The following is a 60,948-nucleotide window of genomic DNA, read 5'->3' as shown; positions in this document are numbered from 1 at the left end:
TTCTACATCAGAATCCTAGCACAGGAAGCACAGTCCATGTAAGACAAACAAAAAAATTACTCAACCTTAACTGCAAATGCAAACTGCCAACCTGTTATGTATCCTGTAATAGTATGTGAAAAATGTATGTATTCAGTCACACGCAAGAACATGTACCAAAGATACACAAAGGAGTGGTCTTCAAAATTGAATTTCTTTGCACTACAGAAGCTTTGCTTCGCTGCACTTCCTACTCTGAACTGAGCTTTGCGGATACAGAGCACTTCATAAAACTCTGTGCTGGTTCCGGTTAGCAGATAAAGACAAACTGCCCTTGCCTTCAGTTTTGTGACACCTAATAAGGGAAGCTAGCAGCACTGGAGTGTTAGCATTGTACACCATCCTGCAAACAGTAAGTACAGCCAAACCTTATCTTTTCCCCACTTTTGTTATTTTTATTGGACGAGTCTTAATTTGTATCAGCTGACAGAAATGCCTAAAGTTGTGCTTTGCTGTGGACATTAATACTGATCAAATACTCTCTCAAATACTCTATGAAAATATTTTTCATTGCTTTTCTGTTTGTTACATTCAGAATAAAATATCTGAAGTAGCTTAAGTCCTATATGAGTGACACACAGGTATGAATGTATCCAGCAAATGTGGGCAATGACAAAAAAAAAAAAAAGAAGCAACATGTCTATATAATGTATTTTTTTAAAAAGTATTCCACAATGAGTAAGCTTACACAATTTCTTCTTCTTCTTTTTTTTTTTTTTTTGCCTATTTGTGGCAAACTGTATCACGCTCATGTTTACCGAAACACATTAACAACAGTAAAGTTTAGTCTACTGAAAAGTGTGACTTGTTCCTGTTCCTGAGCATGAGCATTACATGTTCTGCATTCATGTTTTTTTGTTTTTTTTTTAAATGCTGCTCGTAGGAGCGTTGGGTTGGGCTAGGAATTCTTTGTGTTGTGGCACTTTGTAGACATAACAGGCTTATACAAATGAAACCGCTTGGTCATGGCACTCTTTGCATACTGTTGGATATGAGCTTCAGCCAATACAGAACATGCAGAACATCAGATAGTGCTTCTTCAGCTGTCAATGTTTTTCCTGTATTTGCGCCTAAACGATGAAAATAATGAATAAACAATAGTGGCAGCGCAGTTCACAGTCAGCTTGACATTTCAATACAAGGAAAGAGCAGAAGGTCAAATTCTATAATTGTTCAGAGACTGAGTGTGAAGAACATGTAAATTTTGGCTCATGCCAAGAAAAATTGCATTATTCGATATTTTTGTATTGTTTATTTGACACTAACAACGATAATGTTTTGGTCTTCCTTAAAATGCATCCATCATCGCCAAACTGAAAATTCAACAAGAATTCCACAGATTATTATCTCCCATATCCCATAGTTAGTGAATACAGTGCATTCCATTACTATGCGGGGTCTTGTTCTGCGGACATGCTCAACCACAAATGCAACAAGCTTCAACATGTCTTTCAGAAAGGTTGTCACCAAAAAATTTACTAGAACTTCACGTTTACATTATCCTACTGCAGGAAGAAATTACAGAAACTGCTCTAAATATTTATGACTGCTTGTGTTTACTGGCAACTTGAAGTACATTCATGTTTATACTGCATGTCTGCAGCCCGAAATGACATCTGTTGCTTCGAAGTTTTTTACATACATTTCAGGGAAACTAGCATATTTAGACATACGCAAACCTGTTCCCATTGTTGCTGTCAGAGATCTGACACTGAGCACTATCAGTGCAGCAAGCACCTTTAGTCAAGCAAGAAAATTGTGTTACTCATGCTGCTGGGACTGTCTGGCTGTACATTAGTGTGTAACGAAACAGGATATTCCAAAATCAACAAAGCATGTTGTGAAACTCTTAACCAACTACTAGCCTGGCTTCCCCATGCAACTTCTTAAATTTTTAGTGTTGCCCAGTCAGCTCAATGACAATTGGCATCATTTATCTCTAGTTAGAACTGCAGTTAACTGAAATTTATTCTGTGAGCCCTGTTGCTCCACAACAAAAAGGTTGCAGGTTGGAAGCGGCCTCACCACACTGAGGATGAAACTGGAAGGTGTTCAGTCCTCGCTCCCTGGGGAGGGACAAATGAGTAGCATTTGATAAGACTCACTGCTTATGAGCGATACTAGTTTCTAAAAGGACAGTAAAAGAAACCAATTGACAGGTGATTGTTTCATAGGCCCACACGTTACCTTTTTAATTTTTAGTTTAAAGTTTGCAATGTTCTGTTCTCTTGCACTTAATTAAAGGTGATCTTGTTGATATTTCTTTTCTCTTGTCTTTATTAATTATATTAATCCTTCCGAATTCAACATTTGAATTGGTGCTTCCACCTCTAGGAGAGCATTTGTTTAATATTAGTCATGAAAGTCAGTGGTAGATGGTGAGCAGAGGTGGGACCAAGTCATCTTCACTCTGGTCACAAGTCACACTATAGTGTGTCAAGTCAGGTCCAGTTGTAAATGAGATCATGCTAGACCAAGTTTTTTTCAAATCAAATCAAATCAAATCAGATTTATTTGTATAGCGCCAAATCATAACAAAGTTACATCAAGGCACTTTACATATAGAGCAGGTCTAGACCAAACTCTTTATAAATTTATTTAAAGAGACCCAACAGATCCCCCGATGAGCAAGCACTTGGCAACAGTGGCAAGGAAAAACTTCCTTTAAGAGGCAGAAACCTCGAGCAGAACCAGGCTCAGGGGGGGCGGCCATCTGCCTCGACCGGTTGGGTTGAGAGAGAGAGAGAGAGAGAGAGAGAGAGAGAGAGAGAGAGACAGGCAGGCAGGCATTGGAGGGGGGGGGGGGGGGGTGTAGGCAGGAACATGTTGTTGCATGAAGTTCATTTTTCCGCATAGTGGTTAGTGCTGTCGTCCCACACTAAGGTCGCTGGTGCGGTTCCCAGCCTGGGGCCTTTCTGTGTGGAGTCTGCATGTCTTCCCTGTGTCTGTGTGGGTTTCCTCCCATTGTCCAAAGAGATTAGGTTACCTTGTGACCCTAATTTGTCCGTAGGTCTGAGTGTGAGTGTGAATGGCTGTTGGTCTCTGCATGTCTCTGTATGTTGGCCCTTTGCTGGACTGGTGACCTGTCCTGACTTGGGATTGGCTCTAGCGCCTTCTAAATAGCAGTCAAACAGATTGCCATTGCCAAGCATCATTTTTGCATCATTTACAGAACTAGGCATGAGTGCTTCTTGCTACTATGTACTAGTAACAATTTGACACCTTCTTCAACAGTAACAGCAACAGTGCTAACCACTATGATGCCGTGCTGCCCATATTCATTTTCCATTCATCATATTTTATTTTACTATTAACATAAGGTGCAGCCGTGTGGGAGATGTGCAGTCAAAATATGACAAAGGGATGCCTGGAGTCTTTGGGACTGAACTTCTTTGTTCATCTGAATGAGTCTGAATCTAAACTTACTCAATCAAGTGTTCAGGTTTTCGTCTTTTACAGAGTAAAGTTATTTAAAATTTACCAAATGTACATTTGGATGTACATTGATAGCAGCTCATTGCCCACATCTTTTTTTAGAATAAAAATCAGCGTGAATGGATTTTGGCAATACAGCAGCCTTATTAATCTCAACTATATCATTTCTGTTTTCAGCACTTTAACACAAGATTGCATTATCTAATGAGGGAGGGAAACAAACATTGATTGTTGTTTGTAGGCACATATTACAATATTTTACTGTTGTGTTTTGGGTTTTTTTTTATTATTTTGGGCTGAAGGAAGACAACTTGGTGGGGAAATTGAAGCATTTGGTGGATGAGTGCCTCTCCATGCCTTGAGCCAGCTCGAATGATGTGGCTCAAGGACTCAGCAAAATAATTTTCTCTGAGCAGCGGAGAATATCAACTTCTGCGTCTGATTTTGACCCTTTGAGAGCTCTCTCATGAGGAGCCCTTAGCTGCACTTCGATCTCTTTAGCTCCACTTCAGCAGGTCTATCATCAAAAACACATGTTGTGTGGGCGAGTTCTTTGTGAAGAATTGTGGCCATAGCATTTTGGCAGCTTAAGACTGCTGCAACACCAAATGAATCTTATATATTCTCTGCACTTGAAATTAATTTCTCCATAAAAATGAATCTGGAAAATGACAACAATTACGGATGGCAAAAAGAAGACTTAAGCAGGATCGTGTCACAGATGAGGGCTTTTCTTGTCACACCTCCAGCACATGGCGAGCCTCCTCCACATCAACCACCACTGATGACAAATGGTGCCATGAATATGGTGAATAGCCTCTTGAGTGAGGAAGAAGCCATTCACCATTCTGACACACATGTCCTCTTTCCTAGTTACCCACATGATCTTTCTGCTATATACATACTGATATTAACAAACACATCCTCATCCACAATCCCAGCACATTACAATAATAAAACACCCCTTCTTCCAATGCCCTGCGCTAATTACCACTGGGGTGCCCCAGAACTATAAAAAATGGTTCCTGTTGCCTTGGGAAGCTTTTTGCCTGAACACCCTGGAGACAAAGAGAGTGAGTACCATTTCTCTCTCTCTCTCTCTCACACACACTGAATGTACTGACACTTATGGCACAACACATAATAGTTGTCACATTACTTCATCTTTGCGCTTCAATTACCACACAAATACATATTAAATCTCATGTCCCTCTCTTGCAGGTGGAACCATGTGGCCATCACAGCACTTATCAGCACAGTTAAAAGGACAATATAGAAAACAGACAATAAATATAACCATATCTATACCAAGTGTGCTAAAATGCAAAGTGCAAACTGTCTTGTGCAAATCAAATAAAATGTGAATGTGTTACCAAAGTGCCTGCATAATTATTAAAGTGCATATATCACCAGAATGCTTGGTGCCATACCTACACCACCCTGCCTCAAACTCCAGGAAGGAAGTGCTCTTCATTACAGAATCATGCTTTATCGTTTAATTTTTTCTCAGTCCGAATCTTCTCAACTTGTAACTAAGCACCTGCCAAACTGAACCTAAGCATGGAGGTGAACATTCACCTCCTTTCTCCGTTTGTGTGTGTGTGTGTGTGGGCGTGTGTTAGTGCCAGTACACAACCAAAGGAGTGAGGTGGTGGCTGCCCAATGTAAGACTAGATTAGGCAGTTTTCTTTATTGCAATAACAGTGTGACATGCCAGGCAAGGAATCCAGGACCCAGAATGCAGAGTTAAAAAAAAGTTTATTCACAAAAGTACCAACAGAAAATCAGTACGCTCAGTACGATGAAAAAAACTAAGTAACAACCAAAATCCTTTCTAAAAGTAACAGCAGATAAGGCAAACAGAAAATCACCAGCAATCTGGGATACAGGCAAAAACCAAAGTACAACAGAAAGACTCACTATACAGGAGAAAATCAGTGCAGGAAAAACGATCACGAGGCGAGGGGCAGGACATCTCTGGAAACACATACGCAAACACTGGAGCAATCAAAGAGAATATTCTGGCGCTGGAGACAGAGAGAGTGTGGCTTAAGAAGCCGGTTTGATTGGGCAGAACAAGCTGCAGGCGTGCCGGGATCCCAGTGCTTCCAGAGACCCCCCCGTCTCTCTGCACCTGCTCTGCAGGGAGGGGGAGAGAGAGGAGTTAGCAGGAAAACAGGAGATCAGGATCATAACAATCAGGCTGCACATCGTCTTGACATTTTAAATGAATCTGTCAGTGATCTCTCTGCATTGTTAATCACAGAGATCATCGTCTGTTGTTGCAGTGTCACTCTAAAATAAGACTGATTACTGACGCTTCAAGTGAGTTATAATTATCACTAATTAAAGCTTTGCTTTCCATAGGTTCAAAAAGATCAATATGAAGAAACGGGACATGGCACTTTGTAAACAGCAGTCCACACCAAGCTTTGGGAGAGGTACGTGATTACACAGTGTAAGATAAACATGGTATAAAACACAAATGATCACATTTGTATGGAGGAGGTAATTAAAAAATATGCAAGTAATGATACTTGATAAGAGTGATAAGAGTGCAACTCCCACTTCCACTGTTCAAAACTTTAGGCAACAATACCCCAAAAAACTGTTGGGAAGTCAAAGTAAATCAAAGTGACGCCAAGCACTAAGAATAGTGCTGGACAGGGCAGAAACAGTTTAACAGTGCGAAATGCTGATAAGGAGTAACATGTTGACAACGTGTTGTGAAGACCTACAATCATTTTGTGTAGTTTTTCCATCAAAACTGTAAAAGCAAAACATTCTAGTGCAAATCCAAGTTATACACACTGCTGCAGAAATTGACAACAGCTACATCAGTTTTTAGCTGCTGATTGAGGAGAATGAAACTGTAAACCAAGATTTTTCATGGATTCCTCACAAATTTCAGTTTCACACTCCTTTTATTTCTATTGCTCCATTTTACAGATAGCCACTCACATGTTACCAGCCAATTGTGACATACCAGCTTGGATTAGAAGCCCTTGTTGCCATGACGCTCCCAACACCCTAAAATAGAGATAGAGAAGGACACTCAAGACAGCAACAACTAGCAGCTGCATGATACATACAGGCTCCAGACCACATATACGGCAGGGAAAAGCTTGACTGAGACAGTCAGAGTGTAAACACAGCAGAGACACATCGCAGATGCAAGACAGATATAAGGAAGCGGACAGAGCTTCACACGTCAGTGTCCTGTAAGACTCGACATCAAGTGGTAGACATATGAAAATAGTGGAGACATAGCTAGGAACTCAAGTCAAGAAGAAACAGAAGCAGATACATGAAATCTGAAATACTTGACTCAACAGGCAGAGACTGAGAGAGCCAAACATGGCCAAATTCACTACAGAAGGTAAGAGACAGATAGAGTTTCCTCTACTGATCATTAAAGTGTATAGTGACACTAAGTTTCAGTGTAACAGTTTGAAGCACTAAGGTGCAGAGATTTTATAAATGGCTTACCTCTTCGTTGTAAATCTGAGACAAACAAGTGAAAGCATTATTAAAAGTGAATATTGTGAATTAGAGTCTTTGCAATATGTCGAGCTGATAGGTCTATACTTTCAAAAACGTTCAGCGTATTAATCTAATTTCTTATTACATATGTTAATGTACCTTCCCAACATTCCCAGACAGTTTTGTGTAGGTAAGCTTTCTATAACTGGACATTTAGGTCAAGGTCATGCTAGAGACCGCTCAGCTGTTCCAGTAGGGAACACGTACACGTGCTGACAACTTCTTGATGAATGACAGCTTCCGATATGTGCCAGCTAAGGAACAGGCAGCACAGCATACCAATGTGAGGGCAAATGTTACTGGGGTCATCTGTGAGGGTGCCAAGATCACTCAAAGTTCTCAGAAGGATAGAGTTCATGTAAACCACTTAGGATGGTGAACCTGCAGTAGAGAAGTTTGTTATCTGATATGAAGGTGGTGCAAATTCTGCTTGTTGATCCAGATGCTTCCACAGGGATTGATGCTGGAACAGGACAACACTGACTGCAACATTATTATTAGTAACAACCATGACATGGTTAAACGTCTCTGCTACTGATAGGATGTCGAAAAGCAACAGCAGCTTTCACACCACGTAGGCAAGCAGGCAAAGCTATTTAAAAACAACAACTTCAACTGGGGTGATTGACACACACATTCACAGGGACTGTTTAAAAGTAGAAGCAGAGGTTTTGCCATGGGTATGCATAAAAACTAGGTCAATACAAATAAACATGACTATGTTTCCACTGAAAGGTCTTGAGAACCAGAATCATGGTACACTAATAACAGCAGCTCTCACAGCAAAGAACCAGACATTCTTTTTCTTGACTAAATTAAAAATAAATCAAATTGTTTTGATATGATTCTGCAGATTCTTTGGCAATATTAGCTCAATTCCAACATGCACATGCAGCTTTACGGGGTAATTATTTTGTCCAATTTAAATTTGCCTTGGCAAAATAGCGCAAAAAACGTATTTGTTATAACTGTTTAGACAAATAATTAATTTGGATCAATAAAGTCCTTAATACAGACACCTAAACAAAGTCATATATATACACAACATGCAGTTGTTATCGAAGCTACTAAACTAGAATGCAAAACAAAGTACAAGTAAACAGACTAAACGCAGCCATTCTGATGAAGAAACCGCTGCGAGCAAGAGTTTATCATATTTTCACATGTTCGCAGCACTGGGAATTGCATACCAGTGCTGTATTTCCTGAGAGGGGGATAGTTCCCATACAGAGAGCTTAAGAGGACACTCTGCCCAGGACACTAAGGACAGTGATTAACTGTGTTTACTGTAACTAGCTGGACAAACATACAGAAAATGCAACCAGCAATGAAACATGAGTCTGCCACTTAAGACATGTTTACTGATACGAGTTCAGTTGAGGGTTTACAAAATGTGCCAAGCTCCTCTCCTGAGAGTCATATTTATAGATGTCATGTTTTTGCTATTTCATGCGCTGCCATCCCTAACATAATGTTATTTCTTCTTCAAGTGCTGCCATATATCAACAGATTTATGATATGAGATGCAACATGTAGTAGCAGTTGATGTAGTAGTAGATGTTGTTTTTTTATTTAGTCATCACAACAAACAAAAAAAGTGCTTACAGTATGTAACAAGTACATAGATTTTATATCAAATCATAAATGATGCAATAAATGATTGAAAATGTTTAGTCAGAAACATAATGCTCATGTATGCCTATCTTAATGTCTTAATTCCTTTTTTATCTTTTGAAATAGCGAACTTATTGATGTCTTTTTAAGCCTACTCACCCTTCTGTGCTGAAAATAATTCCATTACTTGCTGTACATAGTTTAAATGTCATAAAAATTTTTGAATTTTAAAACATGTAGCTTCATAAATAATGGGTCTGTGTGATTATAATAACCAGCCCTTGAAAGGAAATATTGCTAATTTTTCAAACAAAATTATTGAATTAATAGCTCAAGGTGTTCAGATTGTAAAACCACATTATCACAGTGAAACTGATCCCTGCTAAGCACTAGATAAAAAAAGAAAAAAATGAAATGGAAATTAGCTTCACCAAGTGCAATAGGATGGTTAGATTTTTTGCCAGCTGACTCACAGTACAAAGATCACTACAGGAGAAAGAGGTTAGTTCGCCATGAACTTCAGAAACCAGACAAAAATCCTGTCTCCAACTCTTTCCCACCTTTGGTGTCAGTTTGAAAGTGATATCAGCTCCGATAGTATGGAAATCAGAGGTTGGAAAAAAGAAATAAAGCCATTTACAGGATTATGGTGATGAAATGCTGCAGGTGCAGGGGAGGGATTGATGTATGTTTTCGACTAATTAATAACCAGATGATGGGTACGATGGTTGTGATACACCTTCTGCAAAAAAAGAGCCAAAAGAGCATTTGGTCGGAGGCTTCAACAGTTTTGAGCTAAATTCAAATCAAATTCTATTCATAATGGGCATAATCATAACAAAGTTACTTCAAGGCACTTTACACGTGAAGCAGGCCTGGACCAAACAAATTCCACCATGAGCAAGGACTTATTTTTGAGGAAACCCCAAATTGATACTACTGAAAAACTACTTGAACACTTTTTGAATTTTTATGGGGAAGATTTATACCTCAAGCTTTTTAGTCACTACAAGTGGTTTCCACTGTGTGAAACTTTGTAGACAAGCAGAAGTTTCTATTTAAATTGTAAGGAAAAGTGGGAATTATTGTCATTCGGCAGTTCAAGCAAAGCCATCTTTGCCAAGACAAAAAAAACAACTCGCTAAAATCATTCAACCATCACAGATATCCCGAGGCTTTTCCAAAGAATTTCAATGAGTGAGCTTGACGAGAAGGTTCGCCTCATGGCGGAGAAGGTTTACGCCTCAGCGTTGAAGGAGGAAGACACCAAGGATGTCATGGCACTGTTCACTGTGCCAGAGGACTGCCCCATTGGTCTGCATGAAGACAGGGAGAGGGCTCTAAAGAAGGAGCTGGCTGAGCAGCAATCTGAAGAGTCTGCTAAGAAGTAGGAATCAGATCATAAATCATAAATCTATAAACTGAAAAAAAGAGTTGCTTGCACATGATCTTAAGCAAGTGTGAGCATTATGATGTGTAAAGGGTAACATTTGTCTTTTCTTGTGTGTCACTAGAAAGAAGAGTTTCAGGTTGAAGCGTTCACAGTCCTTATCGTTACAGCTACCAGGCAGTGACTGGCCACTGTCATCAGCTTCTCCACTTCTCTCCCCAACCGAACCTGAACCGGATCTGCCAGATAGTTTTCCAGACTTCCAGAGAGTGACCATCAGCGGAGATTACTGTGCAGGGGTAAACACGATTCTCACTAGAGAGCACTAATGCAAAACTGATTGGCGATGAATGAGCAACTTTTTCATTGTTCTGGGAAAGTACCAAAATTAGAAACTGTCAGTAGACTGAAACAATTTCCACAGAATCTCAATTCTGTCCTATTGAAACTTCTGCTGAAAACCTCCAGCACCACCAGCTGCTGCCACACATTTGACTTAAGGCAATAATTGTGTACAATTATACAACTCGTCGAAAAACCATGTCTTTTTTTCCTCATCTCATATTAAAAGATGTTGAACCACTTGCAGTTAATCCTTTAACAAGGTGAAAACTGTTTCCAGATCACAGTTGAAGATTACGAACAGGCAGCGAAGAGTCTTCTAACGGCGCTGTTCATCAGAGAAAAGTACTCCAGGCTGGCCTACCACCGCTTTCCCAGGACTATTGCCAAATTTCTCCGCAACGCTGAAGATGCAAAGTGGAGGGAGGAGGATGAGATCATGCCAGGTAGGGAAGGATACTCCTACAAGGTCCACATGCCCTGACCGTGGCGACGAACATTCCTGGTAGATTTGGAACCGTTTCACCTGCTCGATCGAGCAGCATCACACTTATTTTCTAAGGTAACTTAGAAGGTGTGGGGTGTGTCAGTGGGCTTTTCAAGATTAATGAAACAATTCAGACTGAGAGCAGCTATCACAACTGGCAATGAAAGAGTGATAATATACTCTCTCATGTGTATCAGTTTGTGTGTACAGTATGTAAGATAGGAACAAGTTTCCAAAGTCTTCTTCTGAGACCAAACAATCATACAAAAGCAAAGCGTAGAGGAAGGATACTCAAAAAGACAAACTCTCACAGAGTCAAATGCTTCAGTCCTCGTCTTGCATGAATTTGGATTATTATCACTTACAGTTCATGGAAATCAAAAATCCAGAATCACAAGATATTAGAATATTTACTAAGATCAAAAAACACTTATACAATAAACAATAAATTATTACATCAATGAAGCTTGACATGACGGGGATCAATCTGTGACACTGCTGATGTCTTACTGAAGCCCAGAATTCTTTGATGGTGATCTTCAGCTTGTCTGTTTTATTTGGTCTGGTGTTTCTCATCTTCCTCTTTACCATTCCCTCTTGTACACTCTATAGGGGTTCTGGTCAGGCCAGGAAACTGGCCAGTCAAGCACAGTTTTAACACGCTCAGCCGAGCAGTTAGTGGTAGTTTTGGGGAATGGAAGCATAAAGCACTCTAATGGCGGACACTGGGAGTGTGACAGGTATAGCCCATTTCCTTATGATGTCGGTGCCAGGTGACTCCTGATGCTCTGACTTCAGCTTTACTATACTTCCTTGTGTCACTCTCCCAAGTTCATGAATTGGCTTTGTTCGACAGTGTTGTCAAAGCTGTAGTCCCCCTTATTGTTTATGCTCCTTTTCCTGCCACACGTTTCTCATCCAGTCAGCCTCCCGTGAATATGACTATTCCCAGCACGACCGTTCAGCCACAAGTTTAAAACACAGTGTGTTTTAAGGTGTCAGTGATCGTCTGCTACTTAATTAATATATGTAAAAAAAAACATTTTCCTCAATATTGTAGGTTTGGTGATAATACAGTATGAATGTGTGTGTGTGTGCACAAATATGCATATACATTTTGTGGTAAAATAAACATATATTTTTGTATATTTATCCATTTAGTAGAGCTGGGCAATATATCTTAAGAATAAAGAATCAAACAAATCGAACAAAGAATCAAATCCTAGATTTGTTTAAATCATGTGAAATCAGTTTGCCACTTTGACCTCCTCGAGGAGTATTGAGCATCTCTTGATAGAAAAAGAACAAAATTGTGGTCATTCTTGAAACTATTATTCATTTTTGAGCACGCGTCAAGTGCCCCCATATATACATACGGATCTTTATAAAATTCTTGGTCACATGAAATGTCACAAAACTAATTAACTTGCCTTTTAACACATAACACCACATAATGAGTTGAAAATGGTGATTCATAACTCATCAGCCTTTTTAAATTATTATTAGTCTTGTTAGTATGAATTAATACAATTTTTGAATTGTGCTAATATAAATAAACAATAACCAGCCTGTGATACCAGAAAATATTGATTGATACAGTTCATGATCAAGGAGTCTTGTTGTAATCCAAGTAAGTCATTGTGTTCAATGCCAGTTTATTTATTTATTCTCTTGTTTGTAGACATCTGGCCTTGCCCTCGTGAAGGAGAGGACCCGTACTCCATGGAGGGTATTCCTGAAAACTTAAACTACGAGCTACAGATGAAAGACGGCATAGTTTATGTTTATGACAATACAGAAGCCTTGAAACAGCAGCAGCCCCACACACTCCCTTACCCTGACCTCGAGACCTTCGCCATGGACCTGAGCCAAGTCCTAGCTATGATTGCTGATGGCCCAACGTGAGTATGCAGTGTTTTGAATATTTTGGGAACTAACTAGGGGGCACTCAGCCAGGAGCAGAAGACAAGTCAGTACAGTGGTCAGGAAGAGTCATTTTTTTTACAAAAATATATCTCTTGTATCTTTGCTACAACTCTTTTTGCGGCTCTTTTGTTGGCTCACAGGAAAACCTATTGCCACAGACGCTTGAACTTTTTGGCCTCTAAATTCTACCTTCATGAGATGTTGAATGAGATGGCAGAGCTGAAAGAGCTGAAAGGCGTTCCACACAGAGACTTCTACAACGTCAGGAAGGTTGGGTGTTTTTTGTCTTTTTTTTCTCATACCCAAGCATTAAATACAGTGGAAACTGTGCATAGTAATTATATGAGTCCATTTTCAAACTGATCACTGCAACCACATGATCATCATAACCAAAGTTACAAGGGCCTTAAAATGTGACAGCGTTCAGGCTCTAACAGTTTAGATGTTTTTACTAAAACATTTAAAGGCCCCAAATGGACACCGTACGCAGATTTCTATTACTTGAACAGCATTTGTAATGTATAGATTTTCCTATAGGCTTTTTACAAGCAATAAGTGGTTTCACCTGTAACAAGTAAATCTCTTCTAAAACTTCAATTCCAGTCCCTCTAGCTGATACAGCTTTAACCTGAGCCTGTTTTGCTACAGCAGATGTAATGACTAACTTCAGTGCCTTCAGTCTAAATCAACTTCAAGACTTTACTGTAACCTGTCCAGTAAAATTAGTTTGCTTCATGTCAAATGCAGGTGGACACACATATACATGCTGCTGCTTGCATGAACCAGAAGCATCTGCTGAAATTTATAAAGACCACATACCAAAGAGAGGCAGATCGTGTTGTCTTGGAGCGAGGCTCCCAGAAGATTACACTAAAGGACGTCTTCAACAACCTCAAAATGGACCCCTATGACCTCACCGTGGACTCGCTGGACGTGCATGCTGTAAGAACAAATTAGAGCAAAGCTTTGAAAATGTTTCCAGAATTACTCATCCCACAATACTGTAACTTTCAACAGGTTTATCTGGAAGAAGCAAAAACAGCACTGGAAGCAAAGATATTAAACATGATGACACTGCCCTGTTTTCAGCACATTTCATTTCACTGACCTGTCCTTAATACACAAGGATATAATTATAGCTATTCATGCATTTCATATGGTGTTGCACAATAATTGTCCAAGTTACATGCAAGGTCTTTTCAGTGTGCATTATGAAACCAACAATCAGTTTGCTGGAATGAGACTGTGATCTTTCTCTCACGAATCACTCTCCTAGGGAAGACAAACATTTCACAGATTTGACAAGTTCAACTCCAAATACAACCCTGTGGGAGCCAGCGAACTGCGAGAGATTTACTTGAAAACAGACAACTACATCAATGGGGAATACTTTGCACGTCTCATCAAGGTGTAGTATGAGTTAATATAATTTGAAGGTTCTGAACACGAGTGACTTATTCCATTTTCTGCTCAGCAACCATTGAGTGCGATAGTAAATGCCGAGGTGATAGCTATAAAACCTTCTTCAGTTTGTAAACAATGATAAAGCAGCTATTACTGCGCATGCATTTTGGCAACGGAAGTATGGCGGAGTGTATTATTTTCTCAAGCTACGCAAGGGTGTTATTGCTTGAACAAAATGCAACCATAGATGCCTCTGTAGCGGCCAAGATCCTGTTGGAATTTGATAAAACTTCAGTAGCGATTCTGACAGCCAAGAACACAACAACCAGACATTTTGTCGCTAGTCACACTGTTGCATCAGTGTTTCCAGCTTCGTAGTCTCCTCTTCACTTCCTGAACCAAAATGCAAGTGCTTACTTTCGATGATACAGACGGTAAAGAGTCTATAAGTGTCTGTCACAGTTAGATTCAGAAATGATTGTCAATATAAAAACTTTTTCATCCAACCCCAGTTGACTAACAGCTCTGTGAAGTGATCCAGTCTATGGCAATGTATAAAGTTTTGGCCAAATTATAAATTACTCTTGTTTTGAAAAGCTTTCCGACTAAGCTGTTAAATCAAAACACAGGAAAACATTTGCTTTATCTAGAGAGGAACTCTCGTGAATGCTTTTCAACTCCCAGGAGTTGTTGCACCAAACATGCACTCGGGTCCTGTCAGTATTTCAGCATGTTAATGAATAAAGAAATGAATGATGGCTGCCAAATAGCTATCTTTAAAGGGAAACTAAGCAACATACTCTCCTAATGTTATGAGTGGTAACTGACATTCTCGTCTGCTTTATCAATGACCATCAAGGACTTCCTCTGGTTTGGCATGTGTTTCAGGAAGTAGCTAAGGAGCTGGAAGACAGTAAATACCAACACGCTGAGCCCCGTCTGTCTATTTATGGACGCTCTCCCACAGAGTGGGAAAGCCTGTCAACCTGGTTCATCCAGCACAAGGTCCACTCATCCAACATGAGATGGATGATCCAAATTCCTAGGATCTAGTAAGTCCACAGTGAAAGCAGAATGCTACTTTGACACTTTAGGTGCCTTCCTTACAAGACGAACACAGTCCTGTTAATACAAAGCAGAACTGGCTCTGTTTAAAAGTGAGAATGAAGTGGCAATGAAACAATTGAGAAAAGGAACCATATTATTATTGTTTACTCTGTGTGACGTGACAAAATTCCAGATGTCTAAACTTTCCTTCTTTGTTGTCATCACATAATCTTAAGTAAAGAGACGAGTACTATGACAGTCAAAGTTTTATCTTGAGAAATATAAAATAGCTGGCACTGAAATAATACTCAGGTAGCATGACGGCATAGCGATTGGCACTGTTGCCTCACAGCAAGAAGGTCACAGGTTCACTTCCCAGGCCTGGGGCCTTTCTGTGTGGAGTTTCCATGTTCTCCCAGTGCTTGCGTGGGTTTCCTCCCACATCATGCTCGGGTTTATTGGTGACTCTAAATTGTCCGTAGGTCTGAGTGTGTGGCATTATGGCGCGATGTGGCAATGTTTTGTTTTGTTTTATTTCTCATAGTAAGATGAATTGATTTGATTCTTCTTGTCTTGCAGTGACATTTTCAGGTCGAAGAAATTAGTACCAAACTTTGCCAAGATTCTGGAAAACATTTTCCTCCCGCTCTTTGAGGCAACAGTAAATCCCCAGAAACACAGAGCAATACATGTCTTCTTAAAATATGTAAGTACAATAATGATGGATGGAATTTGTACTGGCCTTATTGGAGGCCAGTACACAACAGAGAAATTTTCAACTGAAAACGTCTAGAATGAAAGACTTTACATTATGATGCATGACACACAAATGGTAGCGTAATAATCATTTTGCAATTGTGCTGATATTCTTTGTTGTTGTTCAGGTTACAGGGTTTGACAGTGTGGATGACGAATCCAAACACAGTGACCACATGTTCTCTTACAAAAGCCCAAAGCCTGAGGCATGGACCATGGATGAAAACCCTCCCTACACCTACTACCTGTTCTACATGTATGCAAACATCATGGTGCTAAATAACCTGCGCAAGTAAGTCCTGAATGTTTGTTGGTGTAACAATAGGCAAAAGATTTTCATCTGCTAAACTTTGCTCTGTGACTAGAACTCTTGCACACTTCTGTGAAGTGTACTCTTGTTCATTCCCTTGTTTGTTCTTTCCTTTGACATTTCCATTGAGATTGCAAATTAAAGAGATTGCCAAACTTGCTTAGAAGCAGCGAGCCTAATCAAATGCTACTCATTTGTCCCGCTCCAGGGAGCGAGGACTGAACACCTTCCAGTTTCGGCCCCACTGCGGTGAGGCTGGCTCCATCACCCACCTGGTCTCTGCCTTCCTCACAGCTGACAACATCTCCCATGGACTCAACCTAAAGAAGGTGTAGTCTTCAATCCATACTACGGTTAAAGACAAAAGTCACTCCATGCTGATTATTACTTTAAATTGCCATTACAGAACTTTTGATGACTGATGCTGCTGTGCTCATCCTTCCAGATTTTTTATGTTTATTTTAGTATACTCAACCTTAGAAACAGGAAGTGCTTGCCAAATCACAATAAAGGCAGCTGTGGGTCAAAGGCATAGTTGACAAAACAGTCAACCTTCCTTTATAGAGAACAATTTCATGAGCTCATTTTTACCTTAAATTCATATATAGCCTGACTCATATGACTATATTTCATGGTATCTCTCCCCAGAGTCCAGTGCTGCAGTACCTGTACTACCTGGCCCAGGTCCCAATCGCCATGTCCCCACTGAGCAACAACAGCCTGTTCCTGCAGTACTCAAAGAACCCTCTGAGAGAGTTTCTACAAAAAGGCCTGTGTGTGTCACTGTCTACTGATGACCCTATGCAGTTCCACTACACCAAGGTCTGAACCTCAGGAATGATTTCATTTTCATCACACTTAGAATAACTGTGGTTCAAGAATTTCACTTTATGACATGAAATCAAGATGACTATTATGGTGCAGGAGTAACAGGAATTCAGAGTAGAACTAAATGTGAACTTCTGCAACAAAAATGCATACTTCCTCGTGCCGTATTGACCTGTGTGGGGGTTGTTTTTTTTGTTTTGTTGTTTTTTACAGGAGGCTCTGATGGAGGAGTATGCCATTGCAGGCCAGTTGTGGAAGCTGAGCACCTGTGATTTATGCGAGATAGCCAGGAACAGTGTGCTGCAGAGTGGCCTGTCACATCAGGTATGGTCACACTTTTTTTGCTCCATGTGTTGTGATTTTAGGGACAACGGTGGGACTTCAGAGGACAGGTGAAGAAAGATAGTGCCTTCTTACTCTCGCTCCATTTGCAGTTTGACAGTTTGGAAAGACTAGCTTTTGAAAACTGTCCCTGACCCCCATGTCCCCCCTCCCCAAAAAACTGTTGACCAGACTAAAAGTCCCATATATCCAAGAGTTTGAAAGTAATGCTTATTTTCAGGTAATATTTGAATTATCCAATAAATATTTGAGCGTTAAAAGAAAAAAATCTTATCATCATTCATCAGCTGATTATATTTTTTCTTAAATAAACACAGCACATTCATAAATACATTGTTTTAAATTATGCCATGATTTTTTATTTATGTCTTTCCCCTGTTTGGGGTCTCCCCAGAAAATCAGCTCTGGGATTTCCATGATTGATTTGGCTGCAGTTTTTACTCCACATGCCCTTCCTGTCAAAACCTTTCCATTTAGCCAGGCTTAGGTCCACCACAAGCCTACCCTTGGTTTGCCTTGTGGCTGGAGTTTGGACCTGGGGCCTCTGCATGCAAAGCATGTGCCCTACCACTGAGCTATGTCCCTGGAAATAAGTGATAAGCCTATATTGCACCTATGTTGGACAGACCCATGATAAATAAATGACTAGACTACACAGAGAGCATTGTGTTATCTCCGCCAGCATGTAATGACATGCACTGAGGGAGTCTGTGTCATAATCCATGAATTCCTTTCTCTATTTCCTGGAAACTTTTTTGCTGCCTAACACTTAATGGTCCAAAAAAAATGCTCATACTGCCACTGTGTGTGTCCTATTATGGAAAAAAAAAGATTCTGTCAGCCTGGCACTAAGCCAAGTGTTTGTACAGCTTGTACTATCCCATGTTGATGTATCAAAAGACTCTGCCACATTCTTCAAACTGTGTTTATGACCTTTTTTATCCTCAGGAGAAGAAACACTTCATTGGTCCCAACTACCTAGAGGATGGACCAGAAGGCAACGACATTCGGCGGACAAACGTGGCACAAATCCGCATGGCATACCGGCATGAGACTCTTTGCAATGAATTGAGTTTTCTGGTGGATGCAGTGAAGACAGAGGTTGGCACTAGCCCTGTGCAGTGATTGACGACACCAGCACAAGCTGTATGTGGATATGCCTTCAGGGATAAAAAGGGCATAGGTTAAATGGTTTATCCAAACTTCCTCTACCTTTTGTTTCACCTAAAAAAAAAAAAAGGAATGTTCTGACTATTTTATGTTGACCTTTGTACAAACCTTTGGAATGGCCAACTGAATGTAGCATGATAAAAATTTGATTTTATGAATGTATTCAAATTTCGATCTATGACCTTTGTCACAGTGTGCAGTATTTATTTGGAATATGCAATGTCTACATTAGAATTTGGAGAAATCTGATGTCTTGACACATTTGTAAGTGGAATATAAATGTATTTTCACTAAAAAGACTTTGACAGAATTGGAACAACTATGTAATTTTCAGCTATATTGTGAGATTTGTATTTGGTTGATTTTTGATAAATGTGCTGTAAAAAGGTGGTAGTGATGGAAGGTGATGGAAGGTAACCTAGCCATTTCATTGTGTTGATGGCAGTATCCAATACAACTATTAAAGAGTATTTAGATTTTTTTATGTTTGAAATGTCTCTTAGTTTTTCATATGCAAAATAAAGGAAATTAAGAACAATTAAGAATGTTTTCCCTGAATGTTTTGGTTTTTATGTTCATGAGTTAACATTTTAAGTTAAGTACCTATTATTTGGGTATAGATGACTTTAAACAAATTAATAAAATTAACAAATAAGGTCATCATCCGCTGCAAAGGAATGTCCATCTTCCATCTTGTATCAGGCACTTTGCTTCTTCTTTGAATACATGAACACAATAGTCCCTTGATAATGACACTTAATAGCAAATTTCCTGTAGCAGCACCGTCAGGCCAAACTTTCAAAGCAGAAAAAAAAAAAAAATATCTTGAACTTTTCATTTGGATCTTTTAAAATTTAGTGACCACCACAAAAGCAAGAACCATATTGGTTTTGGTGACCCCATGACCTTTCATTTACTTATTTCTATTGCTTTTATTAACTTTTTTTAGGAAAATATATGTGGTCAATCACCATGAAGTCTCACTTACGCACTTTTATTTTTCCATTTTTATTTATTGTGTGTGGTGGTGGTGGTGGTGGGGGGTGGCATTGGTCAGAACATGAAACTGTTTTTATCTATAATATATATCTATAGTGTAGATTATATCGATGATGTGGATTATAGATTATAGATTATGTATAATGTGTGCCAAATTCCCTGTCAGGACAGGGTAGACCATTGACAGGTCGCCAGTCTATCACAGGGCCAGCAGATAGAGATATACAGAGACGAACAAGCACTCACTCCCATTCAGACCTACAGACAATTCAGAGTCACCAGTGAACCTACACGTGTGGGCCTTTGGTCTGTGCACCGGAGAAGCTGGGGAACACACATGCAGGCACGGGGAGAACATACAGACTCCACAGAGAAAGGCCCCAGGCTCAGGAATCAAACCCAGAACCAACGAGGCAACAGTCTAACCATTGTACCACTGTGCCTCCTTGCAGACATATTTTTTGGATTGAGCACAGGTCATACTCGTCTTTGAATCCTTTGGTGGGACAAACCTGGAACCTGCCTGTGATTTGTATGTGGACATGTTATGCCCTTCACGTCCTTTAGCCATGTCAAGCACAACTCCTGTGACCTGATTTTTTTTAAGGTGTTTCCTCAAGAGATTTTCCTCACAGTCCAGCTAAATTGCAGACATCGCTGCGCTGTGCATTACATGCTGCCCAAATTTTGATGTTGTATTTGGCAGGTTTGCTCAGCATATATTGTTGGAATGGACACAGCCATGAAACACAACAAAGCACCTGCAGGTGTAGGAATGTGAGTTTACACACACAGACATGTTTTACACAGCTTAAACAGCTTTAAATGTGTACAGCTAATTGAAAAAGTATCATCATGATAATTTTTTGCATAATTAGTTCAAATTTTAAATGATGAGGAATTTGAGGAAAAAACAACATGACTCCTTCCATACAAGTTTGCCATTTCCAATGAATTCAGAGAAGTTCAATATAAAATTATACGTAGTATTTATCCCACTAACAAAATTTGTCAATATTGACATTGAATATGATTCTGTAACGCTGAAGAAGAATCAATTAAGCACCTCTTTGCTTAATTTGAATTTGGTTTTCCCTAAAATTTTGGAAAGAATTTGAGAATTATGTCACCCTACAAACCAACCTTTCAATGAAATTGGAAGTGAAAGATATGCTATTGTATCATGATAACTAACTATTAACATTTATACTCTGTACTCATGTACCTAGCTTTGTTCTCTATTTGTCTCATATTAATTAATTATTTTAGTTAATATGCCAAACTTGTTCTGTATTGCCAGTATGTCAGTTGTTGTTGATCGAATTGATAACGTTTTTCAATATAACTTAAAAAAAAAAAATCCTGAAGGGTGTTAAATTAACATCGTAATATTAAAGAAGAATATTTTAAGTATGAACTGGACAAAGGAGAGATGAATTCAGATATAAAGATGCCACTGTGAGACTGGTGTGATTCGTCAAAATATAACTTCAGCCTGGGCAAATCAAGTAAGATCAAAATGGTGTCCAGACAATTAATCAACAATAGCTGTGACCCAATTGTATTCTTCAAAAATAAAAAAAATATCCATGCAATTTGTAATAAGCATGGCTCTTCATTGTCCACCCAACTTAGTGTACTACCCTTCTCTGTTTACTTCAGTTACATTCAAGTGTTTCCAAATTTGTAACTATACAGCACTGGGATAAAATATATGAAGGAAAGAAATGAAAATAATGATTGAAATAAAACATTTAATGTTACATCATTATTACAAGACAGCATTTAGGTTTATGCCACATATTTCATTTGTATCTTACTGCCCGATTTACTCAAGTGAAGATATGAACAGTGTCAAACTTAAAAACCAACCAGATTACAAAGTCACAAAGTGCAAAGTGCAAAAAGTGAGTCTCTCTTTATTGAGCATAATACAGTATAACAACATGTCCTTTCATTCAGTTTTGCAAATGAATAAAATAATTTATGCAAATATAAATTTTGGATAATGCTACCACCTTAAGGCTGCAAAGTTATATTACATAGCAATTTTCATGGTAAGGGCATTTTCAAACATATTTACATACAGTGTGTATATCAGGTTGAAATGATTTAAAGGAATCTATTATGAAAAATAAATGTTCTGGAAACAAAACTGAACATTTTCTCATATCACAAATGTTTAATAATGTCTCAGTGGAGTATGTGCTCATGCACATAGCTGGAAATTCTGGTGAATTGGTGCGCAAGATCATAATTTTCATCAGAGCTAAAATCCTCTGTAGTTGTGCATAAACAAATAAAACAAAAAGCAACAAAGTGCAACTTATTAGCTTTGACAACCAAATTAGCTTTTAGTCCAATAAAATTTTCAGTTCAACAGAAAGCAGAAAAGTATGTAGTAAATACCTAATGTTTAAAATTAAAGCTCTTTATTTGTGTATATTTTATGTTATATTAGTGTTGTATAATTATTGGAGTTGTCTCATAAATTATGACACAATGTGATCAAATGCAAAGTTGATTTACTAACTGGATGTCATACAACAAAAAGCAAAAATATCTTTACAACTTTAAATAAAGAATTTGATCTTAGTAAAATAGAATTTTTTCACTGGTGTAAATGAATACATATTCACATTTCCTCAAATTCTTCAGCGATGAACCAGTTCTTATAATCACAACCAGGTCCATTTAAACTTAAAGTGTTGCCTTAATTATTTGCTTTGTAAACCAGGACATAAAAAAAAAGAAAAAACTGTTAGACTATAAATATGACATAAGGTCATATACATAAGGTCAGTTATAACAAGACAATTGCGTTATCTTAAATTAATGGCATGACAAAGCAAAGGCAATAATTTCTGTTTTGGGCAGGTGAACTACAGTACTTGAACAGCAGTCAGATCAAAATCATCTTAGTAAAATTAGATTATGGAAATCTAAAATTTCAAAACGCTAAAAGAAGAGAACAGCATACAATGTGAGTAGTGGTATTTTTCAATAACAAGGACACCAGAGCAAGCCAAGGCTTAAATTGCACAACTGTACTTAGTCCTGTTCATTAGTTACACCAGGTCTGAAGCGGATAAGAGGTTCAGTCTACGACATGTTCACATTCCATTACATGTACTACAGAACAGCTTTACATGTGAAAAATGAAATTGACTTCACAGTTACTCTGGCATAAAGGGGATGGCGTTAGGTATCTCATAGATGCACATAAAGGTAGCTAATGTGACCATTTGCCCATTGTTGAAGAGTTAGATGGCAAAATTGACACTACTCTTGAATCTGCTGTACAGAGGGGTACAGACAAGCCAGTTAGCTTAGCTTAACATTAAGACTGGAAACAGCGGTGCAAAGCACTCACAGCTCCCCTACTAACACGTAAAGCCAACTAATGAGCATCCATGTCCTTTCAAAATTTCTGTTTAAAGTTTGAAGGGTGGTTGTGTGCAAAGCTGGTTCTTGGCTTAAATACGAGTTGTCCAAAATGTTTGAAGCTTAATGTGATTATATAGGTGGTCATATCTACCACTCATCTTTCTGCATAAGAGCTGACTTCAGTTCACCTCTTCTGTTCCATTCAATGTCAACTTGGATCAGGATTCATCTTGTAAGGGCTCCGGTTTACCTTTTGCTGCTGTGTTGAATGCATCATCTGTGACTGTAGTGTAGTTGCTGTGCTTCTAGTTATTCTGGGTGTTAAATGAAATTTTCAAATTCATTGGAGTTAATGACAAACACAGAATTTTCACTTCAGACAACATAGTATCACACATAGTTCTCATAAAGAACCACGTCTAAAACACATGGGTAAGAGCTTTCTCAGGATTTAAAGACACAAGGTGTTTATGGTCACACATTATGTTACAGATCCTATATTTTACAGCTCTTTTCCTGGAAGCATTCCCATTAAATTGTTAATAATGAGTTGGCATTTAGCTGTAATTAGAGCTATTTTCAATGGGAGATTTAACACCAAACGGTACTAATTACATTTGAAAAAGAGAAAGTATTAGTGGTAGTTATTGGATTATAGTTAATTCCTTAGTTTTGTGTTTCAAACTGATACAATAATAAAAATAAAAAAATAAACGCACAAAATACACTTTCACAGACTAAGCTGATAAAATTATATAGATATTTTTTATCCAGTCTTTAAAGAGCAGAGCTATATAAGAAAAGTTACACTGTGTGGAATATTTTTTACCTAAGAATTTTTATTATAGGAGTTTCAAAGAATAATGAGCTGAGTTTATGATGTACTTTTTATTTAGCCAAAACATGATTTCCTTTTATATAAAGATATATAGCCAAATCTGCTATAAGTCAATTTCAGTTACACATAACTAACAAGTATTAAATAAATGTAGGAAGTAATACTTTCTCGTTTTCCCTAATATTAATTAGCAACTTGGGTGCTCCTTTCTTATCTTATATACTGATAATTACAGACAAATACCAGGCAGCTTTTTAGGAAATATTCCATAGAAACAGTTGTTGACTGTGGGACACCTAAAATAAGGTGTTAGCAGTTTCATGCTCCAACATGTCACTCAGGACATCAGGAATATGAAGCCATGCTGGTTTCCTGTGTGTAATTAGCTTGAAGAAAAATAAATATTGGAGTGAAAGTGGCATTTTGTGTTGCAGAGTCTACTTGTTTTGGGTTCATTTCACTTGTTAAGTTAAGGCCTGTGTGGGTGACCGGCCTCATCAGCCAAGTTGAGGATGTAGCCGGCCATATCGTCCTCTGTAGGGAAATCAGACATGACCCACGATTCATTGGCAGCAGTCACTTGCAGGCGACATATTGGACAGTTTCGGCTCTGCCCACTCCTGAAGAAAGAGGAAGAATTGTAACAAAACTTTACTGTGACAAAACTAAAATTTATCATTTATAAATTCATGCATTTTGTAACATCTTACCATTTATCAATGCATTTCTGACAGAAGCTGTGGGCACAGGGCAGGATGAGGTCAGCCTTCCCATCCATGCATATACAGCACTCCTCCTCGTCAGTCAGCTGCTTCACTCTGCAAAGAAAAACAGACAGAAAGGGTTGAATTTTTAATTATTTTCAAAGAAGGAAATCACTTTTCATAACAGTGGATATCTTTTGACTTTTGATGGATAACTGTCTGGAGACTTCTGGATTTTATTTTAATATATGAGAAAATGTCTAAGAATTGATCCCTGATATATCAAACTGCCCAAAGTTCCTATGTATGGTAATCTTTTCTGGAATAACCAATTATTCTACAGGGAAATTTTGCTGTATGCATAATTTAAGAAGCCTTTAGGCCAACTAAGGAACATTTTCACTTCGGCCTGCTGTTTTGTCATCTGCAACCAATACAAAAAAAAAAACAAAACTAAAAATAGAATAAAATAAAATAACTCCTGTGACTGTGACTAGGCCACAAAACAACAAAACATGAGCTAAAATCAAAACAGGCAGCAAAGATTGGGGTTTTGTTATCGCCATGATCCTGATCATATTAGGCATTAGAATCAGTCTCTGGCAATCCAATCAAATGCCGAAAGCTCTAAGTACAGGTTAGCGAGGTCACTCATCTTCCACTACAGGTCTTAAGTATGCCCACAGTCTTTGGTGGAACGTACTGATGTAAAATTGAAAGACCTTGATAAAGATCATGCCATGGGAACTGACCTGCCCATCCACATGCTTGCCTGACAGGAGTCTGTAGAGGGGAGCTGGGCAGATGGGCCCTCAATAGCACCCTCTGCAGAAAGAACCTCAGAAGCTTGACTGGTGATATCACGGTAAAGCTGGATGAACTGGTACAAGTTCATGATCCGTGATGCTTCCACTATACCGTTCTCCTTGTTGATCTGGGAGGAGGCAGAGGTGATAACATGACTCATAGGGAGCTGGTGAAGTCTACCGTATGAATTGACAATTTCAAATCTTAATCCTACACTGCTCGAAAAAGATTTGGAGCTTGAATGTTTATAGAGCGGGCAGCAAGGCAGTATAGTGGTTAGCGCAGTTGCACACCAAAGAAGGTTGCAGGTTTGGTTCACGGTCTGGGGCCTTCCTGTGAGAATTTCCTCCAGGTACTCCGGTTTCCTCCCACTGTTTAAAGACATCATGTGTGGGTTAACTGGTGACTCTAACTTGTCTGTGAGTGATGAGTGTGACAGGTTGTTTGTCTCTGAGTGTCTCTGTATGTTGGCCCTGTGATGGATGACTGTCCAAGGCGTGCTGCCCTCATCCAATGTGAGCTGGAATTGGCTCCAGCACTGCGTGACCCAGAATCGGATAAGAAGTAGAGGAGAAGTGTGTGAGTGAGTTTAACGAGCTTGTGATTTTTTTTTTCCTATTTTTAACTATTGACTGACATCTAATTTGTCAAGTTCAATGAATCTTGAAAAGGATATGTTCGCAATTTTGAATTGTGGGTATACACAACTTTTAAAAACAAATAATAAAACCACAGTCCATGGATGAAGTTAAACTGAGGTTCAAATTACTGCCCAGGAAAAAAGAAAGAAGGAACTTTATTCTTCACATTAAGTCTAAAACAGATTAATGACGTCTCGTACCGCTTTGGTTATAGTTTTGTGATGTTATTTGTAATCAAGATAGTAATGCTGTCAACATGAAGTGTTGCACAAACTCAAAACGCAACACCCACCAAAACCTGGTTTGTCTGAGGTGCAGTACTTGACAGTAATTTTGACATTACTATCAAAACAGCAGCATGTCAATGTCCTCAGGCACAAAATGGAGATAGACTCTGCATGTTACACACAGAATGTGCCAAAGTTTCCAATTCATCACCTAAACTATACATCAGAATGAACTGTTCCAAGTTCAGGCACGTTTGGAAATTAAATCTGGGACCTACTCTGAGCTTGCAGTCCACATGGGTATGCACCCTAACCACTTGGGTGTCAGGGCACCTCAAATACACCTGGCTTCTAAAGCATGATAGATGGCACTGTGATTGCTGTGAACCATGCACCCAGCACATTTACCTTTTTACTTCCATTAAATTAGCAAAAGCTGTATGGGCACGACCTAAATGCAATTCCATCACACACTTTAAACCAGTGATTGGTATAACATAACATTAAGGCTGAGTTATGGATTTTGGCAGCCATTTCATCCACGTATTTACAGGAAAAATCCAGGTATAGTGCTATATTACACTAGTTGCAGACTCATTTTTAAAGAACGAGCTATCACCCCACAGACAAGTAACAACAATATGGAATACAATGCGGAAGAAAGGAGAATGTAAATGCAATAAAATACAATGCATTTAGTGATAGAGAGGAAAAAAAGCTGCACAGAGAGATGGTGGACGAGTTCAAACCTTAAATCTATACAATTTAAAACAAATCAAAATATGGCCTATAACACTGCGTTGTTTGTATGTCAATCCAAATTACTTTTCACAATTGACCGAATTGCCTTTTTTTTTTTTTATTATTTCTCTATCTAATAAGGATGCATTTTTAAACTTTCAGTGTTTCCTCTACATTCATTTAAGAGTGACGGGTCGCCACTTCTGCAAATTCTTTTCTCCACCTTCACAGCACAGCCTGGTGAAGAGCTGGGGGGGGGGGCACGGCCTTGAAAGTGACATCTCAAAAAGTCTTGTCTAACTTTATAAACAGGCACACACAGGCATATTCACTGTGTGCATCCCAAATTTAATAATAATAATAAGCCGGTACCTGTCTTTTTTACTGTCACTAAAGCAAAAGGTGCAGACAGATGCTTAGCTTAGCACGTGATGCGTGTTTAAAAGAGTATTTGGTCTCACCTTCGTACAGACAATCCTGACAGCCACCTTCCACAAGGCTGTAGCATCAGATCCGGGCTGCACCTCAAACAGCAAGTGCTTCTGCTGTCCAGCAGCAAGCTTGGCTGTACTGCAAGAAACACAGCAGAGAGAGTACCGCAGAAGTTTTTCTGTGCTTTATCTTGTACACAGAGAAATCCAGGACTGATCTGTAGAGCATCCAGAGTTGCATTAAGTATTGAGACTACTTGACTTTATTGTGTTGTGGGGTTTAATTTTAAAATGATTTAGCTGCCATGATGCACATTAATCTACACTTAGTAGGTCACAGTCATTAAAATAAAAACTTTAGCATCAGTTGTATTCCACAATTCACACTGCCTGTCAGGCAAAAACTATATCACTCATAATAATCACAAAGCAGAAAAGGGACTCTGTAAACCCCTGTGATGATGTGAGAAGACACAGATCAGGGAAAAGGTAGACTTTATGCTGCAGTGGTTATGCAGTGGTCCAACAGTGAAGCAGGGTGGTGGCAGCATTGTGCTGTTGGGAGACTCCACATCTGCCAGTTGTACAATAAAGTGCACAAAAAGTGAAGGAGTCTGAAACTTTCTGAGGTGTCAATATGGATAGGATGAATCTTTTTTAGAGTCATTTCATATTACAGAAACTAGCTTTGTTTTCACCATTATCCCTGCACCCCTGTCACTATCTCAGAGCGAGTGAACTAAAATTAAATTGGCAGAAAGAGAACCTAATGGGCCTGGGGAATAAAATGGGCCAAATCCTGGATGATGGAAGGGCTGCAGCTCTGCTGTTCACTTCTCAACTGAAGTAGCCTAAACTAAACAAACCGCAAAAATCCACAAAGTACTCAGGTATCCACTATGAAGTGGGCGAGGTCATATCTTTGCATCCATTCCTTTCATTTGGTAAAAAACAGGTTTGCGACAAAACAAATCTGTGTATCCCAGTTTATTCCACTGTCTTTCAACCAAATTTAAGGCAAAGTCATTTTTCTAACTTTATCTACTCAAATAAAGCTGTATGTATGTTTCTTTAACAGATGGGGACTTACACGTCATTAAGTTCAGCCACACGAGCAAGAAACTCCTCATAGGTGAGGTAGCCGCTGTCACGTACCAGCTGGGCGTGTTTCACCAGCTTCTCAGGCAGACGGGTCACTGCCTGACCTGCAATCTGCTGGCCCATCCTTGCAGCAGCGCTTACAAACCAGCACTGGCAGAAGACCGCACCTCATTCAGTTCAGCAGAGCCTGGCAGTGAAATAAACAGGTGTCAGTGCTCAATTTTGGTTTGGACTGTTTGTGATAACTACTTATATTTGCAACCAGAAGTTTACATACAGTTAAGAAAAAGACACAAATGCTCTTTTCTCAATGTCTTTCTGTTTTAGGTCAGTTAGAACCCCCCATTTTTTTTATTTGCAAGAGGTCAGTATAATAAGAGAAAGAAATTATTACTTTCATCAAAGTTAGAAGTTTACATACCCTTGGTTATTAATTGGTAGAGCTGCCTTTTAAACTTTGAACTACGATCAAGCATTTTGGGTATCCTTCCACAAGTGTCTCACAATATCCTGCCATTTCTCTTGATGTAAGTGGTGGAGCTGAGTTAAATTTGTGGGCCTTCTCGCCTGCACAATGCCTTTTCAGTGACATCTACACATTTTCTATTGGACTGAGGCTACTTCAATACCTTCACTTTGTGTCTTTAGGCCACTTTGCGACAAGTGAAGAGGTATTGTTGGGGTCATTGTCCAGTTAGAAGAACCATCCATGCCCAAGCTTTAACTTTTTAGCTGATCTCTTGAGACCTTGTTTCAATATATCCACATCATTTTTGTCCTCATGACACTGTTTATTTTGTGAAGTGCACCAGTCTTCCTACAGCTCCACTGTTGGGATGGTGTTCTGAGGCTTCCCTTTTTCTCCTACAAACATAATGACCAATTTATTATGACCAAATTGTTAATTTTTTGCTTCATCAAACCACAGAATGTGTCTCCAAAATGAAGATCTTTGTCCAAATATGCAGGTACAAACTGTAATCTGGCTTTTTTAAGGTGGATTTGGAGCTGCAGCTTTCTCCTCGCTGAGTAGCCTTTCAGCTCATGTCAGTAGAGAACTCATTTTACTGTGGATAATGATACTCTGTTACCAGCTTCAGCCAGCATCTTCACAAAGTCTTTCACTGTTTTCCTGGGGTTCATTTGCACATTTCACACAGAAGCTGTCCCCTTTGTGAGCAGTAGGATGACTTTGTGCTCCCATGGTAGTAATACTTAGTGTTTGAACAGATTAATGTAGGAACTTTCAATATCTGGAAATTGTACTCAGGACAAACCAGACTTGTGAAAGCCCACAATTCTTGGTTGATTTCCTTTGATTTTCCTATGATGTCATGCAAGGGGGCTCTTGTGTTTGAAGGCATGCTTTAAAATACATCCACAGGTGAGCCTCCAATTAACTTATCTGATGTCCATTAGCCTATCAGAAGCTTCTAATGCTTGAACATCATCTTCATCTTCATCTCAATTCTCCAAATGCTTGGAGTCACAATCAACTTAGTGTATGTAAAATTTTGACTTTGATTAAATACATTTAAAAATTCTCTCCCTCATTATACTGAACATTTACAAATAAAAATATAATTTCAGGGGTTTTAACTGTAACAATGATATGGAGGAAAAAACTCTAATCTTGTGATAATACACTGCACTGCCAAGTGTAAGATGACAAACAAAACACTGAATTCAACCAGATACGGCATTTAAACATTTCATTCCCAAATATTGGGCAATCTTCAGTCTTCAGATTCTTTCACCTGGGTGCAGGTTTTTTTTTGTTGTTTTTTTGTTGTATTTTTTTTGTATGAGATCCACTACTAATGGAAACAATGAGGCCTGGTCACAGTCAGTGTTCCAGTTTTTCGAAAGGTGCTGGATGGGGCTGCAACTAAGGTTCTCTGCAAATCAGTCTAGTTCACTCACACCAAATTGGGAAAATAATCCATCTGTGGACACAACTTTGTCCTTAAAGCAGAAAAGAGCCATCCCTGAACCGTGTCTACACAGCATTTCACAAAAATATGTGTCACTGAGATTCCTTGGTCAAAAGTGTGTAGACAGGGATCTCCACATACCAACACCAGTTGTGATTTAGTCTGAAGTTAACTTCTGTGTCCTGTCCTAAAAATACTCCCACCTTAATAAGTAGTATTGTAATGATATAGGGCACATCCTCCGTTATCTCTCTAACAGCCGCAGTGCTTTGAGTTGTGCTACAAATTTAATGTTCAATCAATTTCTTTGAGATTCTGTCTCATGCTACCACTGTCCTACTCTACCAGATTATAAGTGTTTGAACTTCACCGAATTCACTATCGTGTTCAGGATCCCTTCTTGAGGTGGCTTTTGCATGGAGCATTGTCCTGCTGAAAGGACCCAGAACTACAAGGGGAAGCAGGTGATCAGTAACAGTTCTTTGGGAGGCTTGAGCATTTAAGCACAAAGTAGAAGAAGAAGACGACGACGACGACGACACCAACTACCGAAACTATTGACACAAGGCCATGGATGAACAGAAAGGTTTATCAGACTAGGTCAGCTCCGTCCTGAGTCGATGAGTTTGGCTTAGTTTGTTGTGCTCGCCATGCTCAGCGCTGATCTTGGGATAGTTATGTGATTAGCTTTTCTGCCCCAAACATTCGAGTCATTTTCTTCTGATGTCTGTAATCATCAAAGTTTCAGCTGACTAGATGGCTTTTATTTTGTGCGCCATTCTGGCTAAAGTCTGGAGACTCCTGTGAAAATCCCATGAAGTAGGCAGTTCCCGAAACTCGCTGGAACTGCAGCTGAACAGTTAGCTTAATTATTAGCATAACAAAACAGCGTCGAACTGACCAGTAAGCTATCGCTGCGACGCTTAGCAGTCCCTGCATTCGATAACAGCATAAATAAGGCTTTAATGGGCTATTTAAAAACATTGATGTCACAATTTCAGCCTGCCATTAACCCCAAGTCGACTCCTCTGCAATTGTAACAGCGCCAGTTTGCTAACCAGGAGCAGCTTCAGTTAGCACGTAACTCACCTGTCAACGATCCTTAGGGCGGACGACGATGTCCCACTGAACATAAGTAAGATATAGGTTGTTCTGTGGCGTGAGGACAGAAAAACAAGCTTTTTCACAAAGTGTCAGAGGTAAAAGTTCTCCATTAACGGTCCGAAGCTGTTTTGGTTGACACTTCGCGATCGCTGTTTGATGACGTTGCAGATTACGTCACATAACTGTTTATGGAGGTTATTTTGGAAGCGTAAAATGTAAATGTTTGCAGAGTGCTTCTCATTGGACAGTAAATTGAAGTCAACACAATTTCTCTGATTTATGCTAAAAAAATATTTGTACATGTTCATTGTGGAAGTCCAAATCATGGAATAATCTGACCCATCATATCCTCTTTATAAAGACACCCTGAAAAAGGATGCGTGGTGGAAAACCACATCAGGAGTAATTGGAGTGGATGGTAAATTTCTAATTTGGTCCAATAAATTTCCCCTGGATGGACACAATAAACTTTTAAATGGTTTTTGTGGTTCGATTTATAGAAACTACAACCGGCTATATCGCACGATCACGTGTGAATTCGCGAGATCTCGTGAGTCCTCGCGACACCCGCTGTCCCGCGGAGCCGCAACAGAGCGCGCTACAGCCTGATCCGGTGGGCGTTGACGGACGGCGGCGTGTGGAGCCGTTCCAGTGGAACCCTTTCCTGCATGTTAGCATTCAAAAAAGATAATATTTACTAATCATAAATGAAAATGTATGTAAAATAATAGTAGTATGGTTTAACTGAAATGACACAATTGATTCAATTCCCCATTCATTCAATGATGTCTCAGTCTGAATCCAAAATGTTTTTGTTTTTCATTTAAGTGCCAGTTAATCTTAATCATTAGAATAAAAACACCAGAAATACCGCAGCTCCATTATTTTAAACTTCAATACATCTTAATTGCAGGTTTCGTTTTCATTACTTGTCAGGTCTACAAACACTGCTTTGTTGTGTTTGGTTGAGCTTATTAAATCTATCAATACTACACCAAGTGCTATCATAAAGATGATTAAAGCCTTTCAGATACGATAGTTTTGTGGTTCTTTTTATTGACGCCATGCAGCTGTTTTTAAACTGCAGAAGAAAGATGATGGGAGATTGGTTTGTCTCACACAGGATGTCTGGGAGGCACTAGACGGGGGTAAAAAACAATTGAGTACGAAATATAGTGAGCAAAGAAATGGGATGAGGGAAAGTACATTTGACTTGAAGGCAGGAGAGTCAAATGGGCCACCTGGGGACAGGTATGAGGAGGATAATATAAGATATGTCCAGGAGAACGACAATAGAGAGCAAAAGCTGATGGAACGCTGAAACGTCTTTGAACTGAAATGTGCAATCAGCAACAAAATTAATATTGATATGATGATGAAAAGAGGAATATGAGCGGATACATTTCTGATACAATCCAATGAAATGTCACAGAGTTGAGAAGTTGAGCAAACTTTTTTCCCAAAACAAAAAGTTTATTTGTCACCCAATATCTCATTTAAGGTTTGGCTCTGTCTGTGGCCAGGCCATCTGTTTTTGCTGGCAGACACCACTCGAAGGGACTTATACAGAGAGGAAGCTGCAGCAGAGATGACACCTCTAACAAGAGGGGAAGGGGGGCACAATGTAACATTCAAAAAGTTTACTAAGCTAATATTGTTGCATGTTTTCCCGACATTAACATTTTTCTGATGTTGTTTCTGTTTACTTTGCAAAAAATAAAAATAAAAAATCTATTTTGTATTCATACCCATGTTTCTCATGCTCAGCATTTTATAACTTTTATAGTTTACAACAAATCCTTCATGTGCTTCTTTGGAAATCTATGGTGTGTTGAGATGTACAGTGAATGTTAATAATAAAGATCTAATAAGGAGCATTTCATAAAACTCAACTAGATGTCACAGCACATGCTGCTAAAACAGAGCCTGATAAACTGAATTGGAAAGGTCAGAAAAACAATTATGAGTTTGATCATTAAAAATGAACAATCTCACAATCACAGCTGAAGCAGATATAATTAATCTAGTGTGGAATATATATCTAAACATGTCTCGATGAGAAACAGAGCATATTGTCATGCTGACAAGTCGTGATTTGCCACTTAAGTTTATATAGTAGCTGCAGTTCTTCAATAAAACCAGATTTAACACTGGGAATCATAACATCTGCACTGAGGAGGACTTGTAAAACTATTTTATACACCACGTTGGCTCTGAGATTAATTAAAAGATGTGAATCAGTGAAGAGATGTGCAGATTTTAACACAATTTAAAGAGCTGTACATCTTCTTATGAGTTTAGAGAAATATTGAATGATGACCTAAGTAACAAGTGACATGGATTTCAACAGTAATTCAAATTAAATAAATTTACTAATTAGCTAATTGTTAATATATCTCTGTATTTGCAATAAATTATGATTAATTCATAATCTGTAACATATTGAATAATAAAATATATAATAATAAAATATAATAAAAAAAAATACTTAAATGTATTAATAGCTCAGTCACATTATTTATCTTCATTCATTATTTATCTACAAAGTGGCCTGGTCCTCAACACTATTATATCAGGATCACATCATTTTCAGGTACTGAGAGTATTTTAATGAATCAATTAATAGCATTTATTTTTTTTACTCCAATGATAAGGACTTTTCAGAACATCTACACATGATGAATGATGTAATGATGAATTACCAGGAAACAGGATTCCCCTGTGTTAAGCTGTAAATCAGTTTTTTTGTTCCTTTCAATAATTTGTGTTTGTATGTTGTGGTGAGGTGGGTGAAGGGAGAAGAATTGGCGGAAAAAAATATGATCTGGCTCACTGCTTTCTGTTTTGTCTGTGTTTCTGACCACCAAGGAAATTACAACAAGGAGTAATTTTACCAGTGGATGGCAGCAAATACTAAATTAAATCCAGATGGAGCCCACAGGTGATAGTATTGTATTTGTGAAACTCTTTGTTTTCAAGTACAGTGTCCAACTGCTCCTGGTTCATTTAGTCACTTTTTAAATGAACAAATGTTTATTTCATGATTAATTTGTGGGCGAAAAAACCCTATATATTTACTAGTTACTATAACTGTTGTGAAGGATTTGGTTTTATTTTTCAGTTTGCATATTCACAAACACTTGGATGGAAAATGGTACTTGAGCCCTTCCACAGCTGCAAACAAGTCCCCAATCACAACAGTACGAAAGAAATATGAATAAATTTGGTAAACTTCAGGTGTAAAAACAATGATTTACTGCAGTGAATTTCTGGTTCAAATACACTGTAAGAGTCAGTTTTTATATTTGTCTGAACTATGAAAAAAAATCATAGGGGCTGTGTTAACTGTTTCTAACGTTGAATTCTGGGGAAGTCTCCTTAGGTGCTTGAAATAAAGGAAGAAAAAATATCAGTTAGGTACAAACAATTTTATATACAGTTTTTTTTTTTTTTGTGCTTTTTTTGTTTTTTTTATGAACAAAAGTATAAATGCTCCATACTGTACAGATTGGTCATTTTAATACATCACCTGTAAAACATACAGAAGTTCTCTGAACAACCCAAGAAAATATGGGTTGGCTGTTCAATAAACAGCAGTAGTCCAAAATTAACTACTGCATTCAAAATTCATACTGCACATAGAAATGATGGTTCAAAAGTGTTCTTGATTACTTCTTTAACTGACTTACTGGCAGTGTGGTCCATAAACTGATAGTTCTTATGATGAGCCACTCTTTCTGACTGGCAGTAATGACTATTCGTACACATTCAATGTCAAAGCCAATTTTGTGATCCACATTGTTAACCTCAATTTTTCCACCTTTAAATTCTCCTAATGTGATGTAAGACGTGCACTGCCTTCCTTGTTTAGTTTCCACAGACTTCTGCCCCACTTCCAAAGCCCCGTGATGAAGAATGTCATTCTGTCGATCCTCTGTACCCGTAACAATTTTAATTCTGCTGATTTTGGTTGACTTATTAAAGATTATGACAAAGAAATCTCCAGTGCAGGGCGGTTTACCCCAGAAATATTCATCAACGATACTACTGTATGCTTTTGTGGCGTCATAGTTTTCAAAGACGTTAATGTTTGTGTAAAGGCTGGCAGGAGGGTTGTCAGGAATGTCTATTGAGTCTTCCTCAAAATCGTCATCCTTCAGTTTGTTCTCTGCTCCTTTGTAAGAGGAGTAGTAACCCATGTGCTGAAAAAGTGAGGGCTTGAAGCGGATGACATCCTTCTGGGCCAGCAGACCCCTGAAGTGGATGAGGAGCCAGTCACAGGGCATTTCCTGGTAGAACATGAGGAGGAAATGAGCCAGTCGTGGCAGGTCTTTGGAGTGGTACAGCTTCCCAATGTAGCCCAGCTTGGAAAACTCAAGCATCACCCAGTAGGAACCTTCTCTGGAGGTGATCACCTTTTTCAGTGCTGTCAGGAAGTTCCTGGAGCAGCGCACATCATCCTCCAACATCATGTAGAAGTCAGAGAGGTTTGTGCAGAAGTTGAGTAGAAAAGCGTAGTCAATGTTCTGCTTGGAGCGGAAGCGGACCCGGTCCTCTGGGTCATTGTAGTTCCTTTTCAGCCCATCCAGGGATGGATAATACTCCTCTGGAGTGTGGATAACCAAGAGGCGTCCAGCTATGATGTGATGTGCAAACTTCCTCATGATTTCTTGCACAAGGTTCTCACACCAGACCAGGTCAAAGTCAGCCAGGTGGACCACAACCACAATCTCTTTCAATTCCTCATAACTGGACTGATCAAATATAGATTTGATTGTTTCCAGAAGATAGTTACCCTTTTTCCTCTTGACAGATGACAAACCAATGGTCAGATATTCTGTGAAAATAAATCATTTTTGTCACTTAATAACAGAAGAAAAACATTAACATTTATTGTTGCTTTCGATTAAACATGTCCACTCTACTGCTAGAGCTAGGATCAAATTACTGTCATCAAACAAATACGCACTTTTGCGTGGCAAAGGAATCCCTGCCAGATAGCGATACGTCACATTAATGGTCCCAGAGAAATTGGATAAGTCTCTGAATGTGTGGACATATCTTTCAGAGTTTGCGGGATGCAGTAGCGTCTCTCCAAGCCTTCTTTTTTCAGCCTCCTACAATCAGAAAAACGTGCATACAGTGAGGACGAAGCGAAGAGCAAGAGCAAAGAAGCATTCAAAGCATTCCAGCAACATCATAATGCTTTATGACAACTCAAAGAGACCTACCAACACATATCCATCATCCATGTAAAGGTTGAAAAAAAGCAAAAAAGTGATGAGGAAGCCGAGGAACGGGAACATGGATCGTTTCCTTAAACACCTCATCTTGTCCACAGACTTCCACATCAGCCTCATGATCTTGTCTCACACTGCAGTAAAGCAGAAACAAATAGAAAGATGGTCATCAGAAGGAAATTAAAATGTATGGGAGCTTGCACACATGGCCAACTACACATTGTCCATAATTCTGATCCTTGCAGATGCTGGGGTTATGACACTGATATTAAAGATTTGTGGCAGATTTCAGTGAATAGAATAACTAAAAACCTTGTTGCATGCTTTGCCCAAAAACCATAAAATAATTTTGTCTCAAAGGACATCTGATATTGACACTGAAATTTAATGGGCTGAAAGATTCTAGCATATTGCACATCTATCATAGTGCAGAAGCAATTACTCCATTAATCAATTGGTAAATTGACAGAAGAGTATTTACTGTTTTGGCGGACAATTATTAGATTTATTCATCAATTAAATGTGACAAAATGTGTGATACTTGCAACTTAATGTATTTCTACAGTGTTTTCTTTTTGAACATGTTTAAGTCAAGTTCGGGACAGGAAACATGGGAAGAAAAAGATTTTATGACCTACGATAGATTTTGATTTTTGAATAAATTTCTGAAGGCATATTAGCATGTACAAAGAGAGCTTTATATTATTTAGAAAGCATGTTGATCGTCAGATCCAAGCTTTTTTATAAAAATCACGAGTTCATTTTATGCTTGTTTAGAAAATAATAATACCAATAACAAAGAACTGATCAGCTGCAACTTCCTCAAAATGCTCCACCAAGAATTTTGACTGAAGAGAAAAAAGCATATCACACTGTGCCAATGCACTGGCTGCAGGATAGATTTGAAGACTCGTTCATTGGTTTTTTAAATGTGAAATCATTTAAAAGCTTCATATGTTCCATGTTCATTGTTTGCATTTGTCACTTCAAGATGGTTCACTAAATGTGCTACATAAGAAGTCCAAATTGCTTAGCGGAGCAGCTGCCTGATGGTTTTGAACATACTCTCACCAAAAATGATCATCTTGCCTTTACAGGGTTTAACTTCTGCCTTTGTCTCGTTATCAAAACAATAATAAACAATGAGTGACAGTGTGAAATAGGGTTGAAATCGTATATGCCAGTCATTCCCCTGCGGTCTCCTCCTCGCCAATTAAAACTGACTCATTGGACACAGGACTACCTGGAGCGGCTGGAGTTGAGCGGTTTGACATTTACTTGACTTTTTCTCTAATTAGAAAGAAACCCCAAAAACTAAAGATCCTGACGTCCAATGAATAAAATCCCTGATCTGATGAAAGATCAAGGTATAAAAAGTGCATCTTAAAAATGTGCCTTTGAACTGGATTAAAACCAATTTGAACTTCTGGCAGACAACCTTAATTACCACATGAGAGCTATGACACCTTTGACAGGTGACCAAATGAAATGGACTGTTAATGTGGTTAAAACTTCTCTATGTCACAGTTTGGATTATGGATTATGTAAGTACAATTCAAAAAGCTGTAAAATAGGCATTTCCAATTGGAATAATGCGACTTTAAATAATTAAGCATATTTTTAATCTTTAAGAATCTCTATGATACTGCTTTGTAGGTCTTGGCTTTTACTACTGATTGCTACTTCTTTTTGTTTTTTAAATGTGTTTTTGGGCTTTTATTTCAGTCAGTATCTGGCAGAGAGGGGAATGACCTGCAGAATAAATCAGTGTGCAGATCCAAACCAGAGATGCTCTGATTGCTTGGCACATGCTCTGAACCACTTGACCACGAGTGCTCCGACTCATTGCTACATTGCTGCAGTGAGCTTCCGTTGTTGTCTTTATGACTCGCCCCCTCAGCAGAGTGACATCTTCAGGCCAGATTAGAAACTCCACTGGGTTGTTGAGTTAATAACGACTAGCTGTCCCCCTCTCAGGAAAGTTCTTTGTGAATAAAGGAATAGTTTGAATCTGACGTTTGCTGAACACTTGGATGAGTGTGTATGTGTGTGTCTGCATGTGCATTTTGTCTTGTTATTTATGTATATATATATATATGTATGTCCTCACTTGGAATGTGTGTGTCGTCATCTTGTTACCTCATTTTAAAAACTAAATGACTATTTGATAACAAAAAATAATAGTGATATTATAGTGGCAAATTAGCCACTAGAGGCAAGAGACCGAACATTTTTGCTACCTATTCATACATGAAAGGCAATTAAATTCTTTGTTTAGCTGAGGGACTGATAATTCTTATCAAAACTCATTTTAATTCAGTGTAATTTCATCCAATGTGAAAATAGAAATATTGATTACAATATTTTCATAAAAAATAGTCAGTGGCTGCAGCCTTTTATCAGTTCAAGAACTTCATCAGATGAGCCCAACAGCAACCGCGGAGATGACGTCAAGGTTTGTAAACGAATTAAGATGAAGAGTGACCCATATAGGTTGTTAATGTACGTGTTTACAAGGAGAAATATCAGTTGTCTCTTCAGTTCGTGTGCAGTTGTCATAACGCAGCAGATGATGTGATTTTGCCAGATAGAAAACAAATGCTCTTACCCTTGTTCAGTGCCGTATTTGTTTGTAGTGTTGACAGCTCCTTAGCTGAAGAGAATAACCCTTTTCAATCGCTGTCCTATTTGAGATTAAAATGATTGATCCCATGATAGCCTCCCCAATTCTGATGTTGCTCAATGCCAAGATGAAGCCTTCAGTGTGAGAAACCATGAGCTCCCCAGTGACAGGGACAATTTCAGTGCAGGCTCATGGCCCTGCCGCTGGGTGCAGTAACGTAATAAACAACTCATTATTCATTGTGTTATTCATTGCTTCTGCTCCATTTTCGGGGGAAAACCATCTGCCATCTGCCAGGGAAGTAAGCCATTTTTGTTTCTGTCACAGAGACGCTTCACGCTGGCACCTGTGAGCCAGACAGCCAAGAATAAGTGGAAAAACAGTGACAGCTGTGAGTCAATATTATTTAAGTTCTCACAAACTCACCTCAGTGCATGCACACACTGTTATTTGAGACGGCGGAGTCTGAAATCAGATATTGAGACGACGAAAGAATTTCTAACGAGGCAGATAAACGGCCACATGCTTTCTCTGTGAGAGAAAATACAGCTAAGAAATTAGATTTTTGTTTGCGTTCTCTGAGCAAATCTAAGCAACAACCAAGCCTCCAGGAGGTCACGTACATTTATATGGAAATGAAGGTAGATCTATGAATAAATCAACACTTTTTGGGGGGGCTATTTGCTTTAGTTTAAAATGCTTCTCTGCCGAGTTGTTGTGGTTTGTTCTTTTCCTCAGAAAATTATCAGTGTGTATACCTGGCCTGCTCATTGCTGAAGTCATTTTAGATTAGAGCTACTGAAATACTTACAGGTAAGAAGGACTACTAATGAGTTTCAGAATTAAATGTCCTACAGGAAGGTTTATTTTTATTAAACCTGTCTCTCCAGGAAAGCAATGAGAGGAAATTTGTCTTGTCCACTAATCTTTTGTTTTGCAAATAAGAACAAAATTCATATTAGTATAAGCCCAGCTATTCTGACTCACAGCCACATCTTCACATCATCAAGGAAACAAAAGTCAGTAAAATGAATTTTGTGATTCAAACAAGCAATTTCTCCTCCTATTAATAATTTCAGGATCTACATCTTGGATGACTATGGATCTATGATTCTCTGTGGTCTGTTATTGTTTTCTTTTACCATGCAGAGTTGCCCCCTTCAAATTTGTTGTAGATCCTTTGGCAATAACAATAAAGGCTAAAAAAGTTTATGGCTGTGAAGCTGACCACTCCTGCTTAAGCAGCTATCTATGGTTTTCTGTACAATTCTGATTAAACAATATTCAATATTTTATCAAACCGTTCAATATGTCCTGTTTGTATCAATAAACAAAGGCAAACAACGGTATTTTGGTACACAGGTTTCGGCCCATCACAAATCTTTATCAAACTCGGTGCAGCGCATGATGTGTGATTCGATACACTCGGAGCAGACACAGTAGACACTGCTCTGTTCAAGCTGCATTCAGAGCCAATCAGAAGTCCCTGATTTTCCCAGAAGCAAATGCTGGAAAAGACAGTGGAGAGTAAACCTTGAGCAAACATGGGGAGTAAACGGGACTCAGAAAAAAGACAATTTGAAGAGGCGCCGTGCTCTCGTAACATTTTGGATTTAGCATCGACTGAGATGAACACGGTGTAACGGACTGTTCATGTTGACATTGAGTGTCGGTCTTTTCCAAATGCTATTCAGTTGGGAGCAGGGTTGTAAATTAACATCCACCAACCCGCCAAATGCGGGTTAAAAATCATTTTGGCGGGTCTTGATAAAAACTTACTAGCCAGTTTGGCCGGTGATGAATGAGGCAATCCTGTCAGTCAGATATACTCTAGGCCAGAGATACTCATTGCGATCACATACGGCTCTTCAAGCTTTAATTGGAGGCTCGTGTGGTAGCCTTTCAAATGCCCTATATAAATATTCAGTGAACACTGCACTACAAACATCTGCATTATACTTCTTTCACTGTCAAACCTGGCAACCGTTACACTTGGTGACATCACTGTAGCTTCGCTAGCCAGTGTGAGATGCAGGTGCGAAATTGATCGATTCGAAAAAAGGGCAAAAAACAAGCGGACAGATGCACAGCGTTGTAACGAATAGTGAGGATAAAGAGTGAGGAAGCAGCAACCCAAAAACAACATGAAGACGCCGGAGAGGGGATGAGCAGTCAAACGTCAGGTGTTCCAAGTAAAAACCGTGTGGCTCTCCCCCTGACTTTGCTCTACCAATGTGGCTGTGAGGATCACTGCTCTACGCTATGTTTTGCTCTCAGTCATTTGTACCCCTGGCAGTGATTCCTAGATTTCCAAATTAATACTATGCCGTAATGCTACGTAATGATGTTCAATACGCCCATTGGCTGCGCGAACCAGAGTGCAACCAGCGCGAGAAACAAACAGAGATAGTGTGAGAGAGGTAGATAAAAACAGCAGAGCTAAAGTTTAATGTAAAACTAAACGAAATGCGGCAGTGGTTGAACTTGGGACAGATGAGGTTGGGCGAGAAGAGAAAGAATGGAGTAGATACGGATATCGGCGACAGAGCGTGCACAATGAAAAGTTTAACATCAAATGGCTAGTGGAAATTCTGATTGGCTGGTGAGCAAAAAAGTTAATTTAGAACTCTGGTTGGGGGTGAGTGAACCACTGAGAGAGCTCGCTATTGACATTTAGGGACTAGTTTACCGCACCTATGCTCACATGCCCCCCACCATACAGAGTGAATTAGCCCGAGACCATTTCCTCCAAGCACTGTTACCAGCTGACCTGCACACATTACTGGCTTCTCTGCGGGCTGTTTTGGAAAACTCCCCGAAAGTGAGAGCTGTAAGTGGGACTGAGTTAGGCACAGCAGCACCAGCCTGGGCCGAAGAACTTAGTCATATGGTGCAGGCTGTCATGCTGCAAGAGGAACAGCGCCCTAGGTTAGGCCCAAGGACCTGCTGGGGTTGTGGGTTGTCATCTGATCAGGCAGTGCCCCAACAGGCTCCTGAAATGGGACGGGGACTGCATCACCGGGACAGTGCAGACCCCTGGGGAGGTGTCCCAACCCTGCACAAATGGAGACACAGCACAGCACGACAAAATAGGTTAGGGTTAGGGTAACCCTAACCCTTCGCCCCAGTGACTATTGGAGGAGTACGCTACTCTGCACTGGTAGACACAGGCTCAGCAACACTGGTGAAACCTGACATGCTGGAATCTGGGACAAAGGTTTTTCCCACAACAGTGAAACTTCAGTCACTGGTGAGCGTGCCCCCATGGTGGGGGAGGCAATAGTCACTCTAGGGGTGGGGAAGAAGACAGTTTGCTTCCCAGTGTGGGTTGAGAACCTGGAGGATTGTATTGTGGGGCTAGCTGTTCTGAAAGTGTTGGTTCTCTTCCCTGGATCTACGCAGTGGATACTGGCAGGTTCCTCTCGCATCAGAGGCCAGGCCCAAAACTGCTTTCATCACCAGAGGGGGCCTGTGGCAGTTTAAGGTCTTTCCATTTGGCCTCTGCAATGCACACATTCAAGAGACTAATGGACAAGTGTGTTGTGTACAGGGAGACACAGGAGGACGAGCAGCTGAAGCCCAAGGTGAAATGTGCAGTGGAGGGAGCAGAGGAGGCATCAGCTGACCAGGGATTAATAGTCTTGGATGCAGCAGAGTGGGGGTGCAAACAGAACAAGGACACTGATATCAAACCAGCGCGCACATAGCAATGTTGACACAGCGCCGACCCTCATGGGACGAGATTGGCATGTGCTCTCGAGCAAAAAAGGGACTCAATGTTCGAGACCTTACGGCTGTGTGACGGGGTGCTGCCGAGGGGTTGGAAGGAACCAGCTGCAGGAGAGATACGATGGCAGGTGGCAGTTCCAAAGGCCTTGCGTGGGGTGGTGCTCCAGGCAGTGCATGAAGCACCAGGATCTGGCCACTTCGGGGTGGGCAAACCACTTTGATGCCTCCATCAAGGATTTTACTGGGGCCAGCAGAAGCGGGATGTTGAGGACTTTTGCCGCTGCTGCGACAGCTGCAAAGGCCCCACAGACCGATCACATGCCCAGCTCCAACAGTTCCCAGCTGGCTGCCCCATGGAAAGAGTGGGAATTGATGTCCTTGGCCTGTTCCCGCTCTCGGAAAGAGGTAATCGACACATCCTCACGACCATGGACTATTTTACAAAGTGGCCTGAGGCATACTGCCTGCCGGATCAAGAGGCAGAAACCATAGTGGATGTGATGGTAGAGGGGATGTTCAGCAGATTTGGGACTTCTGAAAACATTCACATGGACCAGGGGAGGAACTTTGAGTCACATGCGTTTGCGGCCATGTGTGAAAAACTGGGCTCCCACAAGACCCGCACCACTCACTTCCATCCTCAGAGTGATGGACTAGTCGAGAGATTCAACCGCACACTGGCTCAACAGCTGGCCATAGTTACGGCTAAACATCAACAAGACTGGGATGCCCACATGTCCCTTGTGCTCATGGCGTGCCGGTCTGCTGCACAGGACTCCACCTCCTGGTCCCCTGCCCTCCTCATGCTAGGCAGGGAGATTTGGACCCCAGCTGAGATGATGGTGGGCAAACCGCCAGACGCCCCGGTGAACCTCCCCGGCCCTGACTATGCCAGGAAGCTCCAGGACTGCCTGGATTCTGCCAATGTGTTCGCCAGAGACCAATTACGGAATGCAGGGGCGAAACAGATGGATGGATCTTAAGGATGGAGGATGTTAAAGTTGAATTTTTATAATAAAGTGGTTAGACTATATCTGTACTTGCTTTTAATTATTTTTACATGCAATATATTGCCTTTACAAGTGAGCAGTTTTATATTAAGATCTCAAAACTGTACCATTACTGTGGCCCAAAAACCGTGATGCATACCGAATCATGGAAAAACCTAAATCCTGATGGCTCTTGCATAAGGTTCTCATTGTTATTTACAGGGGAACAGTTAAGAAAACTAATTGTGAAATTCAACATTGTAAAAGCAATGTAAAAGCATTTCTACTAAACATACTACCAAGAATGACTAAAACAGGGCAGGAGAAATTTACTCTGAACTGACAATCAAACTTACACTACATCAGTTCACAAGTTTGACCCATTGGTTTACCCTATTCTAACAGGCAGGTCGCCATTCTTGGTACAGTCTGTCAATCACATAATAGCCATGCCCTAATGCAGCCTGTTTTTCTCTAATGGGACCATCATTTAAGTTTAGTTTGTCATCAAGCAGCAATGAAAATAAGATTGAAAGTTAACATCTATATAAAGGTCTTCATTGATAGCACATGATCAACCACAGTAAGATGCAAGAAGGCTTATAGGTCAACCTTTTATTTTTCTCTTGAATGATGATAAAGAAAATGTGAATATAGACTTTACTGTGTTGATCATTGGACATCCAACAACATGGAAGATGAAAGTCCTTGGAGTGTCTTCTGGAAAGTGCTGGGCAGATCTTTGGTTAGACACACACATTTGATAAATTTTCACATCAAAAATCTATAGAATATTTTGTTTTTGTCACACCTTTTTTGTTTTTGGCAACAAAATAACATGCTCAAACTTCAAACGGGGGGTGAGGTCTAACACTCCAGAAGATTTACTGAGGCAATAAAGAAAGTGAAAAGTAGTGTTATTTTTCCATAGATGCAATGCAATCTGTCTTTTTGAATCACAGGAGTTGCCCCCAGATTTTAATTAGAAAAATGCATATATAAATGGGCCATAAGGTTTTTGATCTCACTCAACAATCAAAATGTAAATAATAATAAACATTATCTGTGTCTCCCAGTCAACAGTCAGTGCTTTTCCTAGAAATTTGTTATTTATCATAAAATTAGTTATGGGAGAGATAAAAGAAGCATTTTTACCAAGAGGGGCATGAAGTCATTTTGACCTCCATTAGATTTAATGCTAAATTTGAACTACATTTACACAGCCATATACTGTACGTCCCTGGTCAGCTAGCCAGCTCAAATAACTTCCCAGAAATACTTCACATTGTCTATAGCTCTTCTTGGTTCCCATTTTATTTATTTATTTATTTATTTTTGAAAAGTGTGGATTTATACGCAGCATGGTGGCATGGTGGTTAGGGCTGTTGCCTTACAGCAAGAAGGTTGTGAGTTCGGTTCCCAGCCTGGGTCCTTTCTGTGTAGAGTTAGCATGTTCTCTGCCTGTATTGGTTTCCTCCCACCATCCAAAGACATCATGTTGGGGTTAACTGGTGCCTCTAAATTGTCCGTGAGTGTGAGTGGTTATTGGCCCTGCAATGAACTGGTGACATGTCCAGGGTGCACCCCCTCACCCAACGTGAGCTGGGATTGGCTCCAACAGCCCATGTGACCCAGAAATGGATAAGTGGTAAAACAGCTGCAGTGTATCTTGAAAAAAATATTTCCATGTTGAAGAATGTTTCTGACACCGCCAGAGAAATTCATTTTGTAGGAGATCTAAAAATAGACTGGCTTTCAGAAAACTTCCCTATGAAAATAACCCTGAATGACACTGCCACTGTATGTAACTTACCCCAAATGATAAACTTACTACCTACAATCAACATCGCTTCAACTTGCATAAATCATCTTTTTACAAACTCACCCGATGAATGTTCAAATGCTGTTTCAGTTCCAATTGGATTTGGTGATCATTATGTGATGGCCATGGTAAGAAAAGGGAAAGTGCCCAAAGTGAATATAAAACAATCTATAATCATCTCTGTGATAATGCCTTTATTGAAGACCTGCACATCATACAGTGGGACAGTCTATTCAAGAGTGCACACACTGAAGCTGCTCTACATGAATTCATTAAGTTATTTTCCTCTGTCCGTGATAAGCATGCACCCATCAAGAAACTCACCGTCAGATCTATCAAATCACCCTGGCTTGATGCCGACCTGAGAAGCTTGATGAAAGAAAGAGATCAAGTGAAAGATACTGTCGTACATACAGGGAGCTCAGAGGGTTGGCTAGCATATCGTTATTTAAGAAACAAAGTGACCAAAGTGCATAGGCAGAAAAAAAAAAAAACTATACTACCAAGCTAGAATAGAAGCAATTAAACATGATGGTAAAAAAAAAACAAACAAAAAAACTTCCAATCAACCAGTCATTTCATTGGTAGAGATGAAATGGGCAAAACACTGTCAGATGATGGCTTCATCACCAGGCCCAAGGAAATTGCTGATTATTTCAATTATTATTTCAAAAGTTAATAAAGTTAAAAGTTAATACTATAAGAAATGACATTTGTCTGAATCAATTATAAAAGAAACAATTCATGCAGGATAAAGAATGCAAATTTGAATTTTAGGTCACTAACATATTGGAAATTGAAAAGCTAATGTCTGAAATGGAATGTGACAAACCTTGTGGTCATGATAATGCAGACTATGGACTCTTGAAGCTGTCAGCGGGATTTGTAGCTATTCCTATATATCACATTTTTAACTTAAATCTTAAGTTACAATGCCTCAGCAGTGACTAACGGGGATCTACAAATGCCACTCCCAGTCATAACCTAAAATCCAGACCACCTTGGTTGTGTAACAAATGGCTATTGTATTGTATTGTTTGACGTTTTTTTTTTTTTTTATGTATTTTTCCACATTTACTGTTCAGATGAATTTATGGTGTTAGATTTTTCACATAAAATAATGCATCATGTGGGAAAATTTAAAGAATATAATGTCATCAGTTTTATTCTTATTTTGAGAAAGGATTAAACTGTTCCATTAACATTAACAGACTTTACCTTTGCAATTTTAAAGTCTCTTGTGATGCAAGGTATTCGATTCTTGGTCTTTCCAATGTTAAATGACTTTAGCATGGATTTGAAAAACAAAAAAAACAAAAAAAAAATCATCCAACATCCAGACAACTACCAACTCCCCAGACAATGAGTTAAAAAAAGAAAAACTAACCATTTAACCAACTAACCACCAACCAGTATTTTCAGGCTGACAAGCAGTGCGTTATTTTGTGTGTGCGCATGCTTGCAGTTTAAAATAGGAGTGTGTTATGGTTTTTTAATCCAGAAGGTAATTTAACTCACCCCAATGAACAATGAATGTACAACCAACAGAATCACTCTCGCAGGAGGAAATCCTACTAACACAAAACACTATAATAAACAGAAAGTGTCCGCACAAAATATGAGTCCATAACCAAAGGGGGCTGTTAGGCTGGAATCTATGTTCAATGAGCTCTAGCAGCAACACCTCACTCACTCAGATCCAGCAAACAGAGTCCCAAATAAGACCAGACAGTCCAGGGAAGCAGCTCACAAAGACTTCATTCGACAAAACCAGGGCTCAGGTGAATCAGCCATATATCAAGTAGAATGACAAAACAATCCAACAACCAGCAGGCAGCACTGCAAAGGAGAAGTATAGTGAGGGTGATTCCTGAATGGAACTCAGCTGCACTGCCTGCTGCTGGCCACGCCTGCCCAGCCCCGCGTCCAACCTGCACCACAGAAGGAGGGATCTGCACAACCAAGACCAAATAATGCCATCACCACAGAGTGACTGCGATGCTTCTGTGCTGATGTAAATTTTTTTCTTCCTGAAATATGTATATCATATAGCGAGAGTTGGAAACATCTGGAAAAAACATTTCTGTGTATATAAATTAATATCTAAATTGCATTCAAAATTTGAATCAAACCTCGCTCATTTTCTACAGTTTATCTGTGAGGATCAATGTGGGTCCTGGAACTAATCTGGACCAGCCGTCCAGTTGAGGGTAAGGTACACCCTGGACAGCAGAGATATACAGACACAAACAACCAGTGTGAACAACCATTCAGATTTATACTAACCCTTAAACCAATCAACCAAAACATGATGTCTTTGGACAGTCGGGGGCAACCCACACAGGGAGAACATGCAAACTCCACACAGAAAGGACCCAGGCCTGGGAACCAAACCTGCGACCTTCTTATTGCGGGGCAACAGTGCTAACCACGATGTCACCATGCAACTAAGACAAATTTTATTTCCCTTCTTGTTGCTAGAGGATTTTCAAAGGAAGCAGATCTGCTTTTAACGAAAGGCCTGCAGCTGGGGTGGAAGTTAGAAAAAGGTAGGTTTGTAGCTGGAGGGTTGGAGACTCAATAACTAGACAGTCTGGGGAAATGTGATTGTGGAAAATTAATGTGCAGTGCTTTAAATTCAGTGAGTCCCATTAAGGTGCCCTTCAGCAAGGCACTTATTCCCCAATTCTAGCAGCAACTTTCTACCAGTAAGTGACTGTGATTGTACTGGAATGCTCCCAGTGGTGAATGTGTCTGTATTGTATTGTATGAAATGCTGAAACAGAATACGCCTCCTCAACAAAAATGGTGTTCACTGAATAAATTAAGGCATTGGACACTTGTTGCTGCAGAGGCAAAGGACTGTGCTTGTGGTATTGAATTAATCCTTGAGCAAATAGTGTCACCTCAATTGAACTTTCACAGAGAAAAATATATCATTAAGTCCTGAGTGTAAAGAATAAAAACAAGCTCAATAAAAGTGTTACCACTGAAGGAAAAACCTTCAAAAACCTTCACAAATTATTTGACAATGCAGCACAGGAGAGGCTAAACTGCACATCCCTCACACAACCTACATTCAGAGTTTGAGCTGCTTCTGTCTAGATCATTCCTATACACCTATATAGCATACGTGTGTGTGTGTAGGAGTTAGGCAGATACTACGGAGATCAATTCATTGCAGGATTTGGATTGTCAAGAGATTTTGTGTACTGGTTTGTGAAGTTGCTAGATTTTTTTGCTGTTGTTATAGCTTTGTATCTTTCTCTGTATTTCTCCTCTAACAATAAAACACAATGAACTTTCAGGACAGTTGAAGAAGATCACTGAACAGTAATAATGAGATCCTCAGATCAGTCTGAGATCCTCACCAGGCTGAGGTGCACTCTGGAATCTGTGCCAATGGCTGTTATTGTTTTATTTTTTACACATCCCCTCCACTTTATGAACTTCAGTCTGTGAATATAATTGATGATACAATGCGTGTCTCAGAAGCTATATCCAGCTGTTATTCCTATCTCCATCCGACTTCAGGCGCGGGGCAGAGAGCTAATGTTAATGTGGGTCAAAGCGCTGACTGCTGGGGAGAACCTATCCTCATTACAATCACCACCATTGGGACTGAAACAGCCTTTCATGTTCTGCTTTGACCTGAAAGGTAAATACATTCCAAATGCAATTTACATGTGCTGCAAGCTTGCTGTACAAGCTTTCGAGGTAGAACATTATGTCTGCTTAGAGCTTAAACCTCCTTTACCCTTAACCTCCTTCATGAATACTGTGGAGCTGCACGTTGCAGTCAGCCATGACCATTAATTACAGAGATCTGAAGCTGAAAATGTTTTGGGACTAACACAATACTAGTATCTTGAAACTGCCTGCAAACAGGCTTTTACAGACTTTTTTCCTTCAATTTAGAGACCAGATAATATGTTAGAGGGGCAGCACGGCAACATCGTGACTAGCGCTATTGCACCGCAATAAAAGGAGCAGGTTCGGTTCCTGGCCTGGGACCTTTCTGTGTGGAGTTTGCATGTTCTCCCTGTGCCTATGTGTGTGTTGGCCCTGTGATGGACTGGTGACCTGTCCAGGGTGCCCTCCCCCTCACCCAGAGTGAGCTGGGATTGGCTCCAGCACCCCTGCAACCTGGAAACAGATAAGCAGTTGATGATGAATGAATTAATGAATAATATGTTAAGATAATCATGTAGGTGTCTGCTAATGACAACAATTAATTGAAGCACAGGAATTAAAATTGAAATCAAAATATATTTTTAAGTCCCTCAGTGGCCAAATAACCTAGCAGGAGTAGCACCACTGTAGAGCAAAAATCGAAACAGCAAAACACTAAAGGCAAAAATCAGGGAAAGCATTTAAATAAATAATGAGGAATAAATGTTATTAATGGAATAATGGTCACATGGGCTACTGGAAGCAGTGGAAATACACAGTGTTGTGTGGAAGTTTTCATTATTTGTTTCTTTTGGTTAATTCTACATGAAGCAAAATCAGTTGTTCAATGTACGTATCAGGAAGAATGCAGAAACCCACTGTCACACCACCCACTGGTTTGTGAGCTGCCAGAACAAGCCATGTTTTAAAGACTGGGGTGATTCTGTCCTATATCCTGATGTACACACTTCAAAGTCTACGTTCCTTTAAATGAAACCAAATCACTCTAAAATGGCAATCTGGTGAGATTACTGACACTGGAGCACAAATAGTAAACAGAGCTTGTGCTAACACGGTTTTGCCAAGTTCAAAAATGGACATTGCACTTAAAATACAACATGGAAGCAGTGCTCAGAAAAAACCTTGGTCCGTTTAAAATGTTCACAGATGTTTAACTTCAGCAGGGGATGACGGCAGCATGGACCACTAGACCTTGCTGTTTTTAATGACAAGAACTCAGTGACTTCAGTCTCTTGACTGAAGAGAAAGACATCAGGAAGTGAATGGACAGTGGGGGACATGCTGTTGAACATTTCATTAGTTTCGCAGGAATCACACTGACCCTTTTTTTACATCCAATGTAGAAAAGGTTGTATTTTGTCTGCACACACACACCCCCGGCTCCACCTCTGGCTCATTTCCCAACCATTTCTAAGCTTCCTGTAGTACAAATATGTAGGACTGTTCCGGTCACAGCAAATCTATATACGCAGCACAGAATAATAATGAGGAGAAAGTGCTTTCAAAAAATGCAATTAATCACATAAACTGGCTTCTCAGTGCCTCTAATGAGATGCCATTTTAATAAGCCTGCGTGTTGAACAACCAGACCATTTGGTAAACACCATTGTTCATTTGCCTGCTGACATCCAGGCAGAGCATGTTTGTGCTGAGCTGGTGTTTGTTTGTGGAAGGAAAACAAGCAGCTGGAAAGGTACTGATGAGGTGTCAGTGAGAAGAATATGTTGGCGCGTTTCAGGTCAACATATCACAGTGCTTTTATGAACAGCACTTTTCCTTTTAAAGGAATAGTGTAACTTTGGGGATAGTGTTTTACTTCTTCTCTGCAGAAAATTAAAGACGATTGATGGAACTTTAATGTCTGCAGGATGTGGGGCTGAAGGTGGAATCACAACGACATAAAAAAGTTACGGTGTGTTAGTGCTCATAAAACCTTAATATTTCTGTCTGTGTACAGATTAAAAAAAAAAACAAGATATAAAATGCTGCTGAGTGAACTTTACAGCTGCAGGGAGATTTTCCTTACATTTTCATCGTGCATGGACAAGCATGCCTTTGCTCTCTCTGCCTGCACAACGTGTGTCGACACCTTCCTGTTGACTTTACATGCAAACTGACGGCAGATTGAATATACATCCTGTATATTGTTCCATGGAAATTATTTCACTTTTTCCTAGACTAGCCACTGACTTCAACCCAAGCACACAGGTGAAACACTAATACAAAAATCTAAATCAGTTTACAAACAACAAAACATGAGTGAATAAAACATTTTAACAGTCACTTATCAGGCATGAGACAATTTTTATGTGTGTGTGCTTTAATAAGGGTTACTTTGAAATTGACAGAGGCAAACAAATGTAATGTCTTGGCCTGAATTAGAGTTGATGGATGGATCCAAAATCACAGGAAAATGTTAACAGAGTTCAGAGGGAGTGGGCTGTGGAATCATCAGTGAGTAAACAACGTTTGTTCCAGAGGAAAGCAATCCTTGCTTCTAGCTGGGAGCTTTACTGACCACATCTCTGCCTGGTTTGATGTCTTTACTTATTCATCAAGGTGTAGGGGGCCAGTTTCTTAGACTCTTGGCCCCAGCAGTTACCGACTACCTGCTGCTGGACAACAGGAGCTGACCTGATTAAAAATGGATGGAAACAGGCGTAGCTGCAAGACCTGCACCAAATATTCACGCACATGCTGCATGTCTGGCTGTCAGCATGCAGAGGTGATGTTACTCTCACAGCACAGATCTGTGTCTGATGCAGCATTTTGCCCTTGTTCTTAGAAGAACATCTTTCAAAAGGTGTTTTCACTTACTTCAGCCAATTAACTATCAATCACAAACAGCTTTTTGTGCTGTAAAATGTTTTCATTAGTCTTGTCTGGGCCACAAGGTACGTACAAACTCAAGTGAAAGAAACATTTGGCACAAGAACTGAAGAATAAAAAGACACTTTAGCAAAGTGGAAAATCAAAAAGGAGATATGAGCAACTGTACAAAAGCAACTGATGCCCCCTAAACCTGCGTGCTAACAGGGGCGCAAATTTACTCTGCAACCGATACAGAAACTCCACACAATAACCAAGGAAACAAACAGGAGCACACTGATCTCATCTAACTATGATGACATGTTTACTGTTGCTGTCCCATCCTCCCCTTAAAGGGCAGTGGTCTGTATGTGTGTGTGAGTGTGTGTGTGTCTGAAATGTAGTCATCAAGTATGAAGGTACTGCAAGCTGCTGCAAGCTGCTGCAAGCTGCTGCAATAAAGAGAAGTGACACGCTATGGCTAAGTGCCCTGATTAGTTCAGGACAGTGGCGTAACAGTGCTGGAAGGCCAGAAATAGATTTTGTGGGAGCTCTGCCAAAACACCTCATCGTGTTCAGTCTGTGAAGATAATCAATATAGTATAAAACAGCAAAGTGGACCTGACTGAAAGCTAGTTACCGTTTAAGTAACAAGCCAGACTAAGCAATCTGATCACTCCCATTCCCGGTTTGGAGCCTGACAGTGGGTGGAGCGTAACGCCATCTTTGTTTGGCATGCTTGTGTAATTGCATGCATCTGAGGTTGATGGGAATCTCATTTATTTTTATTAAGTGCAAGTAAAGTTAAAGTTTATTGACATGATGAAACTATCAAAAAAAGTAGAGTTTGACAAATGTATTCAGATTTATTCCGAAGTGGACAACAACAGCCTCAGAACCCACAGAACATCTGTCTCCATGCATTTCACTAAAAACCAAGAAATATCAGCTGCATGGTGGAGTTAGGTGGAAACTCAAGTACTTGCCTAAGTAAACAGACTAATGACACTTCTGATCACATCTTCAGTAATGTTCATGGATTCATTGAGCATTTTCAACATCATACGCTCTCCTCCAGGCGATGGCAACCTACCTGCTCAGACCTCCATGGATCTCCTCTTTTCAGACATAGCCATCTTGAGACTCTCTGCTGCTCCTGTGGTTTTGTGGATGGTTGCCCTCTTCCTCTCTCCTTCTATACCTAGGCAGCAACGGCACTGGGAGGCACCGTGCTCTCCAAGCTTACTGGCAGCTGCTGACCAGTGCCTTGTACTTGGAGAGCTTCCTTTCAAAGCCTCCTCCAAGCGATCTTCCCAAGGAACTGTTAGCTCCAACAGAAAGACTTGCTTGGTGGTCTCGCACAGGAGAACCATATCCTGATTCAGGGTGGTGGTTGCAAAATGGCTAGGGAACTCCAGTTGTTGTTCCAGCTCCACCAACATTTCCCAGTATCTTGCAGTGGCCAGGATGCCTGCAGATGTTCGTGCAGAAAATCTTCTTAGCTGTTCTCCCGCTCTGATGAAGGTGATGGGCCAGAAGAGGTTGGAAAAGCCTGGCCCACTCTATTCTTGCCTGGCAGCCTGGGACTGACTCAGTGATGACTGCCAAGTCATCCATGAATGCCCTGATGGGTGACTGGCATTTGGCTGACTTCATTTTGGGCTCTCTGCGCTCTGGTTCAGCAGACTTTGAGAGCATATTCATTGCAATGGAGAACAGGATCACAGAAATGGTACACTCTGTGATAATATCTATCTTGGCCTTGTGCCAGTTTGATGTTACTGCTCATGAAGAAGCTCTCATCCTGAAATCAGTTGAACAGTCAGTGATGAGATCCCTGACTCTGCTGTGGACATGGTGTTTATCCAGTGTGAGCTGCATCCCCTTGTGTGGTGTCGACCCATATGTGTTAGCCAGATTGAGCCACAGTACTGACAGATTGTCCTTGTTTTCTCTGGCATCTCGGATGAGCTATGTCACCACACCAGTGTGATCCAGGAAGCCTGGCATTCCTGAAATGCTGCCCTTCTGAAATGACGTGTCCATGAAGCTTTTCCAGAAAGGTGCGCAGAAACAGCACTGGCTTCAACACTGTGGTGTTGAACAACACACGTTGCATCACAACAATACAAGTCAATGCGCATGCACGGCTTACAGCTCTGAAACGATAGTATTCACAGAGGTCCAAAAAGCATATAAACATAATGTGGCACCTTCGGGAGCCATACCCCCTCTGGAACCCTCCACTGATATGACATGCAGGATCTCCCACAGATGCACCAGGAGCTTAGGGCAGTTCTTCTATACTTTGCACGAAGTGCTGCTTGGTGGTGGAGTTAATCTTGCGCTTGCTTTAATGGTCACCTCTCCAACTTCCCTCAGTTGTATCTCTGCCATGGCAAACTGCACACTCAGGAGGCTCTATCGGCATTCTGCACTCCCCAAACTCCTGTTCCCTTGCTGGTTCACTGTATGTCTGCACCAGATTAAAAATCTAACTCTTCCTGTAGAAAGTCCAGCCTGCCATTTTGCTTCTGCCCAGGCAGCTCCTTAGCAAACTCGAAGGGTTTGGAGACGAATGCAGCTCTTTCACTGTGGCACCTCTGGTGCCACTCCGCCTGACAGAGGACTTTGATCTTCTTGCATAGGACACACATAAACCGGGCCAAGCCAACGCTTTCTTTCTCTCCTGCCTGATGGAATGGACCTTCCCATCTCTGTTGTTCTTGGAGTGAAGACATTTGTCAACCATCTTCTCCTGTTCACTGAACCATTCAGCTCCAATTCTGATGATGACCGTGGGAGGTCGGGGTATTTCTCCATTGGCTTCTTAGTAGCTTGTTTGGGAGCCCTCCTCTCAGAGGGCACAGATAAGGTTGCCACCCTATTCTGCCCCTTTTGCTGTCTATCCAATCTGTCAGACTCTGCAGTCGTCACCACCCTCTTTGTAGTTGTCAGCAAGTCTTTGCTGGTTGTCACTGATTCAAATCAGATAAGTTGAGCACATACATCTGATGATGCTCCTGGTGAGACCTTGTGATGTTCCTGGATTCATTGAGTGTTTCGGGTCTTTCAACATCATAGGCTGTGCTCCAGGCGACCCAGCTGGGGGTGATCAAGCCCCAGCTTGTGACCAAATGGCAACCTAACCACTCAGAGTTGAGGCTCTCTCTGCCATGTCTGTGGTTTTGCAGATGGCTAGAGTCTTCTTCAGTCTTTCTATACCCAGACTACTGAGGGCTCTGGACAGTAATCAGGATGTGAAGGTTACTAAGAAAAGGTAGAAAATAATAAATAAAATGGAAGCTTTAATTTTTTGCCTAAATATTCATGTAGATTTTCTGATTTATTTTACAACTATGCTGCTTATTAGTTGTGTTATTAATTTGGATTCTTATTCTAATTCTTATTATTGTGATTGTTATTCAGGGATGATTAATTAAAAACACACATCTTTGCATGACAAACAACACATTTGATTTAGCTGGACAGTGGGAATATGATTCTCATTAGTGTGTCTGGGAACGAAAAGGCCATGTGAATACAAATTAGTATTAAACAAATGCAACAGTTACAAATTTGACATTCAAACTTTAATTAGGTATCACACACAGCAGTCAGACAGAAATGACAACAGGAGGCATTCCAAGTAATTGTACCAATGGAAAACAATTGTTATTAGCTTGTATTGCAAAGTTATTATTTTGAAAAGGGGGGAAAAAAAGAGAAACAAAAAGAAATAAACAAAAAAACTGCATTTTTAACACATTACACAGCATGTAACACTCTCGCATCAAAGAAGGCAAAATACATTTAGTGCATTATTGACAGGGCTTTGTGCCATTCTAGTTAGATTAAGCCTGGTAAATTTCACATTAACTGTGATTCCTGGATGTATTAATGTCCAATACAATGAATGAGATCCATTTATTAAGCTGCAGACAGACGCTGTCGTGGAGTAAGCTACTTTGTCTGAGCTGAAATCAAGCTGACTGATGGTGCTGTCAGGTGGCAGCTGTCTAGTTATAGACCATCACTTACGAAAATTTGTTAACTTATCATTGTTTGTGTGCTGTGTTGACGTTTGTATATACTTAATATGCTGTATGCAGTCATGCCACCAGCACGGCTTGAATTGGACTGACTTGTGTGTATGGTGGAGCTGACTTAAACATCAATGTCAAGCACACACCGCCTTATCCAGACACATCATGTCAACTGGCATGCTTTAATACTGCACACTACATTCTTGCAATTAGTTTTAGTTTAGTTTCAACTTGTCATGAATCTTTGGTGTAAACTCTTTCTAAACAATGCACCCCAGAACATCTCAACACTGCCTTTAAAAAAAAACCCAAAAAACTTCAAGTACCCTGTGATATTCTGTTAATGTAGCATTCCTCCCACATGGCTGAAGTCTGCTTTAAGAGATGACAAAAAGCACATTTCTGTTCTCATTAACAGTTGCTATGAAAAGGCTGTAGAAACTGGCTTTAGATGAAAACAAGTTCAGACAACAGTTAATTAAAGTCATGACTTTTTTCTCTGATTTCTTTCATAAGTGTAGGGGCTGACAAGGAATGACAGCATGGAGGCAGTGATGTAATTTTCAGATGGTGAGTTTCTGAGTTTGATATCTTTTAAAAACAGCAATCAAAACAAAACTAGACACGCAAATGAAATGTTAAGCTTCATTCATCTTAAAACCTTGTGTAAGTGAAAAATTACATCATACCAGGAGCACTTGTTAATATACAAGCATTTTCTCAGCAACATTTACAGCCTGACAACCAGTAAGCTCCTCCTCTCAGATTAAATGTATTTTAAGTCTGTTGATTTTGCCTTAAGGTTAAATGATGATCAACATTTTCCTGCTTATTTAAGGGTCCCATCAGGCATTTATATAACTCAGCATTGATTCAACCTGCAGCTCATGAAGCATGCTGTAAGCACCAAAGCCATCTGCTTGATGCTTTCTATGAAAATCTTTGGGCATACATGTGATGATTTGGTGCAGTTTATTTTGGAATAAATAGAAGGTGTGAGGACTGAGATGCCACTGGCATCGAGAAAAACTTGTCTGTTGATGTGGTATTGCATCAACAGAAAATAATTTATTATTATGAATAATATTATATTATGAATAATAATAAGTCGAGGATGACACCGAGACTCTTAACCTGAAGGGAGGGGGACACTGTGGAGCTGTCTATGGTGAGGAGAAACTGTTAGTTTTGGATATAGTGGATTTGGTGCCAACAAGGAGGAGTTCTGTTTTATCACAGTTAAGTTTAAGGAAGTTGGAGGTGAACCAGGATTTAAATTCTGAGAGGCAGTGGGTGAGGGAGGAGGGAGAGAGAGAGGAGTTAGGTTTGCTGGGCAGGTAGAGCTTGGTATCATCTGCGCAGCAGTGGAAGTGGATACCAGACCCGGGGTTCAAACAACCACTGGACTGTAATGGCTGAATGTGCAGTACAGAACTGATTGTTATTGGTTGTAGTGTGCATTGTTATAACCACACAAAATCTGTGAATAGTTCACCTGGCATGTTAGAAATGTGGAACCTTTAAAACTGAGCTCCTGTACCACTACATCCATTATCCCCCATATAAAATGTGTCTCCCCCTTCACCTCTCCCCTTTTGTCGTTACACTCTGTGGGAGAGGGATGGAGGGTTTTGTTGTCACCTTATTTCACAGAATAAACAGAGATCACCTCAGAAGGAATCCTGGTGTCATGACGCGCTTTTTAAAATCCAACACAACACAGAACTCCACCGGTTACAGGAGCATCAAATTTAAAGCTGTCGAGTCTCAAGTGTTCGCGTTTGTTAATGCCTGTCTACGCTCTGACAACAACCATTCTCTGTTGGTCTTTGTGCCAGATTGTATGTCTGTGTATCCTTCATTACATAGCTTTTGTATATAACCTGTCAAGTTACTTGTTCAATTGCGTATTATACAACTGGGAAGATTTAATGTAGCAGCAGCTACTTAGCCTCAGTGACTTGATGCAGCTCTCCAGAGTTCACAGCCTCATTTACACAATTCTATATTCTTCAACTCTCCAAACAAGGTGACTCCTGAATCTGTTAGTACTCTTGACTAACAAAGAACAAACAACATGTGAATACAAATAACTGGGATTCATTTTTCATTTTTCATTAAAATTTCATTTAAAAACAGGCAGTGAGGGGGACAGGCTAATATGCAGAGGCAGCTCGTTCCAGAGTTTGGGGGCTACAACAGAAAAGGCCCAATCTCCACGAGGTTTTAACCTTGCTCTAGGTATGACTAAAATCGATTGGTCAGCAGACCTAAGAGCTTGTACTCGCTCATGTGCCACTAAAAGCTAAGCCAAATAACATGGAGCTAGGCCATGCAAAGATTGAAAAGCAAAGGTTAAAATTTTAAAATTGATCCTAAAAGGTACAGGGAGCCAGTGAAGTGGGCCAGCACAGGCATTACTTGCTCTAAATAAAAGAACCTCTGTTTTATTTTCGTTAAAAAAAATTCAAGGCCATCCATGCTTTAATGTCCTTTAAACAGTCCAGCAGTGGCTCTACCCACATGGTGCTCTAGGCGAGATATGAGGATACCGTGATCCACTGTATCAAAGGCAGCTGAGAGGTCTAAAAGCATAAGTGTTAGCAGTCGCGGACTTTTTTAGAACAATCTGGTTTCAGACCTGGCCATAGCACAACAACAGTCACAAAACTCCCAAGTCATTATTGCAGATGCAGTCAGATCAAATTCGCTCCTGTTACAGAAGGGTGTCCCACAAGTGTCCATTCTTGGCCCTCTTTTATTCTCCCTGTACACTAATAATATCATGCTCCCCTCTCTTGCTTCTGATGTTCACTATTATGCAGATGGCTTGTATAGCATTGCTCCCACCCTAAATTCAGCTGTCATGAACCTTCAGGCCACCTTCAATCATTTTCAATCATCACTCATCGCTCACAAATTAGTTCTGAATTCTAGTAAAACTAAATCATGTTATTTTACAAGATCCCATAATAGTGACCCCTCGCTGGGCATTCTTTCTCTGAATGGTGACCCAATTGAAATTGTCAACTCTTATAAATACCTGGGTATTGGATTCCAAACCTGGCTGGATTCCAAACTTTGTTTTCATAGCCATGCGGAACATCTCACAAAAAAACTCCAGGGCCAAATTTGGGTTTATATATAGCAAAAAAAAATGCTTTTCCAAAAAAAAAAAAAAAATCATTGTGCAATCATCCATGATGCTTGTCCTCGACTTTGGTGATGTCATATTTATGAATACTGCTCCATCAACCCTGAAACTCTTTACCACAGTATGTTACGTTTTATTACTGGTGATCCATTTACCACTCACCATTGTGCATTATATAGTAAAGTTGTCTGGTCCTCTCTTGCCATCCGCAGAGAATAGCATCGTTTTTTATTGATCTATAAGGCCCTACTTGGAAAGCTTCCTCCATATTTGATCTCACTTTTAAATCTCTGTGTCATTGGTCCACAGATGTGCTTACAGTCCTACATGAGTCTGAACATTCCCCGTGCAAATACCAACCTTGGAAAGTCAGCCTTCTCCTTCTATGCACTGAACTGTTGGAATAACTTACAGAACTCGTTAAAACTTAATAATCTCATCTCTGTGGAAGCTTTTAAAGCTCTAATCAATGTAGCAATCATGAGCACTTGTTCTTGTTATTAGTAATTCTTTAACTTCTGGATTGTGTTTCATTTATCAAATGCTACTTGTAAATCATGTGTTGTGCACATTGATTAATTCTTGTGTTCGATTTATGTACCCGTGATGTTTTCATGTGTTTTTCTTTGTAATGTGTTCAGGGCGTCCTCGAAAAAGAGAACTTGCTCTCTATGGACTTTCCTGTCAAAATAATAATAATAATAAGAAGAAGAAGAAGAAGAATGGCAGAATGCCCTGAATCAATGGCTAATAAAAGGTTGCTGAAAACCTTTAAAAGTGCAGATTCAGTGCTGTGAAATGCTTTAAAACCAGACTGAAAAACCTTAAGAACACCATGTGAGTTTAAGACTGCAGTTGACAAAGCCCAACTTTTTCCAGAGTTTTTTGATAAAAAAGGAAGTTTAGAAATGGGCCTAAAGTTTGAGAGGACTGAAGTGTTCAGGTTAGGTTTTTTTATCAGTGGTTGAACAATTGCATGTTTAAAATTGGTTGGAACATATTGAACATATTTTTGGAACATATATAAGCCCTTATTTTACCAGTATTTCTGCCCATCGTGCATATTAATTGATACATAGTGTGAATTAAAGCGTTGTGACATAAGCAGAAGCATGGGCAGCTATGCTAGCTGCTCTGTGAAATTTGAAATGTGAAATTTATGCACTGCTGTGGTGGCTCTAGATGAAAGTTTGGAAAATCATCTGTGTTCCATCCACTGGGGACCCTGAATATGAATCCACCTCTTAGGTCTTGAGATTTTTCAGTTCTGAGTAAATTGGTCGACAAAAAAACTTTG

General features: G+C 39.8%; 3 protein-coding genes across 5 annotated transcripts; 1 reads left to right on the top strand and 2 right to left on the bottom strand.

The window, feature by feature from the left end:
• The first annotated feature begins 239 nt into the window (after positions 1-239).
• ampd3b (adenosine monophosphate deaminase 3b) lies at positions 240-19,171 on the top strand. Of its 2 annotated transcripts, none has more exons than XM_029522163.1 (16): positions 240-391; positions 5,842-5,915; positions 9,796-10,018; positions 10,146-10,320; positions 10,644-10,809; positions 12,532-12,751; positions 12,917-13,046; positions 13,524-13,718; positions 14,053-14,184; positions 15,069-15,232; positions 15,807-15,933; positions 16,112-16,275; positions 16,502-16,622; positions 16,942-17,115; positions 17,335-17,445; positions 18,412-18,588. In XM_029522163.1, exons 2-16 carry the CDS (start codon positions 5,858-5,860, stop codon positions 18,586-18,588), a joined length of 2,337 nt encoding a protein of 778 aa, XP_029378023.1. In that variant the 5' UTR covers positions 240-391; positions 5,842-5,857. The 2 variants fall into 2 exon arrangements, with proteins under 2 accessions (XP_029378023.1, XP_029378024.1); XM_029522164.1 differs by lacking the exon at positions 240-391 and adding an exon at positions 6,424-6,853 and having other exon boundaries at positions 5,868-5,915; positions 18,412-19,171.
• A 2,969-nt stretch (positions 19,172-22,140) lies between these two features.
• rnf141 (ring finger protein 141) lies at positions 22,141-31,693 on the bottom strand. 2 transcript variants are annotated; one of them, XM_029523836.1, is made up of 6 exons: positions 31,533-31,693; positions 28,499-28,696; positions 27,439-27,547; positions 25,314-25,495; positions 24,568-24,675; positions 22,141-24,477 (listed from the first exon to the last, which is right to left on the bottom strand). In XM_029523836.1, the coding sequence occupies exons 2-6, from the start codon at positions 28,630-28,632 to the stop codon at positions 24,327-24,329; spliced, it is 684 nt and encodes a 227-aa protein (XP_029379696.1). In that variant the 5' UTR covers positions 28,633-28,696; positions 31,533-31,693; the 3' UTR covers positions 22,141-24,326. The 2 variants fall into 2 exon arrangements, with proteins under 2 accessions (XP_029379696.1, XP_029379697.1); XM_029523837.1 differs by lacking the exon at positions 31,533-31,693 and having other exon boundaries at positions 27,439-27,542; positions 28,499-28,626.
• Positions 31,694-35,215: 3,522 nt separating this feature from the next.
• On the bottom strand, positions 35,216-36,907 carry LOC115056832 (alpha-1,3-mannosyl-glycoprotein 4-beta-N-acetylglucosaminyltransferase C-like). Its single transcript, XM_029523569.1, has 3 exons — positions 36,779-36,907; positions 36,517-36,664; positions 35,216-36,384 (listed from the first exon to the last, which is right to left on the bottom strand). Exons 1-3 carry the CDS (start codon positions 36,905-36,907, stop codon positions 35,216-35,218), a joined length of 1,446 nt encoding a protein of 481 aa, XP_029379429.1.
• Positions 36,908-60,948: the final 24,041 nt, after the last annotated feature.

This window comes from Echeneis naucrates, chromosome 16 (genome assembly GCF_900963305.1).
Source record: "Echeneis naucrates chromosome 16, fEcheNa1.1, whole genome shotgun sequence".
In the NCBI taxonomy this organism is placed as follows: domain Eukaryota; kingdom Metazoa; phylum Chordata; class Actinopteri; order Carangiformes; family Echeneidae; genus Echeneis; species Echeneis naucrates.
This window is presented reverse-complemented; position numbering and strand designations above follow the sequence as displayed.

What these genes read in the sequence shown, in the direction of transcription:
- ampd3b (XM_029522163.1), top strand. Translation starts at nt 5,858, where the DNA reads ATGAAGAAACGGGACATGGCACTTTGTAAACAGCAGTCCACACCAAGC. An exon ending in ACTTTGCACGTCTCATCAAG is followed by an intron (nt 14,185 to 15,068) that starts GTGTAGTATGAG and finishes CATGTGTTTCAG; the next exon opens with GAAGTAGCTAAGGAGCTGGA. An exon ending in ATGGACTCAACCTAAAGAAG is followed by an intron (nt 16,623 to 16,941) that starts GTGTAGTCTTCA and finishes ATCTCTCCCCAG; the next exon opens with AGTCCAGTGCTGCAGTACCT.
- rnf141 (XM_029523836.1), bottom strand. Translation starts at nt 28,632, where the DNA reads ATGGGCCAGCAGATTGCAGGTCAGGCAGTGACCCGTCTGCCTGAGAAG. An exon ending in TCAGGATTGTCTGTACGAAG is followed by an intron (nt 25,496 to 27,438) that starts GTGAGACCAAAT and finishes GCCTCCTCCCAG; the next exon opens with ATCAACAAGGAGAACGGTAT. An exon ending in CAGAAATGCATTGATAAATG is followed by an intron (nt 24,478 to 24,567) that starts GTAAGATGTTAC and finishes CTCTTTCTTCAG; the next exon opens with GAGTGGGCAGAGCCGAAACT.
- LOC115056832 (XM_029523569.1), bottom strand. Translation starts at nt 36,907, where the DNA reads ATGAGGCTGATGTGGAAGTCTGTGGACAAGATGAGGTGTTTAAGGAAA. An exon ending in TGGATGATGGATATGTGTTG is followed by an intron (nt 36,665 to 36,778) that starts GTAGGTCTCTTT and finishes TTCTGATTGTAG; the next exon opens with GAGGCTGAAAAAAGAAGGCT. An exon ending in GATTCCTTTGCCACGCAAAA is followed by an intron (nt 36,385 to 36,516) that starts GTGCGTATTTGT and finishes TTATTTTCACAG; the next exon opens with AATATCTGACCATTGGTTTG.